The sequence below is a fragment of the Phaseolus vulgaris genome, chromosome 3 (genome assembly GCF_000499845.2).
Source record: "Phaseolus vulgaris cultivar G19833 chromosome 3, P. vulgaris v2.0, whole genome shotgun sequence".
NCBI lineage: Eukaryota > Viridiplantae > Streptophyta > Magnoliopsida > Fabales > Fabaceae > Phaseolus > Phaseolus vulgaris.
Genome location: NC_023757.2, coordinates 31,201,401 through 31,270,304, shown reverse-complemented (window position 1 = coordinate 31,270,304; position 68,904 = coordinate 31,201,401). Strand labels below are relative to the sequence as shown.

The window sequence follows — 68,904 nt, the reverse complement described above, 5'->3', positions numbered from 1 at the left end:
ATGATAGATGAGCAGATAACTATGATCCAGACCCTTCAAGCACAAATGGAGGAGATACGAAAAAAAAACATTGTGGATCAATTGAAGAACGACGAGGATCGACGTTAACAAAAGGAGGAGATGTCCCTTCTTAAGAAACAAAATACAAATCTTCATTAGCGACATGAGGGGCCTAAACTAGAAGAACAATCGCGAACAGCTCTACCAACCCCTCAAACTCATCAATCTAGGGTACCACCTTCGCCAACCCATCAAACACCTCACACCCTTCAAACACATCACACTCACCAAAGCTCCAAAAACAATCCCGCCCTAGATGATGAGGAGGACACGAGAGGACACCCATTCACATACGAGATAATTGACATACCACTTCCCCTCAAGTGGAAAGGGTTAACTATCAAATTGTATGATGGTTCTACCGATCCAGACGAACACCTAAATGTATTTAAAGCACAGATGACCTTATATACAACCAACAAATCAGTATGGTGTAAGGTCTTCCCTACCTCTCTCCAAGAGGGACCACTAGGTTGGCTCACTGGTCTCCCTCCCAACACCGTGGGGAATTTAAAAGTCTTCACAACAAAGTTCATCATACAGTATGCAACAAGCCGACCACATCACACGTCATTTATGTCTCTTCTTAATGTGAAACAAGAAAAGGGAGAGTCCTTACGAGCATTTATAGACAGATTCAACAAAGTATGCATGGGTATCAGAAATTGAATGCTCGAGATAGCCATGCATCATCTAGTTGGGGCAATCCGTCCTGGCCGATTCACCGAAAGTTTAATCAAGAGACCAACCAAAAATATGAAAGAATTGAGCAACCACACCACCAAATTCATTCAGATAGAGGAACACATCAACTACCATAGAAGTCATCAATTTGAGGTTATCGAAAAGGGGAAGGAGAAAGAAAAAAGCAGAGGAAATTGGCCTCTACCAGGTCGATCTGACCGAATCAAAGAAACTCGAGGACCCCAATTTTTAAATTACACACCACTAACTGTTTCAAGGGGACGACTTTTGGATAAGGCATTGCAAGTTGAGTTAATCCTGGCTTTGAAGCAATAACAAATTCCAAGAAATGTATATACTTCTAAACACTGTCAATATCATCGCAATTACGACCATACGACCGAAGGATACCAAGCATTGGAAGATAAAATAGAAGAACTTATTCAAGCATGTCACTTCCACAAATTCATTAAGACTGATACCAATACATATCGATCCCTACAGAGGGATCGGTACCCATCTAGAGGGCAAAAAGAATACAAAGATCGGTCAGGACGGGGAGATTCACGTCGATGTGATGACAACCAACATTCGACGAGACAAAGACGAAGTGAAAGCCCAGTAAGAAGCACTCGACCACGAAGCAAAAGTCCCGAGAGGAACAATCGGGCGAGACGTAAGGTCCAAAAAGTTATTAACACTATTGTCGGGTCGGTGTCACTCGGCACGCCTGAACGAGAAATCAACACCATAGATGGAGGCTTTGCGAGAGGTGGATGTTCCAATTCGGTCAGGAAAAAGAATCTTCGAGCCATCCAGTTGGTTCATTCCACATCCACTCGGAATTGACCAAGGATGCCCCCAATCACTTTCACTAAAGATGATTTTACTGCAATAAATCCAGCGCAAGACGACCCCATGGTAATAGATAAATTTGTAATCACCAAAGTTTTGGTGGATTAAGACAGCTCAGTCGACATCCTTTACTGGAAGACCTTCAGGAAAATGAGGATTCCAGAATCAGAAATCCAACCACATGAAGAACAGATTGTCAGATTCTCAGGCGAATGAGTAGACACAAAGATTTATTGATTTATACACTACGTTTGGAGAAGAGGGGTGTCTGAGTAAAACAAAAAAGATAAGGTATTTATTGGTTAATGCAAATACATCCTATAATATATTGTTCGGACGGTCTTCCATAAACCGTCTCTAGGCAATAATATCCACCCCTCACCTAGCCATAAAGTTTCCATCAACGACCGGAGATATTGCTACGATTCATGTAGATCAGAAAGTTGCTCGCGAATGCTACGTTGCAAGCCTAAAAGTCGAACCTACCAGACATATAGAGCATTGCCACGCGGCCGGTCCCGTGAAAGAGTAGCACGGTCAGCTAAGAAGCACCCTCATGAAGAAACATAATGGTCAACCGAGAGACGTTCTAGTGACAGAATAAGAGAACACATGGTCGCACTTGTAGATTTAGACCCTCGACTTGATGAAGCTCGTATGGAACCAGGCGAGGATCTTCGTCTGTTGCCTCTGCGTGACGCTGAACACAAGACCTACATTGGAACATCCTTGAAACCGAACGATAGTAAGCTGTTGAGTCAAACTCTAATTAACGATACCGATTTGTTCGCATGGACAATCATCGACGTGCCTGGGGTGAGTCCTAACATCATTACACATCATCTCTCTGTTTACAAAGAAGCAAGACCCATAACTCAGAAAAAAAGAAAAATGGGTAAGAAAAATGTGATGTTGCACGAGAAGAAATCGAGAAATTGATGAAGGTCGGCTTCATAAAAAAAGCACGTTACACAACATGGTTGGCCAACATAGTCATGGTCAAGAAATCGAATGGTAAGTGGAGGATGTATGTAGACTACACTGATCTTAACAAAGCATGCCCTAAAGACTCCTACCCCTTATTGAGCATCAATCGACTCGTAGACGGCGCAACAGGTCATATTATTCTAAGTTTCTTAGATGCATATTTAGGATACAATCAAATCCAAATGCACCCAAATGACAAAGAGAAAACAACTTTTATGACCGACTCCAACAACTTTTATTATGAGGTCATTCCATTCGGTCTCAAAAATGTGATGTTGCACGAGAAGAAATCGAGAAATTGATGAAGGTCGGCTTCATAAAAAAAGCACGTTACACAACATGGTTGGCCAACATGGTCATGGTCAAGAAATCGAATGGTAAGTGGAGGATGTATGTAGGCTACACCGATCTTAACAAAGCATGCCCTAAAGACTCCTACCCCTTATTGAGCATCGATCGGCTCGTAGACGGCGCAACAGGTCATATTATTCTAAGTTTCTTAGATGCATATTTGGGATACAATCAAATCCAAATGCACCCAAATGATAAAGAGAAAACAACTTTTATGACCGACTCCAACAACTTTTATTATGAGGTCATTCCATTCGGTCTCAAAAATGTGATGTTGCACGAGAAGAAATCGAGAAATTGATGAAGGTCGGCTTCATAAAAAAAGCACGTTACACAACATGGTTGGCCAACATGGTCATGGTCAAGAAATCGAATGGTAAGTGGAGGATGTATGTAGACTACACCGATCTTAACAAAGCATGCCCTAAAGACTCCTACCCCTTATTGAGCATCGATCGGCTCGTAGACGGCGCAACAGGTCATATTATTCTAAGTTTCTTAGATGCATATTTGGGATACAATCAAATCCAAATGCACCCAAATGACAAAGAGAAAACAACTTTTATGACCGACTCCAACAACTTTTATTATGAGGTCATTCCATTCGGTCTCAAAAATGTGATGTTGCATGAGAAGAAATCGAGAAATTGATGAAGGTCGGCTTCATAAAAAAAGCACGTTACACAACATGGTTGGCCAACATGGTCATGGTCAAGAAATCGAATGGTAAGTGGAGGATGTATGTAGACTACACCGATCTTAACAAAGCATGCCCTAAAGACTCCTACCCCTTATTGAGCATCGATCGGCTCGTAGACGGCGCAACAGGTCATATTATTCTAAGTTTCTTAGATGCATATTTGGGATACAATCAAATCCAAATGCACCCAAATGACAAAGAGAAAACAACTTTTATGACCGACTCCAACAACTTTTATTATGAGATCATTCCATTCGGTCTCAAAAATGTTGGGGCCACTTATCAAAGATTGATGGACTACATCTTCATAGACATGATCGACCGAAGTGTTGAAGTCTATGTAGACGACACTATCGTTAAATCCAACTCATGCGAACAATGCATCAAGGATCTACAAGAAGTCTTTCAAGCCTTCGTCACCATGGAATGAGACTGAATCCTCACAAGTGCGCGTTCGGGGTCGAAGGCGAAAAAATCTTAGGTTTTAGGCTCACTCATCGTGGCATAGAAGCAAACCCTGAAAAATGTAAAGCAATCACTGAGATGCGAAGCCATGAGAATGTCAAGGAAATTCAAAGGTTGATCGGACGACTTACAACACTTTCGAGGTTTGTCCCAAAACTTGTACAAAAGACTAAGCCTCTTGTACAACTATTATGAAAAGCTTCCAAGTTCCAATGGATCGACGAATGTGAAGGAATATTCCTTCAATTAAAAGCTTTCTTATCGTCTCCTCCGGTCATTCAGAAACCGGACGCCAAGGAACCTATGATTGTATATCTTGTTGTGTTAGAGGATGCAGTATGCGCAGTATTGGTTCAAGAGGTGGAGGTAGAAGAACGACCAGTCTATTTCGTCAGTCAAATACTTCATGGCGCCAAAATCTGGTAACAATTGATCGAAAAGGCCGCCTTGGCCTTAGTCATAATTGCACGAAAAATGCGTATACACTTTCATAATCATTGCATAATAGTAAGAACTGACTACCCCATTATGAACATTTTAGCGAAACTAGATTTGGCCGAACAAATGATAGGATGGGCAGTGGAATTATCGGAATTTTAAATTCAATATCATCCCGAAGGGGCAATTAAATTAAATCACAAGCTCTGGTAGATTTTACAACTGAGCTTAGTCCTCAGCCGGTCGAGGAGGGTGATGACTTTTTACGGCAAGTGCACCGCGTTTGTCAGAAGTAATAATTGTCCCTAAGGACGGATATCGATCCCACAAAGAACAGTGAATCATCGAGTACAATATTCGCTAAATATAACAACAGAACAATAAAAAAGAGTGTGAAGTGATTATGTTGGCACTGATTAATAAGAAAACAAACAAAGAATTAGTTGCTTCAATTGGAAAAATTGGGATTAAGTTTCAACTCTCTCACTCTCATGTATTTTGATTAGCATGTTAATATTAAGTTCTTTAATTGAAATTGATGCCCGTATAAAAATCATTTATATCGATTCCTCGCATATAAAATCCTTAAGAATGTTCCCTAACTATCGATCCCTCGCATACTTATAAGAAAAACTTAGAACGAAGCTCAGACGTTTAATAGCAATTAACATTTCAAGTCTATTCCTAGCACTCAAATATGTTAAGTATTGTTGTTTAGGTCCGAACCCTAAAAATACCTCCCGGTCAGATTTAAGATTCTCAATTTGTCACGGAGAATTAAAAGTAAAACAACAATACCAATAATCAATCAAGAACTGAATATTAATATATAAAATATCACCTCAATACATAAGAGTTTGAGCAGATTACTCCCAATCCCAAAGGGTAGAATTAGCCACGCATACTTCTATCACCTTCCATTCTCCCAATTGGGTTACAATTCACTCTATGGTGTTTTCCTCTCAATCTGGCACCCTAAGGTTGAGCCTCTAGCCCTCTATTTATCCTAGTTTTCTAGGGTTAGGCTAAATGATAAAACATAAAAAAGCCCAATCTTCATTTGTATCTTTTTCCATTCTGTGACCTTCTATCTTTATCTTTTTAGCTCAAATCATTCATCTTTAATCCAAATCTCCAATCTTCCTTAGAAATATGCAATTAACACCAAATTTGGGAATAAAATACTCTTATTCAAATAAAGATCATAAAAAGTGTAAAAAGGTATAAATTAATAAATTAGGGATTATTTTTTATGTAAATTAGCAATAAATCCTCATAAGTGTCTATATTTTAATATGAAATATTACTGAAATTAGACACTTATCAGAGGGGAATGCCCAATGGACTCTACACAATTATGGTTCCTCTAATAGTAGATCATGTGGTGCAGGGGTAGTACTCGAAGGACCATGAGATATCCTCATCGAGCAAACTTTGAAGTTTGAATTTAAAACATCAAACAATCATGCCGAGTATGAGGCTATTATAGTCGGTCTCAATCTCGCCCTTGATTTGGAAGTGAAAAAGCTCATATGCAAAACTGACTCTCAGCTGGTGCTCGGACTACTCAAAAAAGAATTTGAAGTTAAAGAGACGTTATTACAACAATATTATCATTTTGTGCAGGGTTTAATCGCAAAATTTACTGAGGTGGAAATCCAACATATCTTCCAGAAACATAATACCCAAGCTTATATGCTTTCCCGCCTCGCAACAACCAAGAAGAAATGACTCCACCGGTCGATCTCTGTGATCTTGAGCAATCATAGCGTTAGTTCAGAAGAATACATGATGATTGATAAAGAACCAACCTGGATGACACCCATCAAACAATATTTGATAGATGGGAATTGCGAGGCGTCTTCAAAAAAAGGTCACGAAATAGTAGGTCGCCCGTTTTATACTCATTGATCAAGACCTTTATCGGGGAGATTACAATCAAAATCTCTTAAAATGTATTACCCTTGAGCAAGCCACCTATGTTATGTGGGAGATACACGAGGGGGTATGTGGTACTCATTCGGGAGCTCAAACAATGGCAACCAAAGTCCTGCGGGCCTGTTATTACTGGTTGACTGTCTAGGGTGATTGTACAAAATTCGTACGGAAGCGTGTTAAGTGTTAGGAGTACGGTAGTCTATCTCACAAAAAACCTAAGAATCTTCATTACATTCTCTTCCCGTGGTCGTTCGTGAAGTGGGGGATGGACATCATCGGACCTTTTACCCCAGGTAAGGGGCAATGTAAATTCCTACTGGTCGACGTAGATTATTTCACTAAATGGATAGAGGTCAAACCCTTGGCGGCCATCACTGCACAGAATGTCCAATATTTTGTTTGAAAAAACATTGTGTGCAGGTTTGGGATATTGCATGTCATCATCACGGAGAACGGTCGAAAATTTATCGACCGAGGGTTGACTGAGTTTTACGAGAAGCTTGACATCAAACACATCACGAGCTCAGTAGAACATCCGCAAACCAACGGTCAAGCCGATGTCGCTAATAAAGGAATTCTTAATGAGTTGAAAAAGAGACTCGGCCCGACCAAAGGTAAGTGGACTGAGGAACTTCTCGAAGTCTTATGAGTTTACCGATGCACACCCCAGTCCACCACACAAGAAACCCCATATAGTTTGACCTATGTGACCGAAGCAATGATTCCTGTTGAAGTAGGAGAACCCTCCTTACGACGACAAACTCTGGATTCGGATTTGAATAAATAAAGTTTGTTGGTTGGCCTACACCTTATCAACGAACTTAGAGACAAGAGCAGAATAAGAGAAGAAGCATGCAAGATACGTGCAATGATAAGATATAATTCAAAAGTAAAGCCAAGAAACTTCCACAATGGAGACTTAGTCTGGCGAATGTGCAATGACGCTCGGAAGGACGACAACAAATTCTCGAGCAACTGGGAAGGACCATTCTGCATTGTAGATACAACGAAGGGCGATGCTTGTCATTTAGAATATTTATCAGGAAGAAATATATTGAGAACGTGGAATGCCACACATCTCAAATTTTATTATAGTTTATGAGAATTCAATAAAATAATGTACTCTTTCCTCGCTTAGTTGTTTTATCCCTAAGGAAGATTTTTGACCAAGAAGTTTTTAACGAGGCACTTTAAAATTCTTGTTTCTTGCCCACATAATTATCGTATCAACCAGTTAGTAATACTAATCGGTCTGTCAGCATAAAATTAAGGAGTAAACATAACTCACCTTTATTGGGAATCCGATCTCGACCTGTATATTGTTATCTAGAATAACTCTGAATAGGTCATCGTCAAGCGCGACTAGTGCCGACCGAATCAAATAAAAATATCGCACTGAGCGATTAGAATAAAATAAAAATATTGCATTGGGCGATCAGAATAAAATAAAATTATCACATCAAGCGATCAAAATATAAGAAAAATATCGCATCAACGTGGAGGGTTGTCGAGAGGAAGATGACCTTGCCTCTCCACCCACTTGAGCTGTCTTGGTCGGTCGACCCCTCTTCCGAATAACTGGGGGGCAACAGGAGCACTAGCGGGAATTACATCCATAGGAACAACTGGGTTGCCCTTCCCAATCGCCTCAAAGCTTCCTATCTTCCTGTTGACCACCTGATGCCTCACATTATTCATAAAGCTTCCCAACGATGGATCCATCCGAGTATTGATAGCAGCAAGACACAAAAGAAATTAAACAGCATCAACATAACAAATAAAAACTCAAGCATAAGAAATCTACATACCATTAATATTCACCCACTTCTTGGACGACCCGTATAATGTTATCACCTCCCGAGTAGGTAACTTATACTAAAGCTAATCAAATACAACCAGGATCGATTGGTCCAACGGTTATATGCATGACCACGGTCAGGTACCAAGCTGGGTCGAATTTTGGGTCCAATGAAAAGGGAATTTTGTTCACCCTTTTGTATTATAAAAGTAATCACAGTCTTCCGGCTCTACGAAGATTTTGAAGTATTTTTCTTTGAATTTTTTGTATGAAGTAGTGAAAGCTGCAAAACGAACATTCCTCAGTCGGCTCGATAAGGACAACCAACTTTCAAGAGTGCTTGGATGAGCACTGTAATAAAAAAAATGACTACGGTGTGGGAATAAACTTGAAAATGTCACAAAGAACTCAGAACGCTTGAAGGGCCGCCCACGAGTTGGGGTGTAGTTGGGTAGGAGCAACACTAAGGATCCGAAGGACCCCCATGGTAAAATCATCAAAAGATAGGCTCATATGCAGGTATGAAAAGAAGGTATTATAAATAGAAAAAGAAGTCTTGGGGTAGGTTTTCCCGACCGTGACAGACCCGGTCGGTGTGACCACAAATATCAGCCATCACCGAATCGAAAGGAAAATAAGGTTTTATGAAGAAATTTTGGATACAAATTTATCTAAACTATTGAAATCCCTAAAGCTAGTAGGGAGTTTTAAAACAGAAGAGTCGCCCCACTCATAAGTTGGACCCTCGGATGACCGATCAATTGAGTGGTCTGAACCACTCACTTCTCTTGCACTGCCAGATGCAGTGCGAGTGACAGAAGACTCGACATTAACAACACTATCAGAGGAATCGGAAGAAGAAGAAGACATTACTAACTTGAGTAAAGTACGAAGAGTGAAAGAGAGATTGGAAAGGTCGGTACTCAGAGCACTCAGTAAATCCTTTTGAAAGCAAAGCGTACACCCTACTATGTTCAAATGCACTAATATTTATAGGAAACTATGGAGGAGATAAGTAAGTGTGTCCTCCATTCAAAACTGTTAGATTCATATTCGTCCAATGGTTAACATTACTCGGCATATGAAACGACACTGCATCTCAACCGTCCAAGATATTTGATTGTATAGTGCCCATTCACGCGATGACTCTTTCTTAAAAAGTAAACGTCACATCCCTTCCAAACATTTATTGCACCTCATCATCACATCCCACCTCGACAACTCTTCAAAAATTAATTTCTTCCAGCCTAAGGGCAAGTGTACCGATCAATACCGGACGAACCAATCTCGGTCCCTATGACCGACCGCCCAAGTCAAAGGATATAAATATGGTAAGTAAAAACAATTACAATGGCATTGAATGAGTCAACCCACACTCCGAAATATATGAAAAATATCTCTAACATAACAGATAAAACCGATTAAACTGAAAGATACATCCCATATATTAAGGAACTGTATACACATTCGTTAACAACTAATATTCAACCCATAAGGGTCAATGCCCATAAACCAAGCACTATAAATAGAGCTTTCTGAGAAGAAGCAATATACATTTTTGACATTTGTACCGTCCGGATCCCAGCTAGGAATCCGACCGACCATCTAGGAGTCTGGATCTCAAGAGCTTCTGGGTCGATCGAGCACGACCAAAAAAGGGAAGGTCAAACCCAACCTCCAAGACCCATCAAGCCCGATACGCTAGCTTTTTTATGACCCACGTGATGCCCTTGATTACTGTGTAATATCCCCGCATAAATGCATTGATTATATTACTTAAATGTTATGATTCTATTACCCAAATACGCGGATTTATAAGCATGATATTCATATTCTATGCCAGGATACTGGAAAATGTCACATTAAAACCTGGGGAGACCTGTGTAAAAGATCCAAGCCCAAAAGGCTCATAAATAAATGACCACTGACAGAGAGTACTCTCAACTTGCATCTTTGCAATATATTCTCTATATGCACAATATTTTATGCTCTTACTGACTTGAGCGTCAGAGTGCAATCGCAGGTGGAACCCCCCTTTTTTTCTTGAAGGACAACTTTGTAGAACTTGGAGGGAGATAACAAGGAGCTCATCCAGATTCTGACCGACCTCGAGTCGGCAAGAACAACATTTTATAAAAATACACCTAATTCAAAGCATTGACTTAAGCGTTGGAGTGCAATGACAAGTAGTCCCGACCGACTAAACATCAACAGAAAAAGAAAGAAACTTGAAAGAATTTGTAAATCACCGACACATCAACAATTGTGCAACCAAGTACTATTTGGGCCTCTCTTTATCCATATTGATACTCATTAAAATAGAAATAAAAAATAAAAATTGACTTTGACTAGTGTCACATGTATTGTTTTAGAATAAATTATTTAATAGCATAATATAGCTGGTTCGGTCCCCATGGTCCCATAATCATTGAACCACCAATAATACCTTGTCCTTTCTCCGATTTAGAATTTGTATTCAGTATTGTTCCTCTCTTTTCAAAGCATTTACGTGGATACAACTTTGTGCTTCTCTTCCATTTGTTTATCTAGCTATTGCTTTCGGAAACCTATAATTTTTTGATTTTCTTATACTTCATCTCATCAATTTTGTCCATACGTTATGCAGCGTGTCTTCTCAAGTTTGGAAAGGGTGACTTCAAATCAAATCTCAAATCTGCCACGTGTAAAGGTTACCAATGTATCATACAAATTTAGGCAAAGTCTAAAAGAGCCAATTGGTTCCTCTACCCCATCAATTCGAATCTGCACCCATCATTTTCTGAAATTTCTAAAGTTCTCCTTCAGCATTTTATTTCAAACAGAGTGCTTCCATGACAGCACGTTCTATTGTTGGTGACTTCTCCAGGCAAGGTTGAGCCTAGGTGAAGTGGTTTGAGGTAAGCATATGTTGTTTTGTTGCGATTGTAGATGAAATGGTGAAAGTTATATTTCCAAAGTTCAGAGTTTGGAAAACCTAGATAAAAAGAAAAGAAAAAATTATTTTTACAATAATATAGTAAAATACGGCGTGACAAAATATAATTTTAAAATTGTTTCATCTTTTTAAGTGAAATACATTCTACTAGTTATTTTTTCAGGTTATAGTTATAAAATTGTTTCATCTTTTTAAGTGAAATACACTAGTTATTTTTTAAAGTTATAATGGTTAAACATTCCTCATGACTAGCGATTAAGACATTTTATAGTATACAAGTGAATTCAAACCTATCAAATTAAACTTAAAATTCACTTATTAATATGATATCAGAACCATTTAAAATTTATATATAATCTCACGCAACTTATTATTAGTTATTAGTTATGTTCTTAATAGTAATATGATGCAAAGTTGTCAACGAATTAACACTAATCCCAAATGTATTTGAGGTGTTGTGTTTGTGTTTTAGAATTGAATTTCCACAAGTGATTGTTAGGTTCCAAAATAGGGAATCCTAAAGCTTTATTACGTATACGAATTGTATTTCGGATTACAAATTCTAGAATATCTAAATGTACGAACATTTTAAAGTTATAATGTTAATTACTTCATAAAAAAATTCCATATGCAGTCATAATTGTTTCACAAATTAAGAAGCATGCACAATAATAGACCTTAACAAACTTTATAAAGAAAATAGGTTGAAATGAAGATAAAGATAAACACGTAATATTTCAAAAAAACAACAAATAATCGTGTTTGATATAGGATTTTTTTTTTTGAAAAGCACAAAATAATATAAAAGAAATTAACAGAATAAATTCCACATAAGTTATGTGATCATACTGATATAGATAAGAATAATGGAGTCTTTTTTGTAGGATTTAAAATGTGACTCTAAATCTTACATTTAATATATATAGAAAAGTTGAACAACATACAACAACAAAAACTCACATCTATTGTCTTAAGGTAGGTTTAAGATTGGAAGTAATATTAATCATAATTCATTAGTGTCAAATTTGGTGATAGAGATAGGAAAGAATGTACAATAAAAAAAAAAAAAAAAACTTGGCACTTGTCACTTTCAAGTAAGTCCAAACTAAGGCATCTTAAAATTTTATCTTAACCTATTTCCATCCCTATGTGTAAGCCTATGCTTAACAAGATTTCATGTATAAGCATGTGAAGGTAAATTAGTATATTTATCAGTAAAATTAAGGAAATGGTTATTTTTACTCCAAAAGAAGAAAAACAGTTAAAAACATCATTGGACATCTTACCATTGGCAAATTCATTCTCATGTGATAAGAGAACCTCAGTCACTATATTAAGTTACCAACTCTTCATTATCAATAATCACAAGGCAATAATTCTTTTCCATCCCTGGAATTCAGATGCAAATTCTAACGGACTGTTCCTTATCAGAAGTAAGTACCACCCTTTGAATGTGCACCGCCAACAGCTATAATGCAATACAAATGCCCAGGATGGAAGAGGGAGAAGCAATGACCGAAGCATTTGAACAATCTATTACTTTTATTAAGAATCTTTTTATGCTGTGCCGCAATGGGAGCTTCAAATGCTTTGACTGAAACCATTCCCAGATAAAAGAGATAAGCATTAGCAACTGATAGTAATCAATTATTGCTCTTTGATGCCTTTTGTTCCACTTAATGATTACAGTATTTTCAGATATAATAGCCACAACACAATGGGCAAGAACCCAAGATCATAAACATGTACAGAGTTCAAATATACAAGGATAAAGAACCATGGCCCAAGAGTATTTTGGAGGGAATACACAATTCAAAAGACGGTATATCTATTTACAATTCCATGGCACATTTACAGCCCACAATAGGAATAGCAATTCAAAGAGCACTCTGTAGATTAAGAACCAAAAAGCCAACATTGTTCCTGTAGATTAAGAACCAAAATTGGACGGAAAATAAAAATGAGAAATAGATAAATGCCATAAGATGTAATTAATTTTGAATGATTTCAGGGTTACAAGTGTGACATTTTCTTGCCTCCCCTCCCCTTTTCTTTTAGTTCACATATTTTTTCCTTTCAAGGATGGTATTTCTGTTATAGTACTTACATTTTAGGATGAAGGTACTGTTCCACTGTGAGTGGTTTTGGACCACCAAACCAGTCGATTAGAAATATATTTTCAATTTCTAATTTGAAGAATTGAAAGTTGTGATTCTTCGGCCAGTCTGTCAGCGATATGTAAAACATAAGTTCAGAATCAATTTTTATCACCATAATGTATATAACAAGGAGAAAGGCGGCATTGAAATTTAGCAACATGTCACATAAAAACAGAAAGAATGAATGCTTCTAATTCATGGATCATCAGCCAATTACCTTTCATCTCTGGATGCTTGGAGAACAAGGCTTTTCTAGCAAATTCGGCTTCCTTGGACTGTTGATCAACCAATTTCAGCTGAAACACAAAGAAAGAGTTAACAACTTCCCAAGGCCTACTTGATATTAGAGAAAACTTGAGAGTAGTTTCTTTAAGATTTTTCACAAAGTCACGTAGATATTGTTAAAAACATCTATGCCAATGCAAAAAATTGTATAAACTAGAGTACAAATACAATGAGTACAGAAATATAAAAATATAAATTAACTAACTCTAAGATAAATGTATTTTTCATAATCTTCTAACTCAAGCATGAAAGAGCATTCAAAGAAGGCAGTGTTTGAAAGGAGAAAAGTAAGAGTACAATTCACTTAGTCACAAACCAAACCATTTTAACGAAACTTAAGTGTTTTACACTGACTGATTTGTATGCCAGTGATGCGTCTGAGAACAAATTCATGTACAAAAAGTACCGGTACTGGATATGTGTACCCAGTATGGATACACCAACCATCTAGGAGTACCCATATATCATAGGTTAAGATGGCATAGTTTTAAGAAAGACATTCTTATCACCCAAAGAATGCTTTTGACTTTTTGTAAAAAATCGTGAGGCTGGGGTTTGAAATACTGAAGAGTATGGACACTTTTAGTTGGGGTGTTGGAGTGTCAGAAATGCTTCCAACACTAACACTAGCAATATATGTCGTGCCAAACTGCTCACTATAGGCATCCAATGAAAAAAAAATATTGGTATGAACATGGAAAATAGCAAACGAGCAAAATTTACAGATTTTTTTTTAAAAAAAAAACAAAGGAAAAACACTATGTTCACACATCCACATGATCATATTGGATAAACTTCAATTCTTCACAGACCTTTCCAGTTAGGGAAATTTTTGAGCAAGTAGGGTTCATCGGGTCTTTCGTGCCACAAGTCCCAAGAGGGTATTCACTGACTGTAAGTGAAGCTTTATCATTTTCCAGTGCATTTCTTGCTGTTGGATCTAGACTTGTCAAGTAGAAGTAAGGGATTCCAGTGCCGGCACCAGTCAGTCCATCACTGTATGACACCACATTCCTGCATGTTAGACAACATAACAATAACTTTTCAGCATTCAAAATTAACAAATTCCAGTGCATAACCCAGTGGTTAATTCTGTAGAAGGCACCACAAACCATGAACAGAAAATTTTAGCAGAGTAAATAAACGGTTTACCCAAAGGGAGCTCCACCCAAATCAGCTGATATAGTGCTGAAAAGAAAGGGGGAAAAGGCAAATAGTTTTAGTTCCATAAGCAGATAAATAACTGAAAGAGGGGTGGGCCAAAACCCAATAATTTGATCATGCAACTTCAGGAATCAGAACGGAAGAGGTGAAGATAGAAAGAGAGAGTACTTCAAGACTCCCCAGAAATTGAGAGAGACGAGCCAACGAGCAGAGGCAGCAGCATCATTTGGGTCGGGTTTTGATGGGATGAACAGTAATCGGCCTTTGGATTGAGAGACCCACATCAACAACCACATCAGACATATGAAAGCTTTCATTCCCATAATATACAATTTCAAACACAACACTGTGTTTTGCCCTCGATCTCTCCCACTGCCTCTTTATCCTTGCAGTGTAGCTCTCTTGGAGCATCTTGCAGAGTTTTTTAATAAAGAATTCAAGTCAAAGTAGTTAATGCCGGTAAATTCCCAAGCCCCATTTACACTTTCCTATAGCATTAGATTTTTATTTCCCATAGCACTTTTTTATTTTAATTTTAAATACATTAAAAATAAATACTTTTAATATTTAAAATAGTTAGAAATATAATTAATGAATAAAAAAAAAAGATTTTACAAAATAGAAATAAATAAAAAAATTTAAAATGTTTAGTTTAAAAATTATTTTTCTAAGAATGAAGAAAATAAAAAAATTAAACTATACAACAACATAAAAGTTGAATCTATAAACATAAATTAATATTATTATTATTGATGATGTAATCACGTTAATTTCAAGTAAAAAATACAGGTTATAATTATAAAAAGAAAACAAGTTGAATAAGGACGGATATGGACATAAGAGAACAACATGATCGAACAAAAAAATATTCATATAGTCAAACACCAGGACACACATAAATAACTTGTCCCAACATTATGGATTGTGCACTTCTCGTCATTAATTATGTTTCATTTCGCACAAACTATTTAATGTATCATTGAAGAAAATATTAAATGAATGATCATCTTTCATTTATTTTTCTTTTTATGATCAACATATACTTATTTAGTATCGTCTTATATCTCTTATATTTATCTTATTTGGATTTTTTATATCTTTTATCTTTATCTTATTTTGTTTTGCCTTTATTTTATATTTTTTATGTTTTTATTTATTATTTTTTTCTGTCATTCTTTATTTATTTATTTATTTTTGTTTTTATTTTATTGTTGTTGTTTTTTATTTTCTAAACTTATTTATTTTTGCATTTTTTTTCTTCTCATTTTTAAGCATTGAGGGTAACATTTGCATATTTTTTTTAGGATTTTGCATTTAAGGTAAACACTTCAATATTATTTGTGTGTCCACTATTAATTAATACTAATTGACTTTGTTTTTTTTTATAATTATGTCCTGTATTTTTTACTTGAAATTAACATGATTACATCATTAATAATAATAAAAATAAATACTAATTTATGTTTATAGATTCAACTTGTTGTTATAGGGTTTAATTTTTTATTTTCTTCATTCTTAAAAAAAAAATTAAACTAAACATTTTAAATTTATTATTTTTTTTATTTTTTATTTTGTAAAAACTCATTTATTTATTCATTAATTATATTTCTAACTATTTTAAACATTAAAAATATTTATTTTTTAATGCATTCAGAATTAAAATTATAAAAAAAAAAAATTTATTATTTATTTATATATTTTTGAAATGGTGCTAGATATGAAAATAAAAAATAAAAGGGTGCTAGATAGAAAAATAAAAAATAAAAGGGTGCTAGATAGGGAAATAAAAACAAAAAGGTATTAGATAGGAAATAAAAACAAAAAGGGTGCTAAATAGGAAAATAAAAGTGTAAATGATGCTAGATAGGAAAGAGAGCCTAGTTAATACATTAAAATAACTATAGACATGTTTTATTAGATAAATACTCATTTAACTATATATTTCAGTTTTAATATAAAAAATAAAATTTTAATATTTAAAAAAAAAATAGTTAATAATTAAGATAATCAAACAAGTATTTTGATCTTTAATAATTCTTACATGTGGTTATTAAATAACATTAATATATAATTAACCTTTAAAATAATATTAATGTTATTTTATTTATGTTGGATAGATCTTGAGTAGAAAATGGAGTGTTTATGTATCACCACCTCATTAATTATACATAGTATGAAAATTATATCTGGTATGAAAATAGTAATCTCTATGATGAAATAGGTTTTTAATTATTGCAATTATCACTCCTCTTTATTAATATATTAAAAACAAAGATTGAAAGTAAAATAAAATAAAATAATTGAATTTGTGTATGTATTATTTTTTATTCTCTTTTACTAGGGATAAATTTGATATTTGAAATATTGTAATTATTAAATATAATTAAATATAAATATGAATGTAGCGAATATACACAAAATGAGAAAATGTTCATTATATATTATTTAAGTAAGTTATAATTTAAAATTATTTTTTTGAAATATCTTTTTCTTTTGTTTAGTATCTATGGTGTTGGATAACATAATATTTTTTATTTAGTTTTTCTTTTGGAAAAAAAAAATGATTTGTTTTGATAAATATTAAAAGTGGTAGTAAGATATCACGTATACTTATGCCAGTAATAAATTATATTATGTGGAAAAAAAGTCACATTTGAGTGTAATTTCTAAGAATTTAATGTGTACATCAATTAAAATATTTCTCTTTATTATTATAATAATAATAATTATTACTATAGTTATTATGTATTATAATTATTATTTTAATAACTATTATACATTGATGACCAGAAAAAGAGATAATAGCTTTCGTATATGTGTATATATATATATATATATATATATATATATATATATATATATATATATATATATTCACCTTGAAAAGAAAAAGTAAAAATGATAAGAGAAGATTAAAAAGGAAAAATAATATAAAAATTCTTTAATGTTTCCTAATTATAAGTTTATTTCTTAAATAATAAATATATGGTTAATCCATTTATTTATTTTTATTTAAAATACATTTTAAATTCATATTTATAATTATATATTTGAGAAGGATAATAAATTTAAGTGATATTATTAATGATTCCAGTTAATATATTAATTAACTATCATGCATACCTCAGTTAGTCATTATCCATTTATTTATATTTTATGAAATTTATTACTTTTATTTTAAAACAGTGTAATTTTTAAAAAAAATCATCAATTTTATTTATAGACGCCTAATTGGAGATATTCTCAGGTTAAGTTTTCTATATCATAAAAAGAAGTTAATATTCTAACCCAACTCATTTTAGTTAAGTATGCTTTCTTTGTCATTCCTATTAACATAACTTAGTTTAGAGTTGGTTAGTACTAGTCCCTTCTTTTTTTAATCTAAGGTTGTTTTGCAATAATAAATCAATATAATAAATTATCTTTTCTAATTTTAACAAAATAATTATGTAATTCCCCCCTTTTCTCTCTCTACTTCTACGTATGATTATTTTAAAAATAGAATACATATAAAAGCACAATTGATAAAAAAAAAATAATATGGTTTTTAACTTTACAAACGACAAATAATTGTTTTAATGCCTTTTTGTTTTGTTTTATAAGTTCATTATGGTAAATTATTCAGTACATGGGAGATAGGGTTATGACTTCAGGTTTTCTTGTTTGAGTAGTTGAGCAAGGGAAATTTTTTATTCTACAGTTGTTGTTCCTGGTTTTTTTTGCAGTAAAAGTAGTAGTAACCTTGTACCTCATATATAGGATCTATTACTGAAAAGAAAAAAAAATATCATAACTCTTACCATCAAATCTTACTAATGTTTGGTTGGAATGTGACTCTGTCTTGGTTTGTGTTGCGTTTACTGTTAGGACAAATGTTCCTTGGATAGAAAGATTAGTAAGACAAGTATTCTATCAATCATTACTGTTAAGACAATCATTACTGTGAAAAAATCAGGTTTAGGGTTACTCATATTTTTGGTGAAGGGAATGCGTGTGCCGATAAGTTGGTTAATTTAGGATTTATTAATAAAGAATAATTTCATTAGTATAATAGACTTCCATATAGTCTGTTCTTAGAATTCTTTATTAATAGGTATAGTCTACCTATGTATCGTTTTTGTTAACATATGGATTTTGGTATAGTCTCTCCATATTTTTGTATTTTTTTTAATAATACTTTTTTCATGCGATGACAAATGATTGTTATTACTTGAGGTGTCAACCTAGCTGAGATGTTAAGTAACATAGTGAGACATAACATGAATGATACTTAATTAAAATACAAAAATGTGCAGAATTATTTCTTCACTTACATCAATGATACTTAATTAAAAAATTACTAGTAGAAATACAAGTGCAATAACACTATGTCCATATTTTTTTTTATAATAAAAGGCAATGAATATAATTAATATTATAATAAAAAATAAATATTCAAACATAAAATTATAATAAAAATATAAAAAATAGATGCATAAATAGTTATATAGTAATAATATTTTTAACCTTTCATCACATCTGATCCTCATGGTAGATTTTTTTTTTATCAGCAAATAATTAAATTAAATAAGAGGGATACTTCAGGGGTATCCCCACCCGTGTACAATGATCAGGAAAGAGACCTCTCAAAATCTACAACGGACCCCTCTTCCCTTCTAACAAACTTCCAATAGGGGACTATAAACAAAATGCACCAAGATCAGGTACCAGAACCTAGAGGGTAAAACCAGCTAATCCTAACAATCATCCAACATAGCACAAACCATAGATCCCCAGGGATCATCCATACCATCCAACAAAGACACTGCACCATACAACTATTAGTTGTAATTCTATACCTTCATATATTTACCAACCATAGCGAGCCTAAACCAGATTGGCAGCAACACCTCATTAGCTGCAACACACATCCAATAACATTCTATGATTGATGCAAGCCTTGATTTAGCTTTGGTTATCAACTGTCTGGATTTGGCCGAGCAGAACCACTGATAGTGTCCCACATCCCTTCACTTGGGTTAACTTTTCCATGCATAACTCTTTGATGGACAACCTTCAAAATCCATCTACGTGTTGTCAATAAGAGCGTGGATCCCCTCAACCAATTTTTCCAAACCAGCATATTAAAACCGATGGAGCAGCATAGCATCAAAGGTGATACCAATAGCTTCATGTTTGAGATCACACCTCACACCAATGCATCCACACATAGATGAGTACTTGCAACACTTTAATACCTCACTGCGGAACCATCATCCAGCAACTGTCGTGATTTGGCGTGATTAGGCCAAGGATAGCTGCTGCCAAATCCACCAGCAGAACAATTAATAGCATCCTACATCCCTTCACTTGGGTTAAGTTTTCCTTGCATAACTCTTTCATGGACCACCTTCAAAATCCATCTTCGTGTTGTCAATAGCAGCGTGGATCCCCTCATCCAAGTTTTCCAAACCAGCATATTAAAACCGATGAAGCAGCATAGCATCAAAGTGATACCAGCAGTTTCATGTTTGAGATCACACCTCACACCAATGCAACCACTCATAGATAAGTACTTGCAACACTTTAATACCTCATGGTAGATTTGTTTTTGTAGATAATGAAAAGTAGATAGTTGGTTAATAAATATTAGGATAAAATGGTAAATGTGTTCAATAAAAATCAGTTGATTATAGAGATTATAAAAAATAATTATTATAATTACCGTCCAACTTAAAATGTTTTTTTACATTTCACTGAAAACAAAAAAACTAGTATATATATATATATATATATATATATATATATATATATATATATATATATATATATATATATATATATATATAAATTCAAATAACTTCAACACGGTGTCTTTAGTATTTACGATTTTGTTTTGTTCAAAAGAAATAAATAAAATAAAATTAAATAAAAGAATACAATAAAATTATTAATAAAATACGATTTAAATTTGTATAATAATTTAATAAATGCTATTTTTTCATCTTTTATTTAAGTTTGGTAGAAGTGCTATGTTTATTTGCACCAATGCATTCACTATCATTTTTAAATTTTTATTTAATCGAAATAATATAATAAGTTGTATATTTAAAAAGTAAAGATTTCCAGCAACATTTTACATAATTTTTAAATTATATTACTCACAAATTTTCATAATTTTTTTTTTACATTTTTTTCTTTATTTACCTTAATCTAAACACTCTAACTTTCTTCGTAATTTTCCTTCAAATCATCTCAAATCCACTCTTTTAATTCTCCTCCTTAATAAAAAAAAAAACATAATAGAAATTTATTGTAAATGGTGGCATGCTCGTGCATGTCCCATTTCGTGCTTTCTTTTTCCTCCAATTGTGCCTCTTGGTTATGTTTATGATTTTACCAACAAACGATCAAGATAAGTTGGTTCAAAGTTGTGACTCAAATAGTCATAATGAAAATATCCACATGAGGGACTCTAATAGTAATAAATACATTTTTATTTTTAGTGATATTTAATGTAGGGACGGAAAGTGCCACTGATGAATTTTTGTAGCTAAGTTTTGATTGTTAAATTGATGGTCATAAATTAAGATAAAGGTGTTGATTTTACTATCCAATTAGTAGTGACCAATTCAAACTTATTTACCTTGTGTTTATATTATAATTAACTTGTTTACCTTTGTGTTTATATTATAATTAATGGGACATGATTCTCAAGTTTATGTCACTAGAAAAGTGTTACAAATTAATTGAAAATGAGATTTTATATATATATATATATATATATATATATATATATATATATTTTAATCACTACAAGAAAAAGTTATATTGGTAAAAAATGGACATGAAGTAAGTCGATGATAAAATGTCATTAATGCATGGGCCAAATAGTGGACGAAAAAGTTATGGAAGCAAAGTGATTTTTTGGTCGGTCAGTGAGAGGATACAATTGGCGTGGCTAAGCTGACATAAAATGGACGCAAATTGCATGGACCAAACTGATGCAAAATGAATGTAATTTGTGTGGGTCAAGCTGACGCAAAAATAATGACAAAAAACATTGTGTGAGCTAAGCTGACGCCTAAGAGCTTGGAAAAAATTTGTTGTGAGCACATGACACTCTTCGACTGAGTGAGAATAATTTTATGAACTAGATAACTAAGTCAATAATTAACTTCTTCTCTCACACTCATAATAAAAGAAATAATCAACATATTTCACTAACAAAATTTATATCAAGTCGCCCAATTTTAAACTAATCAAGTTCAAACTATGATTTTAACATTTTTATCTAGAAAAATGATCAAACCAAACCAACTCATTCAACAATCCAAACTGAAACTCAATTTAAATTTACCTTTCAACAATCCAAAATCAAACTATATATAAATCGAAGAGGGAGCTTCGCCAGAACAATAAATGGAGCTGAAATAAAAATAAATAAATAAGTTTTTTGTTTATTGTTGCGAATTCAAGAGAAGAAAAAGATGGATAGCCTTCATTATCAATTTCAACTTATCCCCTGATCCTCCTGGATAGCCTTCATCGTCAATTTCAACTTCTTCTTGTTCAATATAATCTTCAAAGTCCTCATTTGGAACTAAAGTACTAGGACCACCACACCTTCTTATCACAAATGCAGTTGGTCGCACACGGTCTGAATTAGAAAACCATCCTCCTCTAGTCCTCACCATCATACTATTCATACAAATATCATCAAATAAAAAATAAAATTGGTCCTCCAAAAAACAGATAACTTATTAAAGATAATTTGAAGAACTAATGGTTCCGAACTAATGACCTAATAAAACAATTGTTCAATCATAAATAGCTAAGTGCACTAATATTATAAGGCCAACAGATAGTAGGAACATCATTGAAGGACATAAAAAAAAACGCACCTAATTAATACATTCAAATCAAAATATCCAGAACCCACAAAACACTTTCGGATAAAAATATACAGAACCCACCACACACTTCCAAATAAAAATATTCAGAACCCACAAGCAATGCGGAAACTCACCATTTTACAACGCGTCTCCTTCTCCGGTATCTTCGCTCTCTGTCACTGCCTTAGTCCCTCAAAACACACACCCTAGAATTGCTAGACACTCATCTAAACTGTCTATCATATTTCCTAGATGCTATCCCAGAATTGATAGATACTTCACAAAGTTGCTACACACCCGCTAGAATTGCTAGACACTCATTGAGAGTTGCTTGACGCTACCCTGAACTGCTACACAATACCCCAGACTTGATAGACACTTCCGATAATTGATAAATTCCAATGGCATGAATCTGACGAGAAACCTTCCATAATTACCATGGGTATACAAGTTGGACTGAATGTTCAACTGATATGAAATCAATTCAAAACTTTAATCAGAAAGTAAAAACCACATAACATTGATCTTCAGTCTAACAAACCATTCCCCCCACATGATCACATGACATATTCGTAGAAGGGGTGATTATGAATTAAAACACAAAACAGAAGTTAATCATCAAGTAAGCCCAAAAGCAGGTGTAACATAATACACCATCTCTTGAAGACAGTTTGTGACAAAACTTCCCAAATTAGAAGAGAAGCCAAATCAAAGTTTTCCTTTGTCTTCCTCCTTCATCTTCTTCTGCCACCTTCTCTTCTTGTAATCCAGTAACATCTGGGGCATCTTCTCCATCAACTTTTTGGTGTTTTCCCGTTTCTCGGCGGATACCCTATCACATTTGTGCCCTTTCCTCCTGGTCTTCATCTCCTTTCTTTCAGGATCATAGGGCCAATCTTCCCCAGCAAGGAGCACTTCCTTTCGAAGTCTGGCACGTCGCCGAGCACTGATACTCAGTGGCTTCCATGCCCCCAGGTCCCAGTATCCCCATACTCCCTTGGCAAGTTCGTCCTTGTATTTTACTAGCTTCTCACGCCAAGGATACTGATATTCTGCCACTGCCTTTACCATCGAACCAACACCTTTGCCCGCCATACAGTAACAACAGACTCTTTTTCTCTACACATGACAACAACCACTCAATCAGGCATATTCACAAACAACTTCAAGGCCAACATTTTATCCCTTTTACACCAAATTATTACACACTACATTTATCACGTTTATTATCTGAAAATAACATAAATAACGAGAGAAACAATAAAATTCCAGAGAGATAAAAGAGACTGTGAATAAATAAAGTGAAGAAGCAAATAAAATCCAATTTAGGTGATGATTTCCGAACAGAAGCAGAAGCGAATATCGGATCTAATTCATAATTGAAGAAATTAAATGTTTGTTTGTTCAATGCTGGCACAGAGGAATGACAACAAACTGAATCGGCTATTAACATCAAACAAGAAAGAGAAAGAAGCAGACATGCAAATCTTTGATGCGAGACAAAACCCTGCAAGGTTAGGGTTCAACCTTGCTATGCGAGTGGGGTGGGGCCCAAAATGACTAAAGGAGGGATTTTTTATTGCTTACATGTTTCGGTTCAGTGATTTCTTCTTCTTCCCGTTTTCTCACCCTCCTCCTTGCGCAGACGGAAACAAAAACCAGTGTTTGAGTGAGACTTTTAAGATTCAATGTGATGTTTCATAATATAATTATTAATAGATAAAATTTTAAAATTTATTAAAATAAATTTTAAAATTTTATTTATTTTATTAATTAATAAGTGAAACTGAAATCAACAGAATCGTGTTTGTGTTCGTATAATTTGCAAATAGGAAAGAAAAACGTTTGTTTTATGTAGTCTAAAATGTATAATGGTACTTTTTTCAGCTTACTTGGGTTCAATTAACCAAACAGTAGGTATAGAGTTATATTTAATCCATGATACTTCCAAATGGTTTCTTAGATTAATTCCTGCACAGGAATGCCATGATCTCTCAAAATGCACAAATTTGTCTGCATGCCATGCCCAAATTTGACTTCATGGAATGCTATACTCTCAGTCTATAATCAGAATGCAGACCATAGAGAGGCAATTAAACTGTTTAGAAAAATGCAGTTTCAATGCCAACATCCTGATCCAACTACTTTGGGCCTTATTCTCAGTTCATGTATGAATTGGGACTTCTCGAGGCTGGAAAAGAGGTTCATGCCTGGAGTAGATATTGTATGTTGGAACTCAATGTTAGCAGGGTTCTCAATTAATGCTCTTGAACAAGATGCCTTGTCTTTCTTCAAACAGATGCCAAGACTTGACTTCCTCCCATCTGACATAGGTGGTGCTGATGCAGTTTTGTGAAGAAATAAGGCAATGGAGTCCTTATTCAATAGTAGTGGAGGCTCAGTTTCTCAACACAGAGAAACATTTTTACACATTATGTTTTACCAAATCATTTTCTAAATATATTTTATCCTATTTTTCTGTAAATAATTATAGTTTGTGTAATACATGAAATAAACGTTTATCCTATATAATTAAGATTTACAACAAACAAATATTTTAAAGTGTATATATTAAAATATCTACTGAATGGATAAATAATTTTGATTATATAAATTAATTTTTATTTATAATAAATAATTAATATTCAAAATTATTGTTAATGAATAATTATTCTTTTAAAATCACTCAAATTTATCTTAGAAAAAATAGATTGCAGGTGGTTAAGAAAACATTTCTTAAAACGTTCTATTTAAAGAAAAAAAATTCCAATCCTCCCAAAGAGTTAGAAAAAGGGCACAGCTCACTTGCATAAAATAAATTAGAAAAATCGATTTCCATTTTATCTATTTATAACAACACATTATAACCCTATATGATAAAAATTGCATACATTACTTTCTATCTTATCCTTAATTTTATATTAAAATCAAAACACCTTTAATTATTTGGCTTTGTTATATGTCCTATCATCCGAATTGTTTATGATAAAGAAACCACCCCCATAGAAATACTCATAATACTCATTAACGTATCCACCAATGTATATAAAGAAGGAAGTATGTTAAAATGATAACTAAAACCTGATAGAGAAATAACAGACCAATCATGTATTTCATTTAAGAAATATATAAAGTTAAAATTAATATAAACTTTACATTTTAACTCATTAAGATAATAAAATAAAAATATATAAACACACAGACGACATTTCACGTGTTTCCACTATTATTTAATAGTAACAACACTAGTATTAATAATAACATTTAATTAAGGTTGCAAGAATGCAATGAGATAAATAAACCAGAAAGTCAAACAAAAAAAAAAGAACGGGTAGTTAGAACAATTTTAAAATTTTGGGTTCGGGTTTTCTTATATATTTTTCTTTCACTGCATTATGCATTAACTACTGAAGAGTTAAGAACGACTAAAACTAAAAACTAAATACGCAAAGGGTGAAATAGAACTGTGACAGACGGTGCACACTATAAAAGTCGATAAGAAAAATATCAATGATGGCCGTAAACAGAGGCCAAACATCCTTATTTAACAACAAAAGTTTCTACATAGCGGGACTACAGGACAAAACGCAAACTTCGTAACATTGAGAAAGTTCACAAGGTATCCTACAACCTCACCTTCGTTACTTGTGTTGTATCTAGTGGGCAGTACGCATAATTCCATGCAAGTAACCACCAGTCATTATAAGCGACACAAGTGACACAACACCTGCTGGAAAGACCTTCCCTGATTTCTTGAAACGAGAACCCATCACCCCAAGAAGTGCAGCAGATATCCCTACATGTGAGAGGTAAAGCAAACGAAATCAGATATGAGAGCAGAAGATAGTGACTCAAACTTCACTCTAATATCAAAGTGCATGTCGTAAATATGTAGAAGTAATACAGAAGCAATGTAATCTAAACACATAAGCTCAACTCGGGAAACTAATAATCACGTCTACTTCCAAATTGATATTTCAGAAACAGACTCGGGTAAGAACTTTGAACCAGGTATTAAAATTGTCCGGCTTATCAAACATTTTTAGGTGACCATCTACATAAAAGCATAGCATAGATTCTTCTGTGCAAACCATAATATGTGACTAAAATTATATAAAAGTACATCATGTAGCCTCTTTCCATAGTCAGTTGGACAACTTTCAATATTATTTCTTTTTGGTAGGTTGTGTACAATCTTATAGGCTTGAATAAGATATTTATTTAGTTTTAAATTCTTAAGAAACTTCTGAATTCTGGGATAACCAGACGATAGAGCCTTCACAATTCATATTAGTTAGTCTCAATTTGCATTTTGACATATCATATCAAATTAATAAACACAAATGATGTGTGTTCATGATTTGCATGATTTATTTATATAATTTTTTTTTCAACTTCAAAAGTTTCATCTCTTAATAAAAAATGAAGATGTTGTACATCCCACATCAACGAAAGATATGGCCAAATTCCAATATATACGTAAATGCAAATCTAAGCTTACTTGTAAGTCGGTTTTGTAAAATTGAGTTAGATCTAAACTAACTTTCTGTTATGGTATCAGAATCTATTTCATCAAGGTTTGTCGAACATTATTAGACATCTACTACTGACTAATCATTAATCTCTAGATTCAAGCTCAAGATGTCCGAACATTGACATGAAAAGGGTCTGTTGTAAATTGCAAATGAACTAAAATATAATCAAATTATGATATATAAATTGGTGCAAGCTATACCTTACAAACTGATTTTGTAGGTTCGTCGAGTTAAATCTAAATTCACTTTCTATCTCTTAAACTAAATTATTTAACTATTTATTTAACAACTGCCATTCTTTAATTTTTGCTTTTGAATGCTAGCTAAATTAAAAATACTAATGTACTGTACAGGAAACTGTAGGACTTTAAGATGGACATTCAAAAAAACTCCAATTTAGACATAAAGATTACCTTTAATTCAAAAGTACTAATGCATGTACTCAAAATTTATACGTGAGAAGACACTTATTTTTATTCAAAATTACTAATGCATCTTCTTAAAGAAATTACCTTTTCTGCTTTCTGAAACAGGCAAATTCCTTGGTATTACAAAAATAAAACGCTGAGATGAATGCATCTTATCTAATAACAGTTTACTAAGATATGCTTTAAGCAATGAGTAAGTCAGAAATGTGGAGAAAATAGCCACTTACCAAGGCCCACAGATGACGCAAAAACAGGCCTTCCAGGTAGCTCAGTAAAAACATAATATAGCAGTGATGCAGACAAACCCCCGGCCAAAAGTGACTTCTGACTGCCGCTCTTGAGAAAACCCATTACACCACCCACTGCCAAAAACCATAAAAAACATCATTATATATATGTCACCGGGAAAGGGCAAAACATAAAGCAGATAATGCGAAATTATGGTATGCCCCAATCCGTTGGACATATTATATTGTGAACAACCTAAACACATGACAGACTCTAAAAACCAGTTTTAATACAGGAGCAGTGTAGGACCATATAACTAGAAAGCACAGATATAGGATCAAAACATAGCAGTAAAAAAATAACTATTGTTTCAGACACATTCATTGATTTTGGAGTGTGCTCCCTACCCCGCAATTTGTGAAAAACTGCGGCTAAATATGACTCTCAAATAACACCTTAATTAACATCTGAAATTCCAATGAATCGAACACCTTGTTCTAGAAAACTTACATCCATCAAGCACATTCCAATATCCTTTTGGTTGAATTGAAAAAGTACGAAGTTAACTAAGTCAGCCCCCTTAGATAATTAAACAAAACATACAATAGAGACATCATTCTCTAGGGTTCAGTGACAGTTATGTTGTTTTAGTAACTAAGTGAGTGAGAGAAATCCGAGAGAGAGAGAGAGAGTGAGAAGTACCTCCGACGAGTGCAGCATAAGCTAGAGTGAATTTCTGGGACATTAACATAGCCATTTTCTTCTTGTCACTATCCGATCCTTCCTCGCCCTTGTTGTTATCAGCTCCTTCTCCTCCTCCGCTCCCTCCGCCGCCACCGCCACCAGAGCCGTTACCGTTTCCTTTACCGTCGGAACCGCCGCCGGTATGATCGAGATCGGGCTGAGTTAGGTCAAGCGAAGTGGCCTTGGAGTCGGAAGTGACAGCGGCGTAGAGGTGGGGATTGTAACGCGTGAAGTAACGGAAAGCAGGGAAATGAGATTGAGAGCGAAAGAATAAGGAGATGTTGGGAGTGGATGTGTGATGTCTAGTAAGAGAGAATGAGGGAAGAGTTGAACCTGTAACACCCAATCCACCTACACCTACACTCTCTGCCATTGACCTTCTCCTTTCTTTCGATTTTGATTTCGTTTCAGTTTTGTTTTCGCCCCCTTCCACCACCTTCTTCTCGCCTCCGGCCCATCTTAATCCACCTATGCAAAGCCCAAGCCCATCTCATGCCCTTCCATATGTTCAAAAATTTAATTAGTTATTAACTGATTTTCTTTTAATTCATAAATTTTACTATTGTAAAATGTTATGTACGATGTTGAAGTTATGCTTTCATCGTAATAAAAGGGTAAACACATAAGTAAAAAACTATGCCATACTTTTCATATAAAAAATCACTTTTCAAGTTAGAAAAAATGAGAATCAAAATTTTTGTTTCAGCTCTTTCTTTCATCAAAGAGGAAAAATCAATTACGTGCCATGGCTAGATAAAAGTCAATTAAAAAAAATTAAAACTGTGTGGTGTAAATATTTTGTTAAGGTTAATTCGAGTAATAATCTTCCTTCTCATCTGGATCACTTTAACTCACATTGTTCTTATTTGGTGTTTGTTCCTTTTAGGGAGATGAAACCTAGAGAACTATTGAAGTCTTCGTCTTCCTCCTTTGGTCGGACAGGTTGTTGGGGCTTCATTGGGATCCTTCTCGTCTTCGTGCTACTCCTTCGACTCTCGGTCTCGGGTGAATGCCAAATGGGGGAGGTACCTGCAGAAGACACTCTGATGATCAAGTCAGTAAAGTAGGTGACCAACACTCGGGTAGGTGCACAATAATAAATGACGTACCTTGTTCCTTGGAATGTGTGCTATTTATATTATTTTAATGGGCTTACCTCATTGGGCCTGATTAGTGGAATGGATTACATTTAGGGTTGCATAACCTAATTCTTAATGATAGTTTAGCTTCACTGACATTGGTTTGAGCGTTAATGGTTATATGTGTCGGTCGGCTTGGCCATGCGTGGTGTCTCGGCCATCTCGGTCAGGTAGACCGAGCCACGTCAGTGTGTGTCTCGGTCAGCTCAGTCAGGGAGACCGAGCCATGTCATATGTGTCGGTCGGCCATACCAATACAGTTACCCCCCAGGTTCGAGGATGGACATATCTGATGAGTCTTTAATGGTAGGTGTCGGTCGGTCTCCCCTTAGGTGAGTGACTATTGGGCTTCCCGAGGTGTGAAGTGACCTTAGGCGGCGTAACGTGACCTGCATTAATGGGGTTTTTTTTTGGGCGGGAGTCATTGTGGATCGTTGGATCTGGGAGATCTAACGGTTGAGATCATTTTGACGTTTCGCGTTTCGAGGTCCTTGGGCCCTATAAATAGTGGTCCCAACAGTGTCGAGACGCTGTGTTTTCTTTGTGTGAGTTGTTTGATAACCGAGCGATATCTTGCCCAATGCTCTGATAACCGAGTGACCTATCACCCTCCTGCTTTTCTTCAGTCTTCAACTTAACATAAGGTTAGTCATGTCAACTATTTCTCGGCCTACATCATTTTCTGATCAGCCTTCCCCTCCTCTCGGTCGCCCCTCTTCTCCCCTTGGACATTCTTCTTCTTCATCTACCACTGACTCCTTGTCGTTCGAGGTGGCCGAGGTGCCACCCGAGGTAGAGGTAGTCAGGGGGGATGATCTGACCAATGTTGTTGATCAGTCGGACTCCCCCTCGATGGGCGTTCCTTTGGTGGACCTTAACTGGGTGGACCCTAAGGTGATTGGGATCTCGTCCAACTATAAGATCGAGGCTTTTGTGTCCAAATTTTTGGACAAGTGCCCAATTTTAAAGGCAGGCGGGCATTCCAGCTTCTTTAGCGTTTTGCCCTGCTCGTCCACTGAGAGTGTCTGCCTGGGAAGGTCAAGTATCGGTCCCCCTTTCTTCTACATGTCACTTGTCTCTTTGAAGACTTACATGTGTCTCTCCCTTTCGATAGGTTCACAATGGGTGTCCTTTGAGCGCTCAATGTGGCGCCCACCCAAATTCACCCAAACACATGGGCGTCCATCCAGGCCTTTCGCCTGCTGTGTGACATCCTTCGACTTCATCCCACTCCCTCTTCCTTTCTTTCTTATTATACTTTTCACCCCGCCCAACTTGTGTCATGGCACTCCTTGATCGGTCGGTCAGGAAGTGTCCTCTTCAACTTCTTCGTTGTCTCTTACAAGAGATTCAAGGAGAGATTTGTGAAGGTTATTATTCGACCAGAGGCGACAACCTATTTTTTTGACGAGGCTGGTCGGTCTCGGTTTCCCCTGTACTGGACTACCTAGCCTCGTGACTTTAAAGAGTGGCCGAGGCTGACGAGAGGTGCTGACGAGCTGGAGATTCTCTCGCTCTTTGATGCACTCCCGAGGAAGCTTCCCACTAGGAGGTTGATTAATGCCTATGCCGAGTCGGCACGGTGGGCATTCGTTAAGGGTATGAGTCTCGTCTATTGTTACCGGTCGGTCTTATTTCTTATCTTTCTAACACTTGTGATTTTTTTGTAGAGATCATGGTGCAAGAATAACTTGCTGGTGTTGACGTCCTCGATGCCTACAGGAAACGGGCGGCCGAACGCAAGGGGCATAAGAGCATTGATGCTCTGCCAACCATAGAGGGCTCGGATTCCCTGCCAACCATCGATGTCACCCCTGGGGGGTGACTTGCAGTTTGCGCAAAGGGTTTGCGTAGCTCTTCCCGAGGACACTCGGGAGGTGATCCGAGGCGTCCCTTCCTCGGAGTAGTTGAGAGGCGGCCTTGAGATGTTGTGCCGCTCAGTCGTGCTGATCCAACTGGGCGTTTAGGAGAGGGAGCACCATGCCGAGGAGATATCTCGGTTGGACCATGAACTGGCCGAGACGACCGACCAACTGCAGCAGTCTTTGACTGCCAACTCCGATCTCTCCAAGAGGTTGGATTCTGAGGTGGCCTAGAGGGAGAAGGCTCGGGAGGAGGCTGCTGAGGCCGAATGCCTCTTGGGGGAGGCGAGGGTCGAGATGACTAGGGTGGCAGCTGAGAACGCTAGGCTAAAGAGGATGGTCGAGGAGAGAGATGAGAAACTCTCGTCCTCGGCCACTGAGTTGGCCACCCTCAAAGCTGCCAAGAACGAGGCCGAGGAAGAGCTCGATCGCAACTTCGAAAAAACTAAGGAGCTGCTGAAGCAGAGCTTCCTTTAGGCTGTTCACCAGGCCCACGTGTTCTATGGGGGTCGCCGGCCTATGGTGCTTCAATAATATCAAACCTAGTTGATCGGTCTTGGCAGGGTATGCCGGTTAAGGCTTCATCCATACCAAACCTAGTTGATCGGTCTCGTCAGGGTATGCCGGTTAAGGCTGCATCCAGACCGAACCGAGGATTTGAGGGAGAACAATGCTAGTACTCTGAGAAAAACGCCTCGTCAAAACCTCCCCGGTGGGGTGAGGAAAGAGTGCGTGACTTACTTATTCAGCTGTAATAAAATTTGAGGTGCGTGGCATTCCACGTCCTTAGTACAATTTTACCCGAGAGCCATTCTAGGTGATAAGCACCCCCTTTTGCGACTTCTCGGACTCGGAAAGGCCTCTCCCAGTTGAACGAGAACTTCCCTTCATTTTTTCTCGCATCACTGCGCATCCTCCAGACGAGGTCTCCCTTCTGGAAGCTCCTCGGTCAAACTTTTGTGTTGTACCGCCTTGATGACTAAAGCTTGCACGCGGTCTCCCGAATCTTGCTTTTGTCGCGAAGCTCACTTACTAAATCGAGGTTGACCGCTAGGCTTTCCTCGTTTAGGGTGAGGTCGAACATTTGCCTTCGTATGGTGAGCTCGCCCACTTCGACTAGGATCATCGTCTCGATCCCGTACGTCAGGCTATATAAAGTTTCCTGCGTGGTTGTCTGGGGGTGCACCTGTACTCCCAGAGTACTTCTATTAGCTCATCGGTCCATCGGCCTTTTGCCTTGCCCAGGCGTTTCTTCAGCTCGTTCAGTATGACCCTGTTAGCGGCCTCGACCTACCCATTGGTTTGTGGGTGCTCGACCGAGATCGTGATTGACTTGATACCGAGGTCGTCGCAAAAGGACTGAAGTCTTCGGTCAATGAATTGTCGGCCATTGTCAGTTATGATTGTGTTCGGAATGCCGAATCGACAAACGATGTTTCTCCAGACAAAATTTTGAACATTTTTGGCTGAGATGGAAGCAAGTGGCTCGACCTCGATCTATTTGGTAAAGTAGTCGACTCCGACTAGGAGAAACTTGGTTTGCCCTTTTCTCAATGCGAAAGGACCGATAATGTCCATCTTCCAGATGGCGAACGACCATGAGGAGATGAGGCTGTGCAGCTCTTCTGGCTTAACATGGTAGAGGGGGCCGAACTCTTGACACTTGGAACATTTTTTCACATACTCGACATAGTCCCCTTAGACAGTCGACCAGTAGTAGCATGCTCTCAGGACTTTAGAGGCCATAGTTCGTGCCCCCGAGTGATTTCCACAGACTCCTTCGTGGATCTTGATCAGGACATACTCAGCTTACTTGCTGGTGATGACTTCAACAAGGGGGCCAAGTAGCCTCTTTGGTATAAATCATTGTTGATCATGTTGTACCGGACACACTGTTGCTTCATGGTTTTTTCTTGTTCTGGCCTGCATGTGCCATCCTCTAGGTACTGGATGATGGGTGTCATCCAGTTATCAATTTCGGCCTCGGCTATTGTAAGACATTCGGTCTCAAACACACTAAGGTGCCTCAACCATATCAGTATGACTAATCTCTGGTGGCTCTTCTTCTTGGTGACCGACAACCTAGACAAGGCGTCGACCTTTTGTTTTCCTCCCTCGATATGTGCTCTAAGGGTGCTTTGTTGAACCAGACGATGCTGTTTTGCGCAACATGGTAGTAACGTTGTAGTAGAGGCTCCTTCACTTTGAACTCTCCCTTGACTTGGCCGACCATATCCTGTGAGTCACTTTTGCACACGAACTCGCGTGCTCCCATGTCATAGGCTAGGTTTAGCTCAGCGAGCAAGGCCTCATACTCGGCCTGCTTGTTGGTCACCCTAAATCTGAATTGGAGTGCTTGTCCCAGGAGGAGATCGCCCAACCCTTCCAGGACGACTCCTGCTCAACAGGTTGTTTTGTTGGATGAGCCATCCACATAGAATGTCCACCCGGCCGACAGGGTGGGTAGTGGTGTCAGCTCGACCGAGAAGTCGGCCAAACACTAGGACTTGATAGCCCCCCGTTGCTGATAACGAATGTCGAACTCGGACAACTCGACCCAGCATCCTATCATCCTCCCTGCAAGGTTCGGTTTGGACAAAATTTTAAAGATTGGGTAGTTTGTCCTTACAGTGATTGAGTGGTTTTGGAAATAGGGGCGCATCCGCCTCGCCGTGAGGACCAAGACGAGCGCCACATTCTCGATCATCTGGTATCTCTTCTCGGCCACGTGGAGCGTCCGATTGACGATGTATATTGGTCGTTCCTCACCCTCGACTTCCTAAACTAATGCAGCGCTGACTGCTTCCTCCGAGATCGCTAGGTAGATCAAGATGGGTTGGTTGGGTCTCGACTTTTGTATGACTGATGGAAATGTTAGGAAATCCTTCAACTGCTTGAAGATTTCCTCGCATTTGTTGTCATAGCTGAACTTGGAGGCCTTTCGAAGTATCTGGACCATCGGTCTCGTCCTCTCGGCTAGTCGGGGGACGAATCTTGAGAGGGCTGTTAAGCACCCTAGGATTTGTTGCACCTCCTTGATGTTTTTCGGACTTCTCATGCGGACTATGGCTTGACATTTGTCGGGGTTGGCCTCTATCCTCCTATTGGTGAGCATGAAGCCGAGGAAGTTCCCTCCTTTAACCACAAACATGCACTTCTCGGGGTTGAGCTTCATGTTGGCCCCCTTGAGGGCCTTGAACATCTCCTGAAAGTCCTCCACGTGTTGGTCGAAAGAGTTGGACTTCATTACTATGTCGTCCACATAAGCCTCTACACATCGGCCGATTAGCCCTTTGAAGATCTTATTCATGAAGCGCTGATAGGTCGCCCATGCGTTCTTGAGGCCGAACGACAAGACCTCATAGTAGCAGTTGGCGTTGGCCGTCATGAAAGTCGTCTTCTCTTTATCTTTAAGGTGCATGCTTATCTGGTTATAGCTAGAATAAGCGTCCAGGAAGCTCAAGATTTTATGGCGGAACGCCCTGTCCACCAGGCGGTCGATGTTGGGTAGGGGGTATGAATTTTTCAGACATGCACTGTTGAGGTTTCTATAGTTGATGCACATTGTCTAGTTGTCGTTCGGCTTGGTGACCATGACGACGTTGGCTAGCCAAGTCGTGTACCAGGCCTCCCATATGAACCCGGTCGACAGAAGCTTATTGGCCTTTGCCTTTGCCGTTAGGCGTTTTTCATCGCCTAGATCCCTTTTTTCTGGAAGATCGGTCGGGCTTCTTTAAATATTGACAGCTTATGAGTGATGATGTCCGGGCTCACTCCTGGCATGTCGACTGGTGTCCACGCAAAAAAAATATACGTTCTTTTTTAGCGCGGAGTGCATTATCTCGGCCTCGGCTGCTGCCATGGCCGTCCCCACAACAATATTGTGTTCTTCATCCAGCAACGGTACTCGCCTCAGCTCTTCCTCTTCATCTCGGCCATCACTCTCTGCAGAGACAACAACAACGTTGCTTGGTCGGCATCAGTCATCCTTTCCATGCTTCTGGTTGAGACCATCTACTTTCTTTCTTCAGCTAGTTTCTCTCGGCCCATGGATTTGTCTCAATCCATTATACCAACACTTCAACTACAAATTTATTGTTTTGTTTCTTCATTCTACGAGCTAGAATCGCTAATGATTGTGGAAGAAAATGACCATCACTGTCAGCAAAAGGTAAAGTTGTAGATATTGGTTTATGTCATGTGATGGTTTAAGTAAGGAAACATGGAAAACATTATGAATCTTAGAGTCAGTAGGTAATTCTAATTTATAAGCCACATTGCCAATGCTTTCTAAAACTTTGTAAGGACCATAATATCAGACATCTAACTTGTGAAAATGTGTATTGGATAAATTTGTCTGTCTGTATGGTTGAATCTTTAAAATAAACTCAATCTCCAACCTTGTACTGCTTGTCAGTCCTTTTTAAATCAACATAAAACTTCATACGTTGTTGTGCCCAACTAGATTTGCTTGTAATAGCTTATTAATTTCATCTTGTGTCTTTATAGTACAGGCTACCGCTTCTATTAAAGATTTTTTTTTTTATCTTGTATAACGGTGGGAATAAAAGGAGGATAACCATAAAAAGCTTCAAATGCAGTCAATTGTATAACTGTATGAAATTTGGTGTTGTACCATAATTCCGAGAGAGCTAAGTACTCAGTCCACTTGGAAGGAGTGTCCCCGAAAACACAACAGAGATAAGCCTAGATGGATTTGTTTACAACCTTTGTTTGACCATCTGTCTATGGATAAAAATTCGTTCAGTGCAGTAGCTTGACACCATTCTTGTGCATCAACTCAGTCCAAAAATGACTCATGAAATGGAGTCCTTATCTGATATAATGTCCTGTGGCCAACCATGAAGCTTAATAATATTGTCCATGAAAAGGGTTGCCACCTTAGCCGCTCCAAAAGGATTTGCAAGCAACAAAAAATGAGCATACTTAGTTAAACGGTCCGTAACAACAAAAGTCACAGTCATAGATCAAGATTTAGGGAGAACAACAATAAAGTCCATGGATATAGATTTCCAAGGTCTATTAGGAATAAATAATGGTTGTAACATACCTGCAGGAAATTGAAGTAAAGGCTTACATTTTTTATAATTATGAACCCACTTTTTGACCTCTTTTTTGCATACCCTTCCAATAGAAGTGATATTTAATTCTTATATAAGCCATCTTATATCTTGAATAACCTCTGATTACTGAATCATGAAAGTGTTGGAGAATCTGTTTTCACAATTTTGCATTGTCTCCAACCACTAACTTACCTTTTCCCCTCAATAAATCATTCTCAGAAGTATGTTTATGGGGATTTTGAGTCAAACGAATACTATCAATAAATTTTTGTAATTTATGATCTACTGTCCAAGAATCCTTAACTCTCTAAATTAATTCAGAAGTTATTACAAACATTGAAGCTAACTTACCTTGGGTAGGGTTTCGTGATAGCACATCTGCTACTACATTGTCCTTACCTTTTTTATATTCAATGCAGAAAACCAAACCCATGAGCTTTTCCAAACCCCAATTCTGTAACATTGTTGTAGGTGGTTGCTCCAGCAAATGCTTCAAAACCTTTTGATATGTTTTTCTTACCACATATTATTCTAAAAAATAATGGTGTCACTTTTTTTTATTGCAAATAGAATAGCAAAAAATTCTTTCTCATATGTAGATAACAATTGATATTTAGGTCTCATTGACTTAATTATGTAGGTAATAGGGTGATTAGATTGCATGAGCACCGCTCCAATCCCTATTCCTGAAGCATCAATTTCAATAGTAAAAGATTGGGAAAAATCTAGTAATATTAAACACCCCACACATAAGGAATATTTTTCTGCAGTAAAGTTGTCAAAGGTGTTGCAATCTCACCATCACCCTGAATAGAATTTCTATAGTAGCCAGACAGTCCCAAGAATCCACGCAGTTCCTTTAAATTGGTAGGTTGTGGGCATTCTTGAACAACCAAAATATTTTCTGGATCAGGTTGTCCTTGCATAGAAATTTGATGTCCTAAATAATTTACCTGTCTTCCAAAGCTACATTTCTTTTTATTAAAAAGTAAAACATGATTGCATAATATGGTCAAGGTTATGTCAATACATCTAATATGGTTTGCCCAAGTCTTAGTATAAATTAATATATAATAAAAGAAAACCAATATGAACTTCCTTAAATAAGGTCGAAAAATATCATTCATAAGATTTTTAAATGTTGCAGAGGCATTACTAATACAACCCAATTAGCCAAGCAAATGACCAAGGACACAAGAGGTACTTCACACTTTGATCAGTCATCTCAACTTACAAGACAAGGCCCCACCAAATATTGGAAGGACCTCAGCAGAAGAAGAACAGGGCATAGACCAGAGCATCAAATGTTCTTTCTTCTGGTCTTCTTACAAGACAAAAATGTTTGTAAATAAATTAGGCTCAGTTTGGGAGTTCCAAATAGAAGAATAAACTAGAGTAGGGTGTGCTTAGTAATTTGGGCTTGTGCCAAACCCATCTTTCATGACAAGTGCTTCTAGATTTAGGATTTATTTGACCCACCTTCTAGAAACTTCTCACAAATGACACCCCTACCCCTCTATCTTGTTCTCCAAGACACTCTCTCCTATAAATAAGTGTCTTGCCTCATGTATTGGACACATTGAATTTGAATAGTAAAGAAACTCTGCGGGAGTGTTTTTATGAGACTTGAGAGTTCTCATAATGGGTCTTATCTTGAGTGTGTGAGCACTTCAAGTGACAACTCTTTCACCACTCATCTTGGAGTATCTCATCCTCCAAGTGACATGATTCTTGTCCATTACTCCATAAGATTTCTCATCCTTTCATCTTTTTCTCTTTCGTTCTTTCCTTTTGCGCCACCTTCCATGTCTTCTTTATTTTATTATGTTCTTTAATTTTGGTATTCATTTTGTCATCATCATCATCATCATTGTGTTCTCTTGATTTTTGCAATCATCGCATCATACTCACCATATTGTGTTTTTTTCTTTGCCATCTAGAAGTGAACCTTCCCACTTACTTAACCACTTGATTAAGTTCGTGTTCAGTGGGGATCTTCTTTGGATTCTCACCTTAAATTATTAATCTCAAAAGGCTAATTAAAAGAGTAATCTCTACAATGTGCTAATCTAAAATCAACTCACATAAATTACTAAGACCAAAAGGTAAAACTACCCACTCATACATACCACTATGAGTCCTAAAAGTTGTTTTATAAATATCTTATGGATGCATTCTAACCTGATTATAACCACTTCTTAGGTCTACTTTTGAAAAATAAGTAGCCACATACAATTCATCCAAAAGATACTCAATCAAGGGTATAAGAAATTTATTTTTAATAGTCATAGCATTCAGTTTTCTGAAATAAGTGCAACAACGCCAAAAACCATCTTTCTTTTTAACCAAAACCAAGGGATAAGTGTAACAACTAGAACTTTCCCTAATAAATCCAGATGATAACAATTGTTTTATTTGTCTTTCAATTTTAGTTTTTTAATTATGAGGATACCCATAAGGTTTCAAATAAACAGGGATGTCACTATTTAAAATGATTCTATGGTCATACCTTCTAGGTTGTGGAAGTTGCGTAGGTTCTTGAAAAATATATTTAAACTGATTTAAAAATTTATCTAGTTGTTGTTGTTGTGCACTCAAACAAAGAAACTGAGAATGTGATGCAATTTGAAAAGTAGTTGCTTTGAAAAGTAGATGCACCTTGTATGGCTAATAAAATAGGTTGACCCTCTGCAGGCTTAACTTTACTGAAAATCTGAAAATTATCATTTTGTTGTTTTTCTCCTACTAAAGTCACCTTATCTCCTTTATGATTGAAGCTCATAGTTAGTTGTGCACAATTCCATACAATCTCCCCTAATGTTTGATACCAATGCATGCCCAAAATAACTCCAAAATTAACACTAGGTAATACCAAAAAGTCAGTCTGGAAAGTCTGATTACGAAACTTCCATTCAACCCCAAGTCACTGTTTAGTGATTCCAAGTTGTCTATCCGAAGCCATAATTACTGAAAAATAATTGATGAAAATTGTCTTTAAACCCAATGATTTCATCCACTTCTCACTAATAAAATTGTGGGTGCTACCTGTGTCCATTAAAAATGAAATCCTTTGTTTTTTAATCATACCAGTTAGCTATAAAGTACTCCTACCAGTCACTCCTTGAAGTGCATGTAAAGAAACATGTATTAGCGACTCAGGAAACAATTCCAGACTGTGTGTAATTAAATCCATCCTGTCATATTTGTCTAAATCATCCTTCTCCTCCATCTGATCCTAGGAAACAAAAATAGCATTTAATTTGCCCCAAACCTTACATTTATTTATATGGTTCTTATCCCATTTTTCACCACATAATCTGTACAACCCCTTAGAGATACGTTCACTAACCTCTTTTCTTGAAATAAAACCTGCAGTATTAGTCTTGTTGTCCAATCCTAATATTGGCTTAAAGGAACTTGGTGCAACTTGAGTTTCTAATGTAGTAATAGGTGTGGATTTATAGTAAAGTTGGGACTGATTCCCTGTCTTAAAATTCCTGTGTTGCTCCTCTGAACTTCCCATTGAAATCCCATGAATTTCCTTAGTCAATTCCTGTAATTCATCTACCTGGAGACGGGCTAACTGCACTACTTCTTAAAGTGTAGAAGGTTTGTGTAAACAAATTGATTTCTCTAATCTCACAGTTAAACCTGACAAGAAAAAACTCAAAGCAATTTCTTCCAAAAGCATAACTCTGGCCAACAGATTATCAAAATTTTCCAAATAATCAACGAAAGAACTTCCTTTTTTTAAATGAGCCAAATCAGCCACAAGATCATCAAAGGCACCATCATAAAATATTTGAGCCGCATCCTTTAAGATTTATGTCCAAGATTGATGTTGGAAATCAAAATTCTTAATGTAATGATGTTGCCATGCAAAAGCCTTGCCTTCCATCGGAAGCAACAATAATCTTGCTCTTTGTTGTATTGGGATGTCCTCAAATTCCAAAAATTGCTCCACTTTGAACCTTCAATCCCGAAAATTGGATCCATCAAATGATGGAAAATGCAACTGGGTTCTATCAAGCACCGAAGAAGAATTCATGACAAGTTCTTGATTTGTGCAAGAAGAATACAAAAACTGTTGTAAAATGCCCCTAGCAGACATGGAAGAAATTAAACCTTTAACAACTGTTGTAAACCTTGTAATGGTTTGCTTCTTGGAAATTTGCCACCAGTTTCTCCAAAGAGTCCACCCTTGATTCTAATTCTTTATTGGACACCATCTCACCTAACAAACTGATACCACTGTTAAGGTTGATTCCAGTAATAATCTCCATTTTTTCGCTGGATCACTCTAACTCACAATGTTCTCACTTGGTGTTCACTCACACACACAAAGGTATGCTTTCACAACACAAATGTTGGCAGGATAGAACTAAAACTGTTATATTTCATTCAAAGCACCCTTAAAAGGCTTAAAAACTCACTTTCTGTTACAATACAACTATTTTGTTTTGAAAACAAAACCAAAACTAACTACTAACTCTGTTTTAAAAGAGTTATATAACATATTTACATAATGATTTCATCACAAATTTGTAAAATGATAACTTAAAACTTAATCATTTTTTAATAACTACATGCTATTAAAACTTATATAGTTTTATCTTTTCTGTTTTAGTTTATTGTTTCAAATAGGTTTGTGAAGCGTAGAATTTATTTTTTCTACTTCTGTGTAATGGCTATTAATAGACAACAAGTCTATTCAATTCAGTGCATCCTTTCTTTGTTCAGTTTTCTAAAATTTCTAAAGTTCTGATTACCAACATTTTGTATCTGAGCTAGGAAAGGGACCTGACTAAAATATGAGTGTGAGGGTGAGTGAAGCATGACAACCTCAGATAAATTTGTGACCCCAAAGTTTGACAGTTACTACGACCATTGGTAAATGTTGATGGAGAATTTCTTAAGGAGCACGGAGATGTGGAATCAGGTGAGTGAAGGGATTTCGTCATCAGCGATAGGAACTTCATCAGCAAGTGAAACGCAGAGGAAGGGCGTCGAGGAAGCTAAGCTCAAGGATATAAAGGTCAAGAATTTATTGTTCCAAGCAATTGATAGGGAGATCATGGAAACTATTCTTGATAAAAGTACGTCAAAGGCGATCTGGGATTCGATGAAGCAGAAATACCAGGGATCCACCAAGGTGAAGAAAACACAACTACAAGCTTTGAGAAAGGAGTTTGAAATGTTGAATATAAATGAAGGAGAGAGGATTGATAGCTTTATTGCACGAACCCTAACAATGGTGAACAAGATGAAGGTAAATGGTGAAAATATGCAATCAAGCACAGTGGTAAGAAAGGTTTTAAGATCTTTGACTCCCAAATTCAATTATGTTGTATGTTCAATTGAGGAGTCAAATGATTTAGATGCCATGACTATTGATGAGCTCCATGGAAGTCTGCTTGTTCAAAAATAGAGAATGCTAGAGTGTCAGGAGGAAGAACAAGCCTTAAGGGTATCTTATGATAAGTCAGGAAGAGGAAGGGGAAGAGGCTCATTCCGAGGAGGTCGAGGTAGAGGAAAATGGAGGTTATCTCAAAACAAAGCCACAATAGAATGTTTTTAAATGTCATCAATTGGGACACTATCAATATGAGTGTCTTGATTGGGAGAAACAAGTAAACTATGATGAACAAGAAAAAGAATAAGAGCTTTTGTTGATGTCATATGTCGACTTTGATCAAACCAAAAGTGAAGAAATTTGGTTCCTTGATTCTGGGTGCTCCAATCACATGACTGGTAACAAAGAATAGTGCTCAGAGCTGGAGGAAGGATTTATACAAACTATAAAGCATGGTAATGACACCAGAATGGCAGTGGTTGCTAAGGGAAGCGTACGTTTTCAAGTGAATGGCCTCACTCAGGTAATTTAAAATGTTTTTTACATACTTGAATTGAAGAGCAATTTATTAAGCATGGGACAACTTCAGGAGAAGGCTTTAGCCATCTTAATTAAGCAAGGCACTAGTAAAATCTATCATCCTCAAAGATGGTTAATTATGCATACTAACATGAGTGGAAATGGAATGTTTTATCTATTAGCATTTATGGGATCAACAAAGAATTCTATTTGTCTTTAAGATAAAGTTTTTTCTAAAAAAGAATCACATTTGTGGCATCGCCGCTTTGGCCATTTGAGTTATACGGGATTGAGAACGCTTGCATACAACAATATGGTAAATGGCGTGCCTCTGCTCAAAATTCCAAAGAGATTATGTGAAGTTTGCTTGGTTGGAAAACAACATAGAGAATCTATACCAAGGCATAATTCATGAAGAGCATTGAAGCAACTTCAACTTGTGCATTCTGATCTATGTGGACCAATCAAACCAACGTCCAATAGTGATAAAAGGTACATCATAAGTTTTATTGATGATTTTTCATGAAAAACTTGGGTTTATTTCTTACATGAGAAATCAGAAGCTTTTGTTGCATTTAAGAAATTCAAAAGCAGGTGTTGAAAAGGAAATTGAAGCACATATAATTTGTTTGAGAACAGATAGAGGAGGTGAGTTCAACTTAAATGAATTATAGGAAAATATTGAGAATGCTTCAGATGGTAGTAACAACTTAGATACCTTATCTTCAAATGAAGTAAACACTGAAGAAGTGGTAGTTGAAGGGAGGGTGAAATAATAAGAAAAGAATCGGTCTAGATGGAGGATTATGAAATAGGGGAAGGTCTTTCAGAAGAGGAAGATATGCATGCAATGTTGATAGCCACATCAGATGATCCATTCCCATTTGAAGATGCAGTCAAGAGTAGGAAGTGGAGAAAGGCTATGGCAGTAGAAATTGAAGCTATAAAGAAGAACAAGACTTGGGAACTAGTGGATTTGCCTAAAGGTGTTAAACCCATTGGAGTTAAATGGGTTTTTAAGACCAAACTTATTGAAAATGGGGATGTGGAGAAATATATAAGGCAAGATTGGTAGCCAAGGGTTATGCACAACGTTATGGAGTAGATTATACTGAAGTATTCACACTAGTAGCAAAACATGACATCATTAGAGTAATACTTGCAGTAGCAACACAATGTGGATGAAAAGTTTTTCAGCTTGATGTCAAGAGTGCCTTCCTTCACAGTGATCTCAAGGAGGAAGTTTTTGTGCAACATCCAGAAGGATTTATTAAAGAAGGAAAAGAAGAAAAGTTCTACAAAAAAAGAAAGCATTATATGGCCTCAAGCAAGCACCAAAGGTGTGGTACAACAAAATTGAAGCTCATTTTTTACGTGAAGTCTTTGAGAAATGTTCCAATGAACATACTTTGTTCACCAAGTCAAAAGAGGGTAATATTTTGATAGTAAGCCTTTATGAAGATGATTTAATTTTCGCTAGAAGTGATATGAGCATGTGCAATGAATTTAAAAAATCAATGATGATGGAATTTGATATGTTTGATATGGGAAGAATGAAGCACTTTCTTGGAGTCCAAGTGTTGCAAAATTTAAATGGGATTTTTATTTGTCAAAGAAGATATGAACAAGAGGTGTTAGCAAGGTTTGTAATGGCAAGTAGCAATGATGTAAAATCCAAATGTACCCGGTACAAAGCTAACAAAAGATGAAGGAGGAACTAAAGTTGATACAACTTTATTCAAGCAAGTAGTTGGAAGTCTCATGTATCTAACTGTGACTCGTCCCGACTTAATCTATGTTGTAATTCTCATTAGCAGGTACATCTCTAGGCCAACCATGTCACACTGGTTGGCAGTCAAAACGATTATGAGGTATGTGAAGCGAACAACTGAGCTAGGCATTCTCTATAAGAAGAAAGAAAGCAATGTAAAACTCTTGACATTTACAGATAGTGGATATGTTAGTGATCTTGATGATAGAAGGAGTACTTCTGGATATGTGTTCATGATAGGGTCTGAAGCTGTATCATGGTCTTCAAGAAAACAACCAGTGGTGACTTTGTCTACCACTGAGGTTGAATATATTGCAGCAATTCTCTGTGCATGTCAGTGTATATGGCTCAAGAGGATTATGGAGGAAGATGAATGGACTATAATTCATTGTGATAGAGCTCTAGCTTTCAGTTGGTTAGGAATCCAGTTTTTCATGGAAAAAGTAAGCATATTCATGTGAGATTTCATTTCCTGAGAGACTTGGTGAATGGTGTTCTGGAACTAAAGTATTGCAATACTCAAGAACAAATTGCAAATTTGATGACAAAGCCACTTATGTTGGAGCAGTTTAAAAAACTGCTTGGTATGCTTGGAATGATTAATGCATCAGAAATAAACTAAATACATATGTTTTAGTTTAAGGGAGGGAATGTTAGCTATAGTTTTGTCTTTTATGTTTTAGTTTATTGTTTCAAATAAGTCTGTTACAATAAAGACCTATTCTTTAGGAGAGATTCTAGCAACTACGTTGTACGTTTGTAAAGCGTAGAATTTATTTTTTCTGCTTCTGTGTAATGGCTATTAATAGCCAACATATATGTTCAATTCAGTGCACCCTTTCTTTGTTCAGTTTTCTAAATTTCTAAAGTTTTGATTTTCAACAGTTAAGGTTTCAATTTTTTGATATTTATTTTTCAGTGAAATCAAGTTTTCTCTCTTGCATCTTTTTCCTCTTGGTCCTCTTTTTTGCTTATGGTCTTTTTGAATTATAGCTTTAATAATTTTTTATGGTACCAAAATCATTTAGAGCTTATCCTAGCGAAATTTTGTTAGGTTGATTAGGCCACCCTCTATCGGACCACCTATTATATAGTCTCATGCACGAGTTAGAGGGTCTTTCGTGAGGAGGGTAGTTAGCTTAAATATGTAGATGATCATTCTTCAAATTTTCGTTATCATTTGAGAATTGAGTATTAGCACTACTATCAAAAGTGTAGCCCTACATGAAGGAGACATACTTGATTGGAGAATTCTCCCTCATAAGGGTTCTTTCCCGGTAATTCAATAAACTATAAACTATGCTAAAACATCCACTTTCCTTTTCCTTTCTCTATTTCTCAACTATTTTACGAAAACTCAACCAATAAGGGTTCTTATTGTCCATACATTTCTTCTTACAACTATCTCCTTACAAATCAATGATTCAAAAGTCATGTCCATGTGATAACTAATACAACATGAAGCGCTTTCTCTTGCCTAATTCTTGATATGAAGATTAATGTCGTAATTAAAAAAGGAATACAAAATATTTGGAGGTCACAACAAAGGCTCACCATGTAACTTTCAACTGATAGTCTTGAAACATAATTCAACAATTATATGCATTAAAGGGGAAACTGATTCTTAGTATCCAAAAAAGCAATAATACATATGCCACACATCTAGAAAACATCATTTCCGACATTATGAAGTGCACAAAGTTCCAAATGCATGGACAATAAGAAGAAACACTACTCGACGAATTTCCAATAAATATTTTTTCTCTCCAGTTCTTAGTTCAATCCCTAATTCCCATCCATGGACAATCTCGAAGAAAACTACTCACCAAATTCGATTGGGGTTTGATCATCGAATAAGTATTGGAAATCAACAACCATGACCTTTTTTGAAAGATGACACTGCTCCTGTTAGCATCAGTAGTGTCAACCTTCGAGCGATTCTGTTTTGTCTCAAATAGAGAAATTTTGCTCTATACCATAATATCAATATTAGGGATGGCAAAGCAGGACAGGTTGTTCTGTCCGACATGCGGTTAGATGAGAAAAAATGTGAGGCGGACTGTCTATTCCAACTTGCTGGCCTGTTTAGGCCTGCCCCTCATAACATGCAATCCACGCGGGCCAAGTGCGGGGAAGGGCGGGCTAGCCCACATAACTCTCTTAATTTAAAAATCTAGAAATTTCTTTCTGCATCTCCCATATTTTCTTCATGCAACCTCATATTCTAAAAAAATTCTAAAATTATCCATTCCAAATTCTATAATCTAAAATACAAATTTGTATTCTAGATTGTGTAATTTGGAATATTATACAATTTGAAACACAAATTTTTAACTTCCAGATTCTATAATCTCGGAAATCTCTGAATTTTACATTTCAAAATTTGTAGTCATATATTATGCGGACCAACACTTATGCGGGGTACGCTAGTAAAATCATCCCACATATTCTACGTGAGGTGAGCTAAATGCGGGACGGGTCATCCCGCATTGTCATCCCTAATCAATATCATATCTTCAAAAAATATTCTTCATAAAAGAGGCTATTGAATTTAATAAATATACTCATATTTTAAAATAAATCAAAGCCATTCAATATTTTAATTTCAACAACAATAATAATATCATAACAAGAACAACAATAATAATATGATAATAAATGAAATTGAGAGAAAGAAACAAGTGAGGTTGAACTGGTCTAGATCTTAAACTCAAGTAAGAGAAGGATTCATGGATGGATGAATTATTGTGTAAACAAGGAAAAAGTCTTTAGTTGACGAATCTAAAAGCTTTGGGGTCGCCGTGGCCATCATAGACTATAACGTAGGTAAAGGAGGGGGAGGTAAAGACTTGGCTCTGATCTTCGAGACTATAATTGGCTTGTGTGACGACGATGAAGAAGTCGCCAGAGGTATGGGGCTTCAAGTCAGTGTGACGGGCGACGAGGCAACCATGATGTAAGCAGCAATCGAGAGCACCGTAGCACAATCACAACATGATTTATCTAAATCCTAGTGCGTGCGAGACCACAATTATATTTGATAGTTTCAGAAAATTGAGTTTCGAATATGCAAAAGAGCAAAAATGAACGAGAAGAGAGAAAGAAATGAGAATGGTATTGTCTTCCCCCAAGCGTCATTGTTTGAGTCGTCTAAGCTCGATGAGGGACTAAAAGGGAGCGTTCCAAGACAGACTCCCAAAACAATTCAAACAAAAATGAATTGGACAAAAATAATGCCTTTGTTGGAAGAATGTGAGCGCCTATGGTTGAAATTATACGGTAGAGAATGAAAGAGAAGTAGCACTTAGGTTGTCAAGAAAGGAGAAGTTGAGATGAAGGAGAAAGGATTAACTAACTTTTTATTTAAAAAAGACTTCTTAATGATGGTCAAAACTAGAACTCACACATTAGGTTTCATTCATATTTACAAATATATCACTTTATTAGGTTTCATTCATATATATCACTTTATGACGAGTAAATATATAACCATAATAATAATAATATATTATATTAGTTGAATCTATAATTGACATAGTAATTTCTTTATATTTACAATAGTGTCACTACACAACATACCATGACATGTGCATTAGAACTATTATAATAAGTCATCAATAAATGTCATTTTTTTCATTATGGGACTTTTATGATTTTATTCCACTTATAGACAATGATTATGTTAATAATCGTCGTTTATAGTTGTGTTCTATACTACGATTGTTTAGTCGTCGTCTATAATTCAAAATTATAGACAACAAAATTATAAACAACATGGTTTCATTCATAGTTACAAATATATCACTACGTGATTTATTATGATGGGTAAATATATAATCATAAACTAACATAATAAATTTCTTTATATTTACAATATTACCACTACATGACATACTATGATATATGTGGATTATAATTCTCCTAATAAATCATCATTAAATATCATTTTTTCATTAATGCTATATCCTTCTGGGACTTATATGATTTTATTTTACTTATAATATAAGCAGCGATTTTGTTAATAACCACTTCTACCTTATAGACTACGATTGTTTAACTATCATCTATAATTTAAAATTATAAACGACACAAAACTGCGGTTCTGGAATTGCTGCCTAAAGACTTTTAAAACTATTGTCTAAATTTATTTTTTGTCTAAATGTATTTTTGCAGTAATGTTGCCGAATAATCCAAAACGATTTTGTTAGTTTTGCTATAGTAAACATCCAAAAAAAAAAAAAAATACATTAATCTAAAAGGATAAACACTTTATGAAAACATTTATGGTCATAAGTGCTGAGTTACGAGCATCTAACTCGTTTGTAATATGTAACAAGTTCACAAGTATAACTTTAATACCGTATTAACTAGTTGGTGTATCTGACATATCTGGGAAATCAGGTTCCTCCATCACCAAGGGATGAATATCAGTTGAGGGATTGTATTGCTGAATTACCATAACTGACGTAACAGTGGAGAAATCTGAAGAAGCAACAAAGCTTCCAACAGGTCCAAGCTCTGGACAGTCACTTTGGCTACCCAAAGGTGCCACTGATGGCATTCTACCAACCAATATTAGGTTGCATCTATTCATTTCCTTCAATGCTGTCTCAATATCTCCTTTGCTTGCCACTACCTTTTGCTCATACTTCATTGACTCTTGAGTGTTGTTGTTGCATGCACTTAAAAACTCACTCCACAATTGATCATCTTGTCCTTTATCTTCATAATTATTGCCATCAACCACATCCATTGTTTTCCTATCTTTGTTTGATGACACCTCAACCAATTTAGCACCAAAGGGCAATGATGTCCCTGGTGCAGTAACAAACTTATACACATTGAGAAAAATTCCAGGGTGTTCAGCAATTCTCATTCCATAACAAAGTGCTTCACGATCATCACGCCCTCCAAAAAAGGGTACCACTACCTTATAAGAAACATCACTAGCTCGCACTTGGCTTGTCCCTCCAAGACCTCGATCAACAAAAATTCCCACTGAGCAAGGAGCATGGCGTAGCACTAGTTGATTCATCACATGGAATGAATGTCCTAGTGACTCCATTGATCCATCCACACGTTGGTGTTTGTGGAATGGAAGGATGATCATTGCTGCACGCTTTCTGTGAGCAGTAGTACAAATATCCTCATGGATGTTATTGAGAGCAGAAATGGCTGTCATTGGGCGCACACTGACACTGCTTAGTTTCTCATAAGCCTGAAAAGCTATGATCATTTGATCTTTGCCATCCCGCTTCTTGTTCCAAAAGGGCATGCCATTCTTGTTTGCCTTGTGAACCATTGTGATTGCTGAAGATCGCTCCGAGAGCACCATCAAATGCATTGCATATATACAAAGCTTTCCTTTCCTTTGGGTTCCACGGGAACACTCTATTAGATTGATTAGCGAAGGAATGTTACGGGTGCTGTGGAAGCAAGCTAGCATTCGAAGCTCAGTGTCAGGATCTCGTTGAACTGTTTTGTGCTTGTAAGGTGCTCCTTTGCGAGCTGGTTTATATACAACCATCACTATTGGGGTGGAGATGAAGGTGGTAAATAGTGCCATGACAACACAAATGGCAAATGCTTGGTCATTCAACACCTGCATTGTATACAAAATGATTCATAAAAAATATAAGAACAAAGGAGAACACTCACAAATTCTTTTATAAGAACAATTAAAAACATGTAACAGGAACTAGGCTAGCATGGATGTTTCAGCTGTTTGGTTATTTTCTTGTTTTTTTTAAGAGGGGTCGTTTTATTCCCTTTTTTATTATTCCCTTTTTATATTGAAATGGAGTTATTTTTTTAAAAATTACACATTAAAGTTAATTGTTTAGGAATAATTTAGAAAAAATTATCGCAAATACAATAAAACTTTATACATTGAACTTGAGACTTAACCAAATATATATATTATTGGAATTGTTTTACTAATGAATTCTTTATATATTAAAATTTATGATATCCCTTCAATTTGAAATATGACTAGTTTTTTTTATGAAGGTATCATTTTTATTTAGAAGTTTGTTGATAATGTTCATGATAATTGTAGATAAATTTTAAATTCTAGTATATATTATAAGTGTTTAAATTAATAATTTCAATTTCTTAATACATTTCTTTTATTTAATATCTTTAAAAAATATCTATTAATATATGATAAAATAGGGTCACCTAAATGTATAAATAAAATTTAAAATAATGTTAGAAATGCTGTAATAATATTCCTTTTTTCACAATTACATTTTCATGTATAAAATTAGTATTACTCATATATAAAACAATATAATGTTAAACAACATTTTTTTCTAAAATAAAATTCCTACATAAAATTTATTTTTAAATCAAAATACTACATAATTGGTTATTCTTCAATAAATACTTTTAATTTATTTAAATTATAATTAAATAAATATTATTATTTACATCAAATTTATTTAATATTTACATTGACTAATATCATATATATAAATAACTTTTTTTTCAAAACACGTATATAAATAAAATAAATAGTAACTTACATATAAGTCATATTTTAGTTCTAATCTAATTATACATAAGTCATACCATGATATGACTTCCAGTTTAAATCTATTTTTTCATTAATTAATATTGTATTAATTAATATTGTGTCAGATTACTACAAGTTCGTCTTTAATACTAAAATCATGTCATTTTGACACGACTTCATTAGGATATGACATAAAAACTTTTTCATATTAACTTCCTTTTTCATAATCTCATTTGAGTAAAAATTGATTAGATATTTCATTTACTTTTTTCTTATTGTTTTTTTTAGGGTGAGTTTCCAACTAGCTGGGTATTTATAAACATGTATGAACCAAAAAAATTCTTTTAAAAACAATTAGTGTTATTGTTATCATGAATTAACAAAATGATATCTTTGACAATCAACTTTTGATTTTAAATATTAAGATAAATTGTTATTGTTTAGAATTAAATAACAATATATTTGTCGCAAATAATTGTAAAATGATGGTATAATTAAATTGGTATGGGTTTAAACATAATACCTTACGATCCTTCCCAATGTTGAGAACAATGAGCTCTACCAAGCCCTTTGTGTTCATGAGAAATCCAAGAGCCAGGGCTTCTCTGGAAGGCACCTTATACAGTAATGAAACAACAGTAGTGCCAATAATCTTCCCAAAGCAAGCATTGAATATAACAAGCATTAGCATTGCCCAAGAAAGTCCTCCCTTAATTGTTGCCACATTAGTTTTCAAGCCACTGGACACAAAATAAAGTGGCAAGAAAAGACCAGACACCAGGTCTTCTATCCTCTCAGTCAACACTCCAGAAAAGGAACCTTCTTTGGGCATAACAGTACCAACCACAAAAGCCCCAAAGAGGGAATGAATTCCAATAATATCTGTGATAAAACTGCAAGCCAAAACCAGAGTCAGTGTGATGCATATGTACACCTCCTTCACTGGCTCACCCTCCAGGGAACTGTTAGCCATAGCCACAAGCAATGGCCTAATGGCAAACACAACAAAGATGACAAAAGCAGCACCACAGAGTAATACCCAGATAGGAACAAAGGGGGATGCGTCAGAACCAGAAAGGGCTATGGCAAGAGCAAGAAGAATCCAAGCTGCAACATCATTGACAGCAGCAGCAGACATTGCAATGCGACCAACATCAGTGGTGAGGAGTTTAAGCTCAGCCAGGATCCTAGCAAGGACAGGGAAGGCGGTGATTGAGAGAGCAACACCCATGAAGACTAGAAAAGGCAACAGCTCAGCATCTTTGGATACAGTGGCTCGAAGGGCAATGGAAGTGCCAATGCCAAGAACAAAAGGCACAGTGATCCCACAGAGGGCAATTCCTAAGGCCTTGTGACCCGTACGTCGAATCGCACGCATGTCAAGCTCTAGCCCCACGAGAAACAAAAAAAACAAAAGTCCTATGTTGGCCACTGTGTCAAGAACTGTTATGCTTTTCTCTGGGAAAACCGCATTCTTAAACTTCTCGCTTCGCCCAATAGCAGATGGACCTAGAAGTATTCCTCCCTACAATTTTAACAACAACATTATTGGTATATACTCAACATTTTTATCCACTTTCTACAACAACAAAAAATCCCCTTTCTTTATACGTCACAAGTTTCTTTTATACAATATAGTCTTTTTAACGCATTTACATAGTTAAACTTTAACAAGATTGACCCAAGTGTTGGGTCATTAGTTACTTCTATTAAGTGTATATTTTTTCTTTTTCTATATCTCTCTTCTTTTTAAAAAGGACATGCAAAGTGAACATTTTTCAATAAACAACTTCAACCGAATTCTGCAGTTAAAATAATAGTAAAAAAAAAAAAAGAAAACATGGGCGTGCCCATGAGTACCTAAATACATGATCATTGGAAGGGGAACCCCGTTTTCTAACAATCACGAGAACACACTTGTTTTTGATAAAAGGAAGCAAAAATCATTTGGATGGTGGGGAAAGAAAAACTTACGATGATCTCAGCAATGACTCTGGGTTGTCTGAGGGGTCTGAAGAGGAATGCAAGAAATCTAGTAAAAACAACGACCAAACAAATTTGTAGAATTAACAGAGGAAGCGCATAATCGAGAGGGTTTTCATGTTGGAACGCTCCGTTGGACGTGGCCTTCATGGGTGCAGGGCATGACATGTTATTACCCGTGGCCATAGCAGCACCGAGAATCATTAAACAATGTCGGTTTTCACAAGAAAAACAAACTCACAAGAACAACTACTACCTGTGTTGTACTGTGTTGTTCATGAGTCTTGAATTGGGTCGATATATATAGAGAGAGAGCGGGTTTAAACAGTGTATAACTCTATGCAACGAAATCACAGCTAAATGGGGTGCACTTGTTTGTGGTAGGACCAGTTGAAATGAGGTTGGTTAACTCTCTTATGCTAACATCTTTCATGAACCATAAATTTAATTTCAAATCGTAATCATTTGTTAAATTTGTTTTTAAAATTAATAAAATATAAAGGGGTGGTGAGATGTTACCACACAAAATATTTTAAATTAAAAAATAAATTAAATATAACTAAAAAAAATTTGTGAAGTAAATGTTTTCTAAACATGTCACCACCCAAATATAAATACTCTCCACACTTATATATCACCAATTAATTAAATGCTTGAAACTATAATGAATTATAGATTTTATAAATAAATAAATTCACAGTTATTTTTAAATTATAAATTATCAATAAGTCGGTCATTTTAAGAATAATGAAAATATAAATTAATACTTGATTATGTTTATTAGTCAGATACTATTATATAAAGCAAATTTATTTATTTTTAACTTTTTAGTGTAGTTTTTGTTTGATAAATTTATCTTCAATACAGAAGGGTTGTATTTCTTTTAGCTACTTTTATTGTAATTTTAATTAAAATATTTTTTTAATAAGTAAAAAAAAAAATTTATTTGATAAAATACTAACGCCATAATTACTTTTTCTATTATAATTATCTAAATTTCTTATTCAAAATAACTAACAAATATTTTTTGTTTTTAATTCTTTTTATAATTATATATATATATATATATTCACATGAAAATTATAAAATTTATTGTCTAGATGCTCCTTCACCTATATTTCTGTATATGCTCCTAAAATCATTGCACTTTACAAAATAAGCCAGCCATTTACGACTATTGAAATAAATTTTAATGATAAGAAGAAGTATACATATAAAAAAAACATTTCAATTAATAAATCATAATCATTCAATCTTCTTCCAATACCATATAACATAAATATAGATCACATAGGAATCTATATATTCAACAAGTGGAATATTGTTTGACGTCTTCTGGAACGTATCAAGTATGCCTTATTAGATACTTACATCAACAATACATAAGACTTTTTTTTTCTTTTATCAGTCCAATACCTAAGACTTAGATTTACAAATAAACCTAAGAGAAGAAATTATGATAAGTTCATTACAACCCAAGTTGTGTATCTACATGTGGTTAAAGTGTGTAAGAACTCTCTCATCAACTTCTCACCACTTAATATTTTAGTCTATGTGACTTGGACCAAGCTATAGATGATCTCTATTACAACACAGGTGTTCATACTTAATATACAAACAACGACTCACATTATCCCAAATGTATGATCTTAATTTCACACAATTTCATTTTCAGTAACAATTTTCATCCAATACATAACATTTAAAAAAAATCACAAATCAATTGAATATATAAACCAATATTTATTTTACATTTTCTGATTTACTTGTTTTAGACACCTAAGTTGTATGAATTTAATCAAATATTAATGTTAAAAAGTTGTACTCATTTACACTTTGCAAAATGATTAATTTTCATAAGAGTCAATTGAATTTATGACCTATAGAAAAGAAGCAAGAGCTTAGCAAAATTGATCGGTGCAGAGAGTTTCGCTTGAGCACAGGGAACTAATGTTGAGCAAAATTGAGGTAGAAAGCACCCAAAACTGAATCTCCTTCGGCTTGAGCGTAGGGAGTTGGCATTGAGCGAATTTGAAGTAAAGATCAATAAAAATTAGCTTAAATCTATAATGCCTTGATTTATACATACAAGTATATCTCATTCAAATCACAATTTGACAAATATTTCCAAGACTTAAATTTTGAAATACATCTCACAATCGATCTAAATAATTAACCACTTTTCAAATTGTTTAAATTCAAAGAGTTTTCATCAAATAACATTTATTTCATTTAACAAAGTAAACCTCTTAAGAGAAGCTTAGAACTTGTGACCACATAATGTTCATACTCAAATCCTTTAACTTAGGATTTTATTGAAAGATAAAATTAGTTTTTCTTACTCAAAATATTTTACTTCAAAGCCACCTCCCAGTATCAATTAGTAATGCCACATAAAATTTGGGGACTTGGAACAAGTTATTCAAACATAGCCAAATTTTAGTATTATGTGTTAATCAAGTTGAGATGATTAATTTTCTTAACTGACTCCACCAACATTGATAGAAAAATCATAAAAAAACAAGTGGAAAATATTTAGAGTAAACATGACTCTGTTTGAAAATTTGAACGGGTAGAAATTATCCCTAATTTACCAATTACTGCAAAATGTGATCATATTTTAAAATAGATAAGATATGAAAAAAAAAGTATAGAGAGAAGGGACTAGAGGTGAACTTTACAAATTTAAACATATTTTTTAAGAGTAAAAAGTTATATAATTAGATATTAATTTCTCTTCTTAAACTAAGTTAATTGATACTTTTTAATTTGTAAATACTAATTTAACACATGATTAATTTCAGGGAGTAATTTAATCGTTTATACAATTTTAAGAACCAAATCAATTAATAACATATAATTTTGCAGACAAATTTATTAACTTATTAATTTCAAACAGAATTTGCACTACAAGAAAATCATTAAATAAAAACTAATTTTAGAGATAAAAATTAATTAGTTGCTATAGTGCTCAAATTAGAGACCATTTTGGAGACTAAAAATAATTTTGGTTTCTAATTTAGTTTCTATTGTTGTTAAGTGGTTTCAAAATTGGTATCTAATTAGCTACCAAGGTTTTAACTACCAATTATTTAGATTCTAAATTTGGTAGCAAAAACCTTGGTAGCTAATTAGATACCAATTTAGAAACCATTTAACAATAATAGAAACTAATTTAGAAACCAAAAATTTTTTAGTCTCCAAAATGGTCTCTAATTTAGTCACTGTAGCAACTAATTATTTTGGCCTCTAAAATTGGTTTTTAATTAATGATTTTCTTGTTGTGTTAAACAGTATTACAAATTCAAATACCGATTATTAGGTTACCAAAAAAAGTACTGACGATTTACTCCTTCTTTAGCACTTTCTAACAAAATTCCCATATTTGTATAGATCTTTTTATTTCCATTACATTATTAACGCAAAATGTAAGTCATTATTCAACAACGTGCCAATTATACTATCGCATACATCTTTTTCCACATGCATTACATCTATGCAATGTCTAACATCTAACTTTGACCAATATGGAAGTTCAAAGAATATGAATTTCTTCTTCTAGATGTTTTTCACAATGTTTTTCTTCTGTGTTTTTTCAAAAGTCAAATTCACATTACAAACTCGGTTGTACACTTCCTCGCCAGTTAAGGGTGAAGGTGCAATTTTGTCCTCCTAAGATCCATTAAAAGCTTTCTTTAACCTACAATAAGGGTGATTACGTTTTTCAGAAACCTTCGATGCCCAATGTAAGAAGTTTTCCTCCCATGTTTTAGTTGATGATAACTTGTGTTCTCTTCACATATCGGGCAAACAATGTGTCCTTTAACATTGTAACTGCTCAAATTCCAATATGCTAGAAAATCGTTAATGGTGCAAAATAACAATGCCCGCAAATTGAAATTTACCTTCTCATATATATCAAATACTTCAACTCCTTGATCCCATAAAAACTTCAAGTCTTCGATCAATGGACTTAAGTAAGCATCTATGTCATTTCGTCTTGGTCCTGATATCATCATATATTTTCTCTTCATACACAACCAATACAACAAATTATAAATAATGACTAAAACTGACCACAAACTATGTTTGCTACTTAAATTACTATAAGGATTCATACCATCTGTTGTAAGACCAAGTCTAAGATTTCTTGGATCACTCCCATACTTAGGAAACAAAGAATCAATTTTCTTCCATTGCGGTGAATCGACATCATGTCGTAACAATCCATCATATTTTTTTCCATTTGCATGCCACTTGAGGTTTTTTTGCATCATTAACATTGGTAAACAAATGTTTAAATTAAGGAATGATTGGAAGATACCATAATGCTTTTGCAAGAGGACCCTTTTTCACATAATCTTCCTCACTCTCATCATCATTCACTTTGTATTGTGATACCCCGCATCTTGGACACTTGTGCAATGATTCAAACTCTTTTCTATACAACATGCAATCATTAGGACATGCATGCATTTTCTTGTACTCCATACCTATCAGACACAATATCTTCTTTGCCTCATAATGACGAGTGAGAAATGTATTATCTTTTGGAAGCATTTCATGCAACAACTCGAGCAACTCAGTGAAACTTTTATGGGTCCACCCATTTCTTGCCTTAATATTAAATAATTTTAATATTGCTGAAAAACGTGTGAAACTTGAACAACCAGGATAAAAAGGTGTTTCATACTCATCTTTCAATGAATCACACATGTGTGCTTGCTGGAAACTATCTTGTCCAATATCTTGAATCATGTCCTCCTTCAAAATGTATGTATATTAGAATATTGACCGTTAGATCTCTACAAATTCCCCATGCTATATCCACTTTATATAATTTTTCAAGAAACCATCACAGAGAACATGTTCTCTTATCAACCTAACTTCTAATTGTCCCCCATTCACACAATTCACATGGACAAAAGTACTTCCATTTGCAACTTCTACATTCCATTGAGCAAATTTTAGAAATTCTTCGACGCCATATTCATAAACATCACTAATACGAATCTCATTTATCCAACTCTGATTCATGACTATGTAATAGAAAAACTAATCTATCAATATCAACTAATTTTTAGTTGATATAAACACAATACAAGTTGTTCAGGGTCAATCACCCCCAAACTCAATACCGAAGCGTTCAACGTATAAACATTAAAACAACAATATATTTCAAACATAATACATTAAAAAACACATTACAAATTGCCGAGGATCGATCATCTCCGAACCCAATACCAAGACGTTCAACATAATACAATATATTTCAAATACAAATAAAACTAATCATCTATATAAATAATTGTGAACTTAATGAATAATTAAATTTAAAATTAACATGTTTGAAAATTAAAAAATTAACCTGGAGCGTGAACTAATAAGTTGTGGTGGTGGTAGTGAAAGTAATGTGGTAGCAACAAAATTATCTATATAAATAATTAAAACTAAATTAATAATTAAAATTAAAACTAAAACTAAAATTAAATTTAAAATTAAAACTAAAGTTAAAATTAAAAATTAAAAATAAAATTACAATATTTGATAATAAAAAAACTCACCTTGGTCGCGAGTGCAATGTGGTGCAACTATGGAGGCGAAGCAGCGGAAGGATTGGTGGCAAAGAAGAGGAAGAACGGTGACACCGAAGAGGAAGAGTGGTGGCCGCAAAGGAAATGAAGGACCAGTGGCTACGAAGAAGAAGGAAATTTTTGAAGGGGTGGTGGTAACGAAGTGGAGATAAACGAAGTTGAGGGCAGCAGTGGAGGAAGAAAAATGGAGGCACAAAAAAAAATGGAGGTTGAGTGAAAATGAAGGCAAATAGTAGTGCGAATGAACAACAACGGTGTAAGATAAAGCAGCAGAATGGAGCCAAAAGAGTAGAGTATCGCGAATGAGTAGTGAGGCGCGAGCTTAAAAATAGGGTAAAAAAATTATATTACACTGGTTCTTAGTAATAACCGATGTAATATATATATATATATATATATATATATATGTATATATGTATATATATTTTACTAAGAATGGTATATAACACCGTTTGTACCCCTCAACCAGTGTTATATACCTTTTTAAAAAAAAATTCCCTTTGAGGCACTACATATTACACCGGTTGGGTCATCCAACTAGTGTAATATATGTTGCCTAGAGTTAAAATTTTTAATTTTATTTTTTTTGCTCTAGGTAGTATATATTACACTGGTTGGATGGTCTCATCGGTGTAGTATACAATTGTTAAAATAAAAGAAAAAAATATTTTAAATTTTGAAGTGTTGGGAACAGGTGTAATATCCATGCTAACAGCAACAAAAAAGTTTTAAAAAAATTTAAGTATTACACCAGTTCCGCTATCCAACCGGTGTAATATGTACAGAATATTTGCAAAAATGCCACCACCGGTTCTCATTTAACCAGCCTAATATATTGTTGTAGAAAGCGTTTTCTACACTAGTGCATCTTTCTTCAATCAATTCTATACACTAAAAACCATTCAAATTCAGTTTAAATAATTATATACTTAAACATACATAATATAGTTTTCATATTAACTTATTATCTAAATCAATTACCTTGACATGAGGTTCTATTCAAACACAAATAGCTTCTCTTACCTTAAATTCTTTATACCGGTGGATATTTCAGCTCCAAAAGGAAACCACTTCAAATCCAAATTTCAGTATGTCGTAAAACAAGTTGAGAGAAACATTTTAATTTTTTGCTCAATGATTGATGACCAAATCCTAAGAAAATGTACCATGATTCCTCACCTACTACATTATGCGATTAGATTTTGGAACAGGTGGAAATTAGAAAAAAAAATGAAGAGAGAAGGGAGAGGGAAATATATATATATATATATATATATATATATATATATATGTTGGGAATCCCTCCTTAATTACTAGGAGACCATGACCAATTAATATTGATCCATTGAGTATATTCATTGATGGACATTCCAAAGTCTTGGAATTATATCTCTATTGAAGACTTTGAAGTTCAACCTAGAAAGTTGAAGATAGTATTTCAAGGTATCTTGAAAATGTGACAAAACATTACTTATCCATTATCTCTTTATGAAGAAGTCTTCCTCTCATTCTTTATATAAAAGGAACTTGTGAGGAAGAGATGCAAGCAAAGGATGATAGCAACATAGAGAGTAAATGATAAAATAGATATCCACCATAATGTCAAATTAGAAATCCTAGTGAGATGCTAGAGAGACTTTGTATTCCATTATTTCTAGGTAAGATTAAGTGTTATTCTCATAGAGTGGGAGAAAAAAATATTGTAATCCTACTTTCATAGTGAAGGTTTTCCCACGTTAAAGGTGTCATTATTCTATTTAGCTCTATTTTCTTTTGTCTCCTTATTGCTTCCACAAGTGTCTATTTTGTATCTACATAAAATAGGGAGAATTATTTCTAAAAGAAATTAAGGAGGAGAGGTGCTTAGGGTATTACATTAAACGTAGTATTAAAGTTTTACATAAACAAATTATATATTTATTTAAGTATAAATAGAGAAATTTCTTTAGTGTGGTTAACAATTTTTTCTTGCAAAATAGTAAAAGAGATTGCGAAGATATCCAGACAGGAAAGACAATAAAGCATGAGGGAGAGAACCAAAAAACCAAGTGAAAAATTAAAAAGGAAAAAAATAAAAGACGAAGAGAGAGTAGTAAGAAAGAGAGAAAAAGTAACCAAAAGAAAACAAGAAAACCACAGAAAAAGAGATTAATAACTTAAGTGAAATGAGATTAATCTTGTTTATTTTCTTTGAAATTAAAGTGATATATAGGAAAATTGACTAAAGTGGTGCAATTTACTTTCAATATTACACAAATGGGTAAATGGAGAAAAAATTACATAAATTGACATTTGAGTCAATGTTGTTATTAGTAATTAAATCTACCAATATGTCACTTTTTTAATTAAAGTTGTCAACCGAATTGACAACTTCAGTTTAAAAAAATTGTGAAGAAATTGGACACGGGATTAACAACTTCAGTGTATTCTATCTAAATTAAAGTTGACAATTCGGTTGACAAGTTCAGGGCAATATTTTTACATTACATTATATATAAATATTTTTATATATTTCTATTACTTATAAATATTCTATATTGTATTATATATGAATAATTTTTTAAGATGTTATAAATATTTTTCTATTATATTTTTTTAATAAGGATCAACCTCACATGTCATTTCTATTGTCATTCCATCAACCATCTTTCAACTACTTAACATTTTCATCTCAACAACAATTTTTTGTTGGTCCAACAAATCCCTTTACAACCTTTACCATGACCCCCGCACCATCTGCTTACAATTTAATGTTATCCATGCAGTATTATCGACCAACAATGTCTTCACAGGTGTTCGGAAATTAGAGTGAGGATAGTAAAGTAGAAGACATTGACGATGATATTCCACTCCACCCCCTCCTACTATTCCATCTGAACAACAACCACAAGGACGACCACAAAGACAACAAAGAAGACCACCTTGTGGTAGAGTTTCTCATAGATGACAACTTTTCCTACACTTCTATTTTCTAGTCATGTATAAATTGTACTTATTTATCATTTTATAAATATTAACGCTACCCCTTTTATTTAAAATTGTATCAACTATAAACACTACTTCACAAACATAATTTCAATTTTTTAAAACAAAAATATTTTTAATTTTAACAATATTTAAAAAGTACTAAATATTTTATATTTATTACACAACCTATTTTTAATTCAACTTAATTTAAGGTAACTTTATTTTTTTTCAAAATAAAATTTAGTTTTAATTTTTAATATTATTTATCTATAAAATATAAATTTTCACAATATTATTATTCACTTCATGTAATTTTAAAGAAATTTTAAATTATTATTATATAAAGTTTTAAATTTAAAAAATATTAATTATTTAAAAATAATTCAACTGAATTTGCCAATTGAATTTGTAACTTTAATTTAGATAAAATACGTTAAAGTAATCAATCTCGTGTTCAATTTCTTCACAAATTATTTAAACTGAAGTTGTTAATCTGATTGTAAACTTTAATTAAAAAAAGTGACACATTAGTATATTTAATTGATGTTGTCTACAACTTTAATCCATAAATGTCCATTTTTATAATTTTTTATGCATTTGTCCATTTGTGTAATATTGAAAGTAAATTGCACCATTTTGGTCACTTTTGGTGATATATCATGTATGTACTTTATGAGTGGGAAAAAAACAATTAAAAGAGTATGAAAAATGTAATCGTTTGAATTAAAAAAATTGAAAGTAAAAAAATTAGAAAGAAATTTTAAGTTAGGTGGAAAGTTAGGAGAAAATGAAATAAAAGTAAATACATTTCTAGAATTTTAGAAGGCCTAATGTAAGAAAAAGGTGAAAACTGTTTGTTGAATTGTTTGGTTAAATATTAAATAGAGAAAATTTGAAATTTTCATATAACAGTGTTTTCTATTTTTGTATAGAATATTCGTATCTTATTTGCACTGGGAGCAATAAGAAGCGGTAAAGTCATTGGAAGTTTTGCTAGCCACAAACTTAGCCTGATTTATATCGTCAAAAGTTTAAATTGGACAAGAAAAGCAAGTGTAGTTTTTTCTTTTTAAAATAGGTTTGGACTAATTTTAAACACTTATTCAGGAAATATTTCCAAACAAATTTGAAATAAAAATTCATGTTAATCCTTATTGAATAATGAATACACTTCTATCCATTTTTTTATTGTTATAAATGTTAGTTACATAATTTTTATAAAAAAAAAATAGAATATTATTAAAAATACTTTTTTAATGTTAAGAAAGAATTTACAACTACATAAATATCAAATCAGATTTTGAATTAACAATTAGAGAAAAATTAAATAATTATATAAAAGAATAAAAGAATAAAAATAGCTAAATATGTATTATAAAAGTAAGTTACCAAAGAACTAAATCAAAGTTCATAAAAAAAAATTATATAAGAAATTAAAGATATTTAAGTTATTTTTATAGTTATTTAAAATGAAAACAAATATTAAAACAATAGTAAATGTGAAAAGAAAGACAGAATAAATAGATTTCCATATATAGTTAAAAAGAATATTATTTATATTTATACTTATGCTTAGTCGATGCGAAAATTTAATATCAAAATCAAGCCAATCTCAATAATATTCAATCAATACGAGAATTCAATATTACAATCAAGATAATTTGAATAATATTCAGTGAAAGAGATTTAATTTGTCATTCCTGAATTTATTAAAATAATTAGATAATATATATATATATATATATTAAAAAGACATTCTACTATCAACCAATTAAAAAAAAATATATATATATATATATATAAAATATTATATATATATATATATATATATTATTGAACAACACTATAAAAAATATTATCAGTGTTAATGTAAGACTATTTAATCTTTTGATAATAATTAAAATAAATTTATTAGGCCTAACAACAAAATTATTAGATTTAAAGGCTTTTAATTTGAACAACCTTAAAAAGGTATTATTAGGGTAGCTCACTTTTTAGGGAACATATTTAACTATCAAACTTTACACTTTCCAATGTGTCAAATAATAGTATTTTAAAAAGTTTATCTATATAAAAACTAAAAAATATTTGTTTTAAATATAGACATTAAAATAGGAAAAAAAAGTTATGAAACTCCGATGACCAATTAAATAATTTTATATTAATAGTACACATTTATAAAATAGTATTTATAACATCCAATGAATGTGTAGTGAGGTTCATCGAAGAGGGACACTCCCAACTTGTTAGTGGATTGCCAACTGGTAGTGTGATTTGGACTCCCAATATTTTTCCATTTTTATAAGCTTAATCTTAAATTTTTAGTTTTGTAAATTTTAACATCTCAAATTTAAAATTATACATATTATTATTAAATTCTAAATTATTAGCAACGTGGTTGCTGGAATTTAATTAGTCAAATATGTATTAAATTTCAAATTATATATGAAGATAAGATCTAATAAATTTATATTAAGAAATATGATTTAAAGTAATTAATGACAGAAGATGGAAGACTATATATTGCGGAAGTAGTAAGAACAATAAGTAATTCATTCTTTTATCCAAATCTAAATTTGATCTCTTTATAAATATAAGTTAATATATATATGTATTGAAAGGAATGTGAGAGCTGAATCGACGGAGAACACTAGGAATGGTGATGATGATTATCGACAGCAATACACATGGCACGGGTCATAGAAATGATGGCAAAACATTCCAGAATTAAATCTCACCATGATAACACAACATCAACCTACGTTACATCAAATAGAGTTTACTAGAATGGTAACTAAGATAACATCACCACCACATCAATCACCAACACATCATTCCACATTTAATAGCTTAGACGAATTTCAGGCATATACATAGTTAAGATCTAAATGGATCCCTTAGTAGTACTAGACAAACTTTGTGTTCAATTTTTTTATGATGATAAATATAATCAAAAATTAAAATGGTTATTTCTTATTATAATATCGTGTTAAAGATATGTAGTATTCATAGAAGTAGACTTTAAGCCTAATTCAATCCCGTAAAATCGGCTCATAGGGTTAAGGTTTGCACCCACTTATATATAATGAAAGGTTATAATCTCTAGTCGATGTGGGATCTCCAACACACCCCCTCACACTGAGATTACCAACTCGTGTGTGGGACTATATATTATGGGTGGTCCGATAGCGGCCCGATAGCGGGTGGCACAATAGGCCCAACACAAACATTCGCTAGGATAGGCTCGAAAATGACTCTGATACCATATTACGAAGTGGACTTTAAGCCTAACTCAACCCCATAAAATCGGCTCATACGGTTGAGGTTTGCACCCACTTATATACAATGAAAGCTCTAATCTCTAGTTAATGTGGGATCTCCAACAATTCGTACACATCTTAACACACAAATACAATTCTACTCTCTTAAAAAAACCAATACACTTATATTTTCTTTAGTCTTGGTATGTCAGGGAGAAAAATCTTGTAATCTTTTACTTCATGAAGTTACACTTATACAAGAAGGTTTTCATTATATATTATTTTTTCGAGAATTATTTATTATATTCACTTTGTTTATTAATATTCATTGTCAAAAGTAACAATTATGAATACTTGTATTTGATATTACATTCATTAAAAGTTATAACCGATAGTTATGGACGACTCCTTATACTTAGTATCTTGTCTCGCTCTTATGAGTTGTTATAGTTATGAACGATTCCTTATACTTAGTATCTTGTCTCGCTCTTATGAGTTGTTTAACATGAAAGATGACAAAAACATTGAAACCATATCCATTCCATTACAAACTCTCCTAAATGAGTTACACTATTAGGGAGGAACTATGAGAGTTATGATTATGTTAACAAAATCCTTAGAAGCTTGTCTAAACAATGGAGGTCACATGTTATTACTCTTTGTGCCTTAAAAAATATTGATAATATTTTCTTGGAGGAACTTCTGAATATCTCAAAGTATATGAAGTTGTGTTGCAACAAAATATCTAAGAAAAAAACATGTGTAACTCTAAACCCTAAACACTTAACAATAAACCCTAAACCCTACATTTGTAGTCTTATTTAACGTTGAACACTCAACAATAAAAGAGGATATCATATACTAAAACTTTCAACATAAAAGAAGCATCAAACAACTCCTCAAATGAAGTTGAATTAGATAAGGAAGATGAATTCTCTTTTCTCAAGAAGAAGTTAAACAAGATGTGGAGAAAGAAATGAGACTACAAATGTAGAATGATGCATCAAAGTATAAATAAAATTTTTTAAAAGAAAGAAACCAGCGATGTGCTATGAGTACAAAGAAAATAAAACATATATAAGGTAAAAGTGTTCAAACTAAGAGAACAAGAGATTAAAAGATGAAGAGAAATTTCATATCAACTTGGGAAGATCTTGATTTGTTAGAATCTAAGAAAGAAAAATAAAAAAAACACATATATGACATAGATAACACAACAACATGTAAACAATCATATGAAGAAAATAGAGAAAAGATATATGAAGAATATAGAGAAAAGATATATTTTATCTTTGCAGCTTTTGATTTTCAAAATTTTATAAAACTATTAAAGAAAAGTTTGAAAATTGTGACTAACAAAGTCAAGGTTTTGAAAATCAAGTATATTTGGACAGTTAGACAATCTTATAAAGAAAACATCAAATTAAAACACAAACATGAATGAAGAAATCAAAAGTCTGAAACAAAATCTTACAAATTAAGGCACGAATTTTAAAAAAGTTAAAGAGAAAATATTTTCAAAAATTGAAAGTTTAGAAACAAAATAATATTCGATCTACTAGTAAAAAACACAACACTCAAAAAAGTCATCTCCTAAATGCTATAAGAGATAAAGGACTTATCTTATAATAAAAATGTTAAGAAAACTACACAATAAAATAATATTTGACTATAAAGAAGAGAAACCTGGTTAAAAAGTCATGCATATAATTCTATGATTTAGTGTCATTCCTAAATAACAACCAAACACTGATCATAGTATCTGAACTATAGATTTTCATGATAAAAGAAAGATTTAAACACCTAAAAAACAAGAAAGGAAAAACAATCACTTTTAAAGAAAAAGATAGAATAATTGAAATTGATCAAATATGTATATAAAACCTTTACTTTTCTATTGAAAAACATTATTTAATAAATAGTCTGAAATATTATCGGTTTAATATAACTTGATTATGTAACAAATATAATATGTTTAACAAAGACTAATAATAAAATGTTGTAATGAAATTATGTTATTTAGTGTGAATCAACAACGTGATGGTTATGTTATCAACAAAGTGATGACACATGGTAAGTGGAAAAAGTTGTATTCACTCCCAAATCAAAGCACTATTTTTTACCCCAAGACAAACTAGTTTAAAATATGAGTGGACATTAAGCATGTATATCTAAAACGAAGGAAAAAAAAGGGCGAAAATTAAAAATTGAATTAGAAAAAAAATAAAAAGTAAATAGATTTTTTCATCTAGAAAATATTTTTCTATTTCCTTTTTTTTTCTTACAAAAAAAAAACATGTCGTTATTATTTATTTTTTCTCTTAACCAAGTATATATAATATAAAAACTCACTACAACTCTGTAAACAAAACTCTAATATCATTTTATTTATTTCTTTTGATTTAAACTTTTTTTTATCAGCAATAAATTAATAAAAATAAAAGAGACAGTTTCTTGATGTAAACTATATTTCTTTAAATTTGTTTCTTACCTCTTTCTCTCTTTTTTCTTTTTATTTTCATTTGATCAACTTTCATTATACAATTCAAATAAAGCTTTATTTTTCACATTTAAAAAACTAACATTTTGTGAGAACCAATTCCAAAAGAAAATGATTAACGAAAGATGACTGTTACTGTGAGTGAGACAATAATGAGTGTAGCTGCGACTGATTTGTGAGAAGAAAACTTGCTTTTCTTGCGTCAAAAAACTCATTTATAATCATGCTGAATAGATAATTCCACTAGATAAACCTTTTTTACGTATTTATGTGCTATTTTTAATCAAAAATTAATATATTTTTTATTGTTATTGAAATATAAATTTTTTTTAGTTAAAAAATATTCAAGATATTATACGTAAATTATGTCTTTAGTAAATAGCTATTTTGTTTGCACGAAAAATATTTAATTTTCAAATATTATAATATTTTTTCACTGTAAAATTATATATAAATTATGCTAAGTATGATTTTTTTAAATGATCTATTATTTATATTATTGCGGATTGGTAAATTAATTATTTAATTAAATTTTATAGAACAGGATTGGTAAAAAATTTATCCTATCTCTTATAACTCAAAATAAAATTTATTTAATTAATATTTCTGTTACCTCTATGTATTATAACCACAGAGATTTAACAAAATCAATTTATTGTTCTTATCAATGGTCTTGCCTAAATCTTTGAAAAATAAAATTGAAGGATATTGAAGACATATTAAGAAAGATAGACTGTGACCTCCTAAGTTGGGTTTAATGTAACGAATATGAGTTTATTAAGAAGTACTCTTCAATCTATTATAAAACAGAAAAAAAAATGTGAATTTACTTAAATCATTAATAATTTTAAAATTAACTTTCATTTATTGCGAGAGTAACAAATTATTTTATGTGATGGATGCTTTTACAAAATATTCTTACACAAATATTTATTGCGAGAGTAACAAATTATTTTATGTGATGGATGCTTTTACAAAATATTTATTGTTATTTTTTATGATATTTGATCTTGTTCTTTTGATTTTCTTGAAAAGAGTACATGTAATAATATTTCAACTCTCAAGTCAATTTTAAGAGAATGAGTGCTATGAGTTAAGATTCATTACCTTCTTTACTAAAGAGTTGTCTATTTATAGCTATAGTTTTGGATCTCTGGGACTATGGGCTAACATGGTCCAATAAGATCTAATTTTTTATTCATTGTGATTTTCATATAATTATCGTGTAATACTTATTTAATGATGTTGTTAATTAATTTGAGGAATGTGAAATGGGACAACTAAGAAGTCGATTAGTTGGGTGCTTATGTGTATGTAAGTGTTTCGAACTCCAGATAATATAACAAGAAACTAAAATTTATAAAAAAATAAATACTAAATACATTAATTATAAAAGAAAGTATATTAAATTTTTTGACTAAAAGTACAAAATCCCAATCATATTCTAATTTCCTTTTTCAGTAACATATTTAACCTATCAAGCTATATAGGTTTGCCAAAAATGATGTTCTATAAATGACACCTGTAAGAACAAAAAAATATAGTTTTTTAAATAAATAAAAAGATAACAATTTTTAGAATTATAAAAAGACAAATAAAATGTAAAGTTGTTAAAAAATATGTACTAATTTGTAGAATTTAATTGTGGTAAAGAATATATGAAGCACGATGTATTGATTGTTACGTAAAGATGTTTGTGGAAGAGAAGGGTGGTGGGTTGGTAGTGG

General features: G+C 33.9%; 5 protein-coding genes across 8 annotated transcripts; 1 reads left to right on the top strand and 4 right to left on the bottom strand.

Moving 5' to 3' along the window:
- Positions 1–12,431: 12,431 nt before the first annotated feature.
- Positions 12,432–15,295, bottom strand: LOC137807117 (uncharacterized). 2 transcript variants are annotated; one of them, XM_068607576.1, is made up of 6 exons: positions 14,988–15,295; positions 14,808–14,843; positions 14,468–14,669; positions 13,588–13,666; positions 13,319–13,436; positions 12,432–13,134 (listed from the first exon to the last, which is right to left on the bottom strand). In XM_068607576.1, the coding sequence occupies exons 1-6, from the start codon at positions 15,140–15,142 to the stop codon at positions 13,089–13,091; spliced, it is 636 nt and encodes a 211-aa protein (XP_068463677.1). In that variant the 5' UTR covers positions 15,143–15,295; the 3' UTR covers positions 12,432–13,088. The 2 variants fall into 2 exon arrangements, with proteins under 2 accessions (XP_068463677.1, XP_068463678.1); XM_068607577.1 differs by having other exon boundaries at positions 12,432–12,805.
- Positions 15,296–23,184: 7,889 nt separating this feature from the next.
- Positions 23,185–24,421, bottom strand: LOC137807115 (uncharacterized). Of its 3 annotated transcripts, none has more exons than XM_068607572.1 (2): positions 24,281–24,421; positions 23,185–23,812 (listed from the first exon to the last, which is right to left on the bottom strand). In XM_068607572.1, the coding sequence occupies exon 2, from the start codon at positions 23,786–23,788 to the stop codon at positions 23,402–23,404; it is 387 nt and encodes a 128-aa protein (XP_068463673.1). In that variant the 5' UTR covers positions 23,789–23,812; positions 24,281–24,421; the 3' UTR covers positions 23,185–23,401. The 3 variants fall into 3 exon arrangements, with proteins under 3 accessions (XP_068463673.1, XP_068463676.1, XP_068463674.1); XM_068607575.1 differs by having other exon boundaries at positions 24,221–24,359; XM_068607573.1 differs by having other exon boundaries at positions 24,173–24,312.
- Positions 24,422–26,147: 1,726 nt separating this feature from the next.
- LOC137807114 (protein FATTY ACID EXPORT 2, chloroplastic) lies at positions 26,148–29,132 on the bottom strand. The gene is made up of 3 exons (XM_068607571.1): positions 28,587–29,132; positions 27,884–28,018; positions 26,148–26,489 (listed from the first exon to the last, which is right to left on the bottom strand). Exons 1-3 carry the CDS (start codon positions 28,999–29,001, stop codon positions 26,350–26,352), a joined length of 690 nt encoding a protein of 229 aa, XP_068463672.1. The 5' UTR covers positions 29,002–29,132; the 3' UTR covers positions 26,148–26,349.
- Positions 29,133–41,640: 12,508 nt separating this feature from the next.
- LOC137805544 (uncharacterized) lies at positions 41,641–42,141 on the top strand. The gene has a single exon (XM_068605489.1). The coding sequence runs from the start codon at positions 41,641–41,643 to the stop codon at positions 42,139–42,141; it is 501 nt and encodes a 166-aa protein (XP_068461590.1).
- Positions 42,142–48,609: 6,468 nt separating this feature from the next.
- On the bottom strand, positions 48,610–53,133 carry LOC137807113 (cation/H(+) antiporter 19-like). Its single transcript, XM_068607570.1, has 3 exons — positions 52,848–53,133; positions 51,397–52,398; positions 48,610–49,958 (listed from the first exon to the last, which is right to left on the bottom strand). The coding sequence occupies exons 1-3, from the start codon at positions 53,058–53,060 to the stop codon at positions 48,720–48,722; spliced, it is 2,454 nt and encodes an 817-aa protein (XP_068463671.1). The 5' UTR covers positions 53,061–53,133; the 3' UTR covers positions 48,610–48,719.
- Between the last annotated feature and the right edge of the window lie 15,771 nt (positions 53,134–68,904).

What these genes read in the sequence shown, in the direction of transcription:
- LOC137807117 (XM_068607576.1), bottom strand. Translation starts at nt 15,142, where the DNA reads ATGGGAATGAAAGCTTTCATATGTCTGATGTGGTTGTTGATGTGGGTC. An exon ending in CAAGCATCCAGAGATGAAAG is followed by an intron (nt 13,437 to 13,587) that starts GTAATTGGCTGA and finishes TATCGCTGACAG; the next exon opens with ACTGGCCGAAGAATCACAAC. An exon ending in CAGTACCTTCATCCTAAAAT is followed by an intron (nt 13,135 to 13,318) that starts GTAAGTACTATA and finishes CTTAATCTACAG; the next exon opens with GAACAATGTTGGCTTTTTGG.
- LOC137807115 (XM_068607572.1), bottom strand. Translation starts at nt 23,788, where the DNA reads ATGGCGGGCAAAGGTGTTGGTTCGATGGTAAAGGCAGTGGCAGAATAT.
- LOC137807114 (XM_068607571.1), bottom strand. Translation starts at nt 29,001, where the DNA reads ATGGCAGAGAGTGTAGGTGTAGGTGGATTGGGTGTTACAGGTTCAACT. An exon ending in TTATGCTGCACTCGTCGGAG is followed by an intron (nt 28,019 to 28,586) that starts GTACTTCTCACT and finishes GGTTTTTGGCAG; the next exon opens with TGGGTGGTGTAATGGGTTTT. An exon ending in TGCGTCATCTGTGGGCCTTG is followed by an intron (nt 26,490 to 27,883) that starts GTAAGTGGCTAT and finishes TCTCACATGTAG; the next exon opens with GGATATCTGCTGCACTTCTT.
- LOC137805544 (XM_068605489.1), top strand. Translation starts at nt 41,641, where the DNA reads ATGTGGAATCAGGTGAGTGAAGGGATTTCGTCATCAGCGATAGGAACT.
- LOC137807113 (XM_068607570.1), bottom strand. Translation starts at nt 53,060, where the DNA reads ATGATTCTCGGTGCTGCTATGGCCACGGGTAATAACATGTCATGCCCT. An exon ending in GAGTCATTGCTGAGATCATC is followed by an intron (nt 52,399 to 52,847) that starts GTAAGTTTTTCT and finishes TTAAAATTGTAG; the next exon opens with GGAGGAATACTTCTAGGTCC. An exon ending in ACATTGGGAAGGATCGTAAG is followed by an intron (nt 49,959 to 51,396) that starts GTATTATGTTTA and finishes TATACAATGCAG; the next exon opens with GTGTTGAATGACCAAGCATT.